At 42.1% G+C, this 72,089-nt stretch overlaps 1 long non-coding RNA gene across 1 annotated transcript; it reads left to right on the forward strand.

Moving 5' to 3' along the window:
- Positions 1 to 4,470: 4,470 nt before the first annotated feature.
- On the forward strand, positions 4,471 to 25,612 carry LOC130575747 (uncharacterized). The gene is made up of 4 exons (XR_008965593.1): positions 4,471 to 4,522; positions 4,612 to 4,681; positions 5,742 to 5,800; positions 24,233 to 25,612. It is a non-coding gene; the product is annotated as an uncharacterized LOC130575747 (long non-coding RNA).
- Positions 25,613 to 72,089: the final 46,477 nt, after the last annotated feature.

Consider the following 72,089-nt stretch of genomic DNA (forward strand, 5'->3'; position numbering starts at 1 on the left):
TGCTACTTCAAGCTCAGTATTAATAATTTCTGATGAGTAGAGAACTATTTGGGCTCTGGACCTGTATATTAAATTATAAGTTTAAGCCATCAAATAAAATCTTGCTCCCACTGATGTTGACATTGAAAAAGCCATGGATGTCATTGTGGCTGGGGTTTTGCCCAATACTTTTATACTTAAACACTCATCTAAGTGTTTGCAGAGTCCACCTTTTACTGCCCATGGCTGTGCCAGAGGCTCTCCTTGTGTTTCACCAGCAACTACTCCAGTGAAGGCCTTAGTCTTCAAAGTCTTGCTGCAAAAATGCTGACCTGCTTTTCATATTCCAAGAGCCAAACAAGTTAAAGGAGAGAAATCTGGGCTGTCCACACCGTTTGCGCATAGTGGTTACGCAGGGTCAGTGTTTCCCTGTGCAATCAGACAGGGATAGGTTTTTATTTGTACAGGTCTATCTCACAGCAACAGAGAAAGACCTTGCAAACACGGGAAAATCTGACACGATAAAGGTAGCAAGGGAAACTGTCCAGTGTTTTAGAACTAATATATATGCATGCATTTAAGGAATCATATATTATGTAGCTGAGAAAAAAATGTATTGAAACATACCAAAACTGTGAAATGAAAGATTGGGCTATGGATGGATGCTGTTTCCTRACTAAATAAACATCCTCTGTGATTGGCTTGGTTTATTTTATCTCTTTATTTTTCAGTCTCACAATTCAGTAGGGGGTTTTGGGTTTCCTTGGACCCTGCAGAGGATCAGTCATTTTCTCCCTGTGGCATTCTCAGCAGAGCAGCTTCATTCTTTGTCTATTCACAGCTGACTGGGTGCACTGAAGTGTTCTTATTCTTTTTGTTTTCTTAAAAAAACTTAGTTGTAGAGAGAAGAATCAAAAAAGAGGGTCAGCTAACTGGGCAGGTCCCTGTAGGGAACTCAAGGACCTAGCTTGTGTTGAAATTGCTTGGAGCTTCACAATGTTAATATTTTCCACCTGATAAGTTAGCCAGACACAAGARGTCATGATTAGTTTTTACTGAAATGATAAAAGCATTTTGTTGGGGCTTGTTTGGTTTTCTGTTTTGTTTGTTGTAATACAAATCCTGACCAGAGCCAGTGCCTGCACCCAGCTTTCTGCCAGCACTAACACCAAATGATAAAACGGCCTTTTTGTTTGCTTGTTTGTGTTTTGGTGCCTTTTTTTTTGTCCTGGGCATAGATTCCAAGTTCTCATTTCCATTTTCCTATATTCTCTACTTCCCTGGAGTATTGCCACTCTGCTGCAGGCACGAGGCCATAACCAGATAAGCTGTCCCCTTTGCACCTGTAAGCGTAGGACCGCAACTGCATCCAAGCAAGAGTCTCTGCTTGTCTTTGCCCTGTTTACAGTAGCACCTGCCTACCCTGCAAATTAATCCTTGGGAGCCTAAAGATGGGCACCCAGAAAATGACAAAGTGACAAATTTAGATTGGTACTTATTTCTGAGCTCATGGGCAGCAAATACTCATTGACATCASGGGGAGCACAATGGGGCTTGTCTTGCCCACAGTTACTATATTAAATGACCTGTAACTCAAAAGGTCTTGGATGACATTTGTTATTCTACACCAAACACATCAGTTTACAGTGATGTTTAGCTCAAGACAAATTCTGAAGAAGTGATAAACTGTTGGAAATCAGGAGAGAAGGAAAAAAGAGAAGAAGTTAAACCTAGGCTATTTTGTTAGTGCTTTTTCAGTCTAAATACCTGTGGATAATTTTGCTCCAATTCCACAGAAACAATCCCTCTTTGCAGAAGAAATTTCAGATCTCACAGTTTCCAAAACAAACCATACGCTTGGAAGATTTTACCACGGAAACTATGTTCATTGTTAAGTAAATAGAAATTCCCTTTTATTTCTCCTCATTGAAACAGGTCCTTAGCTGACCTTCTGAAGTGTCCTAGTAATCTATGGTGGTGCTAGTAAGAATATTGCCACTACTGCTGTCTCCAGCTATGTGCCTGCGCTGACATATGTGTGAAATGGCTTCTTCAAACACTGTTCCATTGCTTTTCCAGTGTGGGAATTAAAATGGAAAGTGCATTCACTCCTTAATATAGGAGGAAAAATGGAAATTATCTTTTAAAGTATTTAAAGTGGTTAACAATCAGCACAAAGTGAGTTTGGTCCATTTTTTAAAATCAGCCCCCCAACAGCAGGCAAATTGCAGGTCATCAGACTCAGATGCAGTCTCCCTTCTCATTTTGATGAGATTTTGTGGCTCTTTCATTCCTTTATAGTAGTGCATCAAGTTATGCTTTAAGAAAGTTAGAAATGAAGGCAAGAGCTGCTGATTGTTTAAAAATATTTTGCATAATGCAATGACTTTTAATTTTGGTTAATGTCAAAGATTGATAATGCAGTCTAGAAGCAAATAAAATGCTGACATATCCTCTGCAAGCTTTTCTTCCATAGTTAAATATCWCTGCTGCCACTGGTATATACATCCTTGTCCAGCTTTGCCTGGCTGTGTGCTGTCGTACAGMGCCATCATTTTATTTTATTCTTTGGACAGATAGAAGTTCTGAAATGTATAGGCCAGCAATCTGTCATACTTAATGGCCTGAYAGAGATTTCCAAATGTTATGTGGATGTATCAGAGCAAAGAGAAAATGTGATGATCAAAATCAACATGTATAGGGGTTCTTACCATGCAGTATTTTGGTGGTTTTATCTAGCCTGAAACTAGCTAACCCTTCAGATGTGTATATTGGTAATAAGTGAGATACACTTTCATAACTGCAAGTGGCAACCCTGCAAGGATTGTGCTGCACTTTGGCAAATGATGTTTGCTCCAAAACCAGTTGCTAAAAAAAACCATTAATTAATTAACTTGTGCTTCCATGAATAAACAGCACTTCAATTATTATTTTCCCTTGTCTTTTTGGTGTTGTTTAGAAGCCTGGTTTTTGTGGTATTCTTCCTTCTAACTCTGTTTGGTAAGAGACCCAGCTAAGTGGGTTGGGAGGCTGGCGATTGGCGTTCATGGACTGACCAACATTTAAGTGCTGCTGGTGAGGAAATGCTGCAGTCTSTTGAGGTCAAGCAGTGACCTAGAATAAGCTGAAGGTCTTAGGCTGCCAAGATAGGAGGCCAAAGAGCAAATCAGTGTTTAAAAACAAGTGTTGCCTGTGGTAGCTCATAAATATTACACTCGTCATCCTTCCCCCTCCCGCTAGACCTAGACACTAGGCAGGTTTAACTCCATTTTAAATCTGCTATGTCTATGACTGAAATCATAATATTTATGCAGGGTGGTTTTTCAAGAAGCTTAGTGAATGTGAAAACAAGTTCCTGGGTTTTCCCCTTTCATGGAAGCAAGCTGAAGGTCAGATTTACAACATTTCAAGCTACATTCTGTGCTCATTTACATAGCTGTAATCTTGAGTTATGCCAGCCAGGACAAACAATTGCTCCAGACTCGCAGGATATAACTGACAGCAGAATTTAGCTTGGGGTTGCCAAAGCTTGACAGAAAAGGAGCTGCAAGGGTGGAATTTGGTGCTTGTGAAGTAGCTTGTATATATTCAAGGAATGCATGAGCCCAAAGATTTATTAGTAGTGTTTTGGAGCATTATTGAAATTAGGCTTAATTATCTGTGTAATTTGCTGGAACCAGCATTTTAGCATTTTTGATCAAGTATATGCCATCAATTTTAAAAAGAAATGTACCAGGCTGCTCTCAGAAAGCAAAATAAAAAAAAATTTAAAAAAGAAAGCTCATCATTTCTAAATCGTGTGTTTCAAAAGTTTCAAAGGTTGCTGTTGGACGAGTCCTCCTCCCCCCTTTGCAAACAGACAGTCCATTTGCAGTCTAATCATAATGTTCTTGTGCTGGAAACAGCAGCCATGCCAAGRTGCAGTGCACCTTGCTTTTCTGCTGGTTTCTGTGGAAACTTAGGAGAAGATCCTTTGCTGCTCTCTTTGTCATGTGTTTAATAGAAATAATGGTGCTTCCCTCTTTCTGAAAGTGCGCTTTGAGGATACAGCCATTATTGTGCACGAACAGCTTGATGCTTACGTGAACATTAAGTTGAAGGCAAGAGGAATGACAACACAGCCAGGTTATTAGCTGTCATTTGCCAAACCTCTGCCCAAAKAAGCCTTTGGTTTTGGGCAGCTAGTGAGCAGTGTTTTTTTTTGTGGTCAGCAGTTCTCTAGTTCAGATTTTCACTTCCTTTTTTTCCTTTTCCTTGATACCATTTCAACCCCTGCTTCCATGTAAGTCTCCAGCAGCACTSACATGGTCAGCATGTCATTTTGGGAGGCAAGCAGTAAACATGAAGGGGAGGATGCTGTCATTGAAATGTTCTACACGCTGGCTCAAACGGTGGAGAAGCATCAGCTCAGACTTTCCCAGTAAATGATTAACTTTTGTTTGCACAGAGGAGAGAGCCACAGTAAGAATGCAATTAATTACATCGGCAGCCCAGCCAGGCCAGCAGTCAGTGGTGCTCTCGCTTGCAGCTCCTGGCTCTGCAGGTCTGATTTGAGAGTAACTAATTAAACGCAGGTGCAGGCTAGCAGACTTGTTGAATTAATGCACAGTGTCTTCTTTTCTGTGTTCCCAGGCATTTGTAGCTCACAAAAATAGAGCAGGCGCTTGGTGCTACAAATAATAATGGAGTGCTGATGACGGAGGTAATTAATCCTTTATTGTTGTGGTGTGATAGGCTGCTGCTAGGGCTGTCATTCAAGTACTTCTTATGCAAAAACATGTCTCAGAGGTGAGAGAACATGGAGTAGGAGAAAGACAGAAGAGCATTCTAATGGACTTCCTTGTGTTATGAGCACAGATACATCTTCAGGGTTTTGGCAAGGTTGTCAAGACCCGGTGGTCAAAACTCAAGACCAGAAAATCACTGCACTGTATTCTGGATTTTGCCTTTGACTCACCAGGGCACTTTTAGCTGGCAGCAGCTTAAAATAAAAATTCTGTTTYGTTCAAATGATGCACAATCATGAAAGAGAAATGCAAGGCAATAACTGTAGCTCACTTTGGCCTTCAGGTTCCTGACTCTAGTGCACCTTAGGTTAATCCCAGCGYTGTTCTTTGTGAGGTGAATGTGTTGCTTAAGGTCAAGAGAGGAGGTAATRCAGATGTCTGAGGAGCTGCAAAACAGCAAATGCTGTTTAGGGTTATTTATTTCCAATAACAAATACTGTTATTCCCCTTACTGATTCAAATCAAACTCCAGGATTCAAATATCTTTTTCAACTAAAATTAAGGGTAAGTTGCAAAAACATTGTCAGCCTTCTGTCTCTGCAGTCATTTACTTGCTTGCAATACCCCTTCTTTCCACACTCAGGAATTTTGGGGTTTTATGAGATGTCAAGGAGGAAACAACCTTCTGTGGTAGTAGCCCCAATGAGTGCCAAACATTGAGGTACTTCAGGCTCAACACAAGGAAAAACSCAAAATGTAATGTATGTGCTTACTTTAAAGACAGGGAGTGATTTCATGCTCCTCTTTTTACTTCATGATGAAAATGGTCCAACGCTATTAGGAATTTTTATAGTGGGAAAATAATGCCAAGTCTAATAAATGATGGGATAGGACAGACCATGTTTTATTCAGTGTGGGAACCAAACACTGCCATATTGTACAGATTTGCTGATCTGGAAGAATTGTTCTTGCCTTACGGAATGCAGCTCAAAAGCCGAGTGCATGAATATGACAGTTTTCTCTTTTTTAATGCAGAGAATTTTAAGATGGAAACATTGCTTGGAGAGTTTTCTAAGGGATTCTGATCAACTTACGTAAGTTTATGAAATCAGCAATAATTCATTATCCTGCCATATTTTCCAGTGGCTTTTGTTTTCCTTTCACCACAATTATTGTCCCATTAGAGACAAATAGCACTCAACTATTTGAACAAATTTGAATGCTAACTCCATGGTAGGAAAATAGCYGAGAGAAGTTCATAGAGCAAGGATAGTTTCTGATTCTTTTCTTCCTCTTTGCTAGTTATCTGTGGCCCTGTGGGAAATTTACATGGAGGAATGCTTTCCCTCACAGGGCATATAAAGGGTTTGAAAAAATGCTTTTCTACCACTGTGTGTATTTTACAACAGCACAAAACATWGCTGACCTTCTCCTGGCTGTGGGTCCAGATGGGAGAGAGCTGGGGAGGGCAAGACCCTTAATTTACTGCACAACTCATAGAAAATTTAGTTGTAGAGGTGTGTGTGTGGGTGTGTGTGTGTTTTTGTGTGTGTGCATAACCATGTGTTGTGCCTGCAACAAGCATGATTTTTTGTATTCTGAACTCCATGCCTCTGAAATTTCCAGGAAGYTGCCCTTTATTGCTGTCAGTCACTATAGGGGCTGTGGCAGCAGTGAGGTGGTTTTTGCTCACATCTTCTTGTCTTCATTAATTTCCAGTGTGTCATTTCAGCTGAAAATATGCAATTACTGTTAATGTGTTCAAAAGCATGATGTTGGCTGGGTGGTTATTTATGTCACAGTAAATATTTGATGAGGAGGTGTGTTATTTTTAGCCACAATCASAACATATTATTGAAATTTATAGGCCTGAAATAGGTCATCTAACAAATGATCATTCGTTACCTTTACAGTTTCCTGGGGGCTTTTTCCATCTTCCTTCACAATTTGAACTGAAAAGGTGGTGATTCAGAGAGTGTTGGCATAAATTGTTGCACATAAGCTGCGTAGTGGAGGCAAACACTGAGCCTCAAATCGCRGGACCCATGCTGATGGGGGATGCTGCAGCCACTGAAGCAATAAACCCARAAAGGCTGTGCCAACACGTGGATGTACAAATGGATCTCGAAGCTGTGATTTTCATATTCCAGCAATCACTGCTGTAGGAGTGCGTGACTGACAGCACAAAGGACTTAGATTTACTGCAGAGAGATGTAAATTGATAAGCCAGTAGACAGCCATCATTCTTCCTTTATTCTCTCTCTGTATCCCATGTCTTTCTCTGCTGGCATAATCAAAGCTGACACGGTGCATTCTATACCAGGTTATATTTTTCGTAATTATAAGACAGTACATGAGAGCTGAAGTTGTTATTCAGGAAATGGCACAAAGCTCACTGAAATACAGGTTTTCAGATTGATCCTCTGATAATATTGTTTTTCACATAGATTCTGGATACTCAGACTCCACATCTCTGTCTTTAAGCTGTCTGGGTGCTTTAAGAAGGGATAAGTACAGTAGAAAAAACAATGAGGGAGCTTTTCCTTTTTTGAAGAAGAAAATATACACAGTGTGAAACATTGGCTTTCTTTCTCCTTACTAGCAGCTGAATCTGAAGCATTTTGCCACATTATCTCTAAAAAAGTTTGTAGGGAGCTGACTTGGGTGGAAGAATTACAAGAATCCAGGAAACCAAAACAGAGGGATCACCCAGGGAGACCTAGTGAGCAATCAGCCTTCCCCTGAGCTGACTGRCTGGTGTGGCACCACCCGTGTCTTGAGGCTGAAGGGTCCTTTTCCACTGATTCATCTCATTAGGCTCAGTTGCCTCTCACTTGAATTTTAACGTTTTTAGATCTAAAAAGAACAGACGATGAGATACAATGGAGAGTTGTCACAGTACAGATGCATTTGGAAATCTCATTTTTCCCCAGATCTGAAAAAGTATCATAAAATCAAAAAGCTAATATTGAAATGCATACAGAGAATATTCAGGTCCCATTCAGACTCAGTGAATGTGAAGGGAAGAAGACAAATGAATGAAGCCTTCCATGGCCTGGAGCTCCAACACAGAGGTGCAGACTACCTGGGAAAATCCCAGTGCTGTAATTTTCCATATATTTTCATTTTAAAATTCTGTGGTATTTTTATTGAATTAACAAAAATAGAAAACAGTCAGAAAAATGATATTTGGATTTTTTAYTTAAGGCATATTAGATTGAAACTCTCTTTTTCATCTTTAATACGSGAAACTTCTTACATCCAGAAACTTCTCTGCTTAAAGATCACTAACAAGTAGATTCAAAAAGGCAGAATTTATTTTTATTTTTTCTTTAAGCAATTAAGTCAGGTGCCAGAATTGGGAGCSTTTTCATGTTCAATTGCTTCTGTAGGTGATGGAGAAAGAAAGATGCTTCTGASGGGAGATGTAGATCTTAGGTGCACCTGGTTCTTGATTCAGATGGTACCTGATTTCACCACCTCAGTTTTAAATGCTTTCAATGAAGGACATAGTGCTTTTTTATGCTGCTAGGAGCTTGCTGGGGACTTGTAAGGAAAAGCATTGATGGTCATGCACTCCTGTCATGCAGTCCATTGTCTTATGGCTATTCAGGAAATTACAAAAGAAGAAAAAAAACCCAAATATTTTTGGCTGTAACTAGTGAACAAGGCAGCATGTTGGACTACTAATAACCTAAGTTAGAGTGGTTGTATGAAACACTCTTAAAGATCAACCTCAGGTGACTCCCAACCATCTGACTGCTGTTTAAACCTTTTGGTTGCATGTATTCATCAATGCATTATTGCTCCTGTCAGTATAGGACTTTTCACCAGAAACCTTCTTTTGGGGATTGTTAGGAATACTTTAGAAATGAATTGGAATTTMTCTGTAACTCATGCAGTGGATACAGAGCTCATCTGTAAGAGTTGCCCAACTGAACACCACTAAGTAATTTTGCATAGCTCACCGAAAAATTCTTTGGTATAGCTCTGCCGATTAGCTACAAGCACAGATTAGTTTCAAACGCAGAAAGAAAAATGCAAACTCATTACTAATTTCCTAGGCCATTCAATTCAAAGGCCATTCATGCAAAAAATGTTTTTACTGGAATATTTTCTTAACAGGGTCATTATGTTTTTCTTCRAGGTAATTTTTAAAGGAGGGTTTATTTCTCACTTTTTCATGTCTGTGTCTCTGGCARGAATAGGCCTTTGGGAGCATCTTAGGAATGAACCTGTAAGAAACCAGAATGTGTGCTRCATGTTTGTTGCTGTGTATTCCTTCAGAATTTGCTTTTAAAATGCATATTGGTTACAAAATAAACCCGAACGCGCCATTATACTCTGSTGTGTAATTATGTATTTAGGACACATACTACACACAGCTTTAAAAGAAATCTGTATGGAAACAAATTGCATTACATTTGCAAATAGCTGAAGGTAGCTGAACAGCAACACCTCAAGCCTTTCAAACTACTGAAGTCATTTACACCATTTTCTCAAGTAATTATCTCCCCAGCGTCAGATTCTGGTTCTAGTGCCTTTGCTGCAAAGGAGCTGTAGAGGTGTCAGTATAACATAAAAGACCTGGGTTTGGCTGCTAACAGCCTTGATGTAGATTTAGTGCTTCTGCTGATGCACCATCCCTGAGCAGGACCGATGGCCTTCAGGAGGGAGGGCGAGCATCCTGTGCCCGGAGTGGAGCCATGTGCCAAGGGGAGAGGCACCCCCAGGGCAAGGGTGAAACCCAGCCTCCTGTCCCTCCAAAGATTAGCAAACAGCAGAGATTTAAGCCTTGGTTGGACAGTTCTGTGATTTACTGGAGTGATGGATTTATTTATATGGCCAGCCTAGAGGACGGGGAAGTCTCTGGCTTCTTATTTCAGGGTTTCAAACTGCCACTGGTGCAAGACAGTGCATCTCCCCAGCTCTGACAGTGTTGTACCACTTATTTTTCCTCTTTAACTGGTGCTTGGCAAAGTACCTGCCTCTCAGGGGGCCAATCCCTGGAAATAGCCGTGTGTAACAGAAATGGCAGCAGGCACCCGTGAGGAAGCTGCGTGCCTGCCTGGGTCGATGATATGGAACAACATCAAGCGTGCTTCCCTGCCTTGAGACAGCAGTTCCCRCATTAAATCTACAAAATGCTTTTCTGTGCACAGTGCAATTGGAAATGTTAAGAGTCACGCTTATTAGCACTGGCACATATAAAGCAGAGCTGCAGTAAATGAGTTAAGTGTCCTGAGGATTTGAGGACTGGGGTGTTGTTTYTTCTTTTCTGGAGCTGAGCACTCGAGAGACTTTCATTAAACCTGGGACTTGGCAGATCCTCATGCTGATTCTGCCACTTATTTGTTGTTCGGCCTCAGGCTAGTCACTTAACCTCTTGCCGCCCTAATTTCCCCATCTGGAAAATTATATTTACTTACCTCTCCTGGGGATTGCACGGGGCTTAATGAATGCCTGTAAGGGATTTGAAGATCCTCAGATCTGAGATGATACAGGACTGCAAAAGATTCGCTGCATGTGCAGGGAGGAGGGGATGTGTGCCCAGGCGGGAGAGCCTGCCTGCGCTCCTGGCCTGGAACCAGCTCCAAAAATCTAATCAGCAGGGGAGGATCGTACTCTCTGTTTTAGATTAAATCCTCTTCCTTGTGGCCTTTTCAGATTTGCTGGTAGAAAAAGGAGGCAAGTGACTGAATGGGGAGGAGGGCAGCTGAGGTTAACTGCTCTCTCCYGTTGGTCCCCTGGATCTTTTTGTCAGTGCAATAACAGCTGGATCTCCCAGGAAGGTAATGATCTTCCTGGATACTCCATCTTGCTGCAGGCTATTAGAGAAGCCAGGCAGCTCCRTTGCTGCCCATTTCTTTAGCAGGAAAAAATGAACCTCTGACCAAAAAAAAAAAAGTTCCTCCATATAATTAAGTAGCATTAGAATGAGGCCTGTGCCTTTGCTGATGAACTTCAGTGAAAGCAGATGGTCACAATGGTATTAAAAACTAAAGACTTCAGTCAAGCTTTTAATTGAAAACAATTGGACCCTGCTGGATGGTAATTACCTTGGCTGCTTGCAAATAATATCACAGCACTGCTACCTATAAAGGAAGGATGGAGAGTGAGTTAATAAGAACTGCTTGATCTGCATACAATAAACAAGGAGCATCCAAAACTATTTTCTCTGGTAGCTTCCCCCCTGCAAGAGCCTTTCAAGTGGTTAGCAGTGTGGAAAGGAATACAGAATGGCAGAAACTGAAACATGTGAAACTTTTGCTGGGTTTATAAAATAACTTGAAGAGCCCATCTTCCCCCATCTCCCTCCTCTTTTTTAACAGCTGAAATTCCAGATGCATCTGAGAAAAACAGCAAAATATAATAAAGTGGGAAAGCTCCAGATTATCCAGCATTCCTCCTCTTCTGAATGGCAACAGTAATGACAGGCTGTGTTTATCTCATTTTATTCGCTTTCTTCTTCCCTTGCCTGATGGGCTGGAAGGCTGGGGCCCTCTAAACACCCAGTGTGTTTTTTGCCAYGTTCTTAATTGGATTTTAATGATCATTAACTTAATATGCCTCAATCTCTAACAAAGCAAATGTAGTATGTGGCGTATTTTCCCTGACAATTTTCTCACTGCTCTGCCTTGTGCTGAGATCAGATAAGGCTTAGACCTACCCTTAGACCCTAAAAGGGTCCTGAGTCCTGGTGTTGACACAACGTGACATTAATCCTGCCTTACAGTGTCTTTCCTGCTGTGGAAAAGGACCTGTATTGCTGTGAATGTGTGGGTGGAAAAACCAGTCCCAAAGTCCTAGATGTGTATAGAATGAGCCAAATCTTGTCACCTTCCATGTAARCACTACTTTTCATGTGGCAGTTCTCTTGGGCATTGCTTTTTGTTCCCTTACGAGCAGGCAAAATGCCTTCTGCCCCAGTGGACCTCAGCGAGCAGCAGCTACTGCAATTTTGCAAAATTAATGAGTAGCTGTGAACTGCTAGTAAAAGTGATGCAATGATTTTCCATAACATATCATTTTAGAAGCAATGACTTGAACTGCTCTTTCTTTTCCTATCCAAATATTTGTCTTTTGARGGCACCAGCCAAGAGTTTGTCTTGTCTTGTCTGGCAGTATGATGAAATGAACTTTTCCAGTGTGTTTCATTCTGGATTTGATGATTTTATGCCTGGAGTTCAACTTTCATTCACTTAATGCGCCATGATTAACACAGAGAGCAAGGTCCTGAACTCGTGAAAGTCAGTAGACATTTTCACACTGTCTTTGCTAAGATTTTGCTTATTTTTATGTAATCAAAATATGCTTAAAGCTTTATTGCAGTAATGCCTCTGAAACTKCTTGCTGACAGTCACACTACGGAAGTGTATTTCACAGAATCATTAAAACAGATGGTTTGAGTTCCTGTGCTGCCATCTAAATTGAGGCATTCTCATTTATGCTTAGGACATACCATTGGCCTTTCCTCTGCTGCTGGGCTCCTGCAGAACAGGTCTGTGCTGTCCTGCTCTGTCTCCTGGCTCTCTGTTCAAGCTGGTGGCAGGGTCTGAGCAGAGCATTGCTCACCAGCCCCTCCTTTCTCAAAGAACTTGGGACAAATTTCAAACTAGGAAAGGCCCTTTCAAGAGTGTCTCCTGCTAGCTGTGGTTGATTTTATCAATTTTATAGCACCTACTTGCTTTTAACTCTACAGAGTACGATCTTGCTGTAATTACTGCTTGCAGCTTTGAGGGAGCTGGTGTGGAGCATACTATTTTAAAGGTATAAGCTCTATTGATCTGAAGTATTCTGAGCGATAAACAGCTGCTCAGGTTGATTAAAGCTGAAGGGAAACTGAAGCATTTAATCAATCTCCAAAGCTGCTCCAAGTATATTACAAAGCAATTGTGATTATTGCTATTATATGACAAGCTATATCATAATAAAGAAAGAGGGATCATTTTTCTTGGAAGCATTTAGAGGTGTTGTGGTGCTTCTTCTCAGCCTGCCTCATGCTGTCACCTCTGAAGCCTGGCTAAGTGACAGAGCATGCCAGCTCAAGCAGACTAATCTTGAAGGGAAAATACAAGAGCAGGGCCTTTCAGCTCCCCAGAGTCCTCTCTGTGGCCGACAGMAAGTGCTTGGGGAAGAAAAAGAAGAAAGAAGGCAAGTGTACAGTAATGCTGGCTGCACTGTAACTCACTCTGATCCTTGCATCCTGCTTAGCTTGGGGTATTCTGGGCTGGGGAATATGTTTGTGCCTGTCCAAAAGTCCTGAAGGCACCTTTCTTTTTTTTTAATCACTCCTTGAATCTTTCTTTGGACAGCCTTGGGCTTCACTCCATCCCACAGTGGTTTTGTAAAATCCATCTCAAAAAAAAATGTTCTTTTGTAAAAACCATCTCACGTGGTTTTGTAAAATGGTACACTTTTGTTCTTGCTTTTCAACTTTCACACTGATGTTTTCTTTTAGTCCCTTCTTGCTCTTGTGTTAAGAAGAGCAATGGATAATAGTTCACTGTTAACATTTTCTTTTTCCTAAACAGAGAGATGTCTGCCTTATCCTGCTCTCTGGTCTCCTTCTTTTCCAAGGCTTATTTAGTCTCCCTTTTTCGGAAGGTGACCCAGTCCTCTGACCACCCCTTTCATGACTGCATCTGCTGCCTTTCTTATTTTGCTGCATGCTCTTTGAAAGGGTGTAACCAGAATTTCATATATTACTTTGCGACGTGGGCTTTTCTAAGTTTATTATTTCTTCTTTTTTCAGGTGTTCAATGATCTGTAGTTATTACATGAAACATTCATACATCATGTAATATTGAAGGCATGCATATAAGAGAGATTTCAGAAAACTAAGGTGCTGCATGAAATAATCTTAGGTTTAAAATTCATCTTATGTGGCACTTAAAATGTAAAAATGGGTACTGTATGAAGACAGTAGGAACTTTTCCTGTATAAAATATAATAAATTGTATAAAATAAAATTAATAATTAATAATATTTTCCTGTATAAAATAAAATTAATAAGTAAGTTTATTAAACAAAGATTAATAAATAAATAGACAAATTAATAGATAATGTTATTAAACCTTGCCATTGCTGTAGTTGCAACCAAGAAATTWTAGTACTTTAGCCTGAAGAGAATAGTTTTTACAAAGGCTAGTGTTTGTGAAGGGTGTTTTGTGTCCTCTCAGTGCTTTCTTTATTATTTCTCCACTGAAAATAGTTGAGTTGTCTCTCAAAACCAGCAAGTCCATGCTGCTGGGAGCTTTTGCTTTTGCTGAATGGATCCCACACAGGCAAGCCAGACCCCTTTGCCTTAGCAGGGCACGATGTCCCTGCTTCTGTTTCTCCATTGTGATATCTCTTCTGAAACTTTGAAACTTTTGAAGCCTCTCATGACCTTCATGTGAAACCTTATGGATGGCCCTGGTGTGCTGGAGGCTGAGCCTGGTGCACTTATCTTTGTTCCATAGGATTCCTATTGCAACAACTCCTAAATCTCCTTTATAGCGGTTTCACATGAGAGTCACAAGTCTCCTGGGAAACTCCTCCTGAGTTTCAMTTTATAGTGGTGTGAGAGTCTTGTGAGTCTTGTGAAGGCAAGTTTTTAAGTTATTTTAGAGAGTTTAGACCAGTAAATAAAATTTTAATTGGGAAACCTCGAGGTCCTCCGTGGATGGAATGCTTGCCCTGTGAAAGGCAGTGCCTTGGGCCCGTTCACCTGGGGAAAGTGGGAGCTACAGGGAAGCCCAACACCAGCTCAGGTCCTTGACTTAGCTTGGGTAGGGCTGGTTTCAGTGTGCTGAATGGGTTGGACAGCTGAAACTACAGATCTGGCTGCCAGAGGTTTCCTGTTGCAAAGTGGGCCATAGCCGACTACTGGCCTTCCTTTCCTTAGGATGTAATTTAAGGAGCGTTTCCTTTGCACTCCTGTGTCAATTTGGTGGTGCCAGCAAAGGACTGGTACAGCCACATAGCAAACCATCAGGGGAATCAGCTCAGGTTAAAAGGAATCCTTTTGTTTGTTTGTTTGAACTATTTTTAAAATTGATTCCTCCCACAGCTCCATGGAAATTTGTGTCGGTACCATTGAGGCACAGTTTAACAGTAGGAGCAGCCATCACTGAGGGCTTCACCTGGTACTGGGTTTTAAGGAGGTATTTTTCACACTGTGGCTTTGAAGTCAGTTTTTAAGAGCCCTCTGGAAATATCTCCCAATTCCATGTCTCCATGGATTGCCATCTGAAGATGGACCATTTGTGAAACAGGACTTGAAGCCAAGTCTGTGGCAAAATCAGACTGCAAAAACGATGAATCACAACTCAACACTGCTGCACAACTCCGCACTTGTGCTCTTCTTCCATTTTTTGGGTTGCAATCTACCCATCTGTTGATTGGCCCCATCACACATTGCCATGGGGCACTGGGATCATCGTAGGGCCCCAGGATCTGTGTCCCCTGAGCCATTTGGGACGGGGCCGTGCAGCTTGCAAGGTCCTGCTGCAGTTTGCATCAGCTGCTCTGGGACTGGGGCTGTCCCACTGCCATCCGTGTGTCACTGCCTCAGCCTTGCTGCTGGTTTATAACCAGAGATTGTATCTGGGCACAGGGATATGAGTGCATCGCCTGCCTTCAAGAAAATCTGTTTGTGCCAAGGAGGGCAAGATTTTTAGGCATTGTGATTGTCAGCTAACCTCACCTGGAAACAAATTGTGATACTTTGTGTGGGACTGATCCTGCACCCCAGCACTCAACCTTGGCATTGCCTCCACGGGGATCTGAATGATTTCTGGCCAAGCCGAGACCCGCTTCTGTTTATGTTCCTTTCTAAAATTAATCTCTCTCTTCTCTGCTACACATATTTTCACATTTGTGCTAATGAAAGCGCTGGATTGTTCCAGGGGATCGCATGGAAARTATCTGTGAGCTTTGGCCATCTCTCTGAAACACCACAGTCAATTTGGTGTTTGCTTTGGCGTGTTGCTGTGATAGATTGTAGAGTGCTCATGTTTATACGTGTGCAGGGAAAGAGGGCTCCTGCTCATTGTGCCTTTGTGAAGCTGCCAGACTGTCTGGCCCCGTCCATTCTGCTGAAAGCAAAAAGAGATTCGCAAGCGCTYGCTGTGTGCTTGGACCGGGCTTTGCTGGGTGCCACGCTTGGGAGCCGTTCTGTCAGCTTGAAAAACATCTTTCTGCCTGAATACTGTTTACTCCCTATTGTTGCAAGTAACATGTAAGATTGCTTGTCAGTGAAGAAAATTTTTCCTTCTTCCCTTTGTTTCTTCTGTGCCRTGGGTGACTTTGCATACAGTGGGTTCTGGTGGCCCTCCTGCATCAGGCAACCAGCTGCCCTTTGGGAGCAAGAGAGACTTTTCATACAGAAGAATGAGAAGTAATGTATGAATATTGGTGCTAGGATGCAGACCTGGTTGAAAGTCTTGGACATTGCCCTTGACAAAGGACATATTGTCCTCCTGTAGTCCATTGCCTTCTGAAGCAAKATGAGACAGAGATTTTCAGGTGGAAGGCTTTTCTGTCCAAAGTGGGATGTCTCTGCTCTGTGTGGAAAGATATYGCCCAGCTGAAAGTTCATACAACACCCTTTGCAAAGATGAAGGGTGACCCCAGCAACCTCTCTGTTAATTTTCCTGTCCACAAGAAAGMTTGTTCTAAAATTTAATGATATCTGTGAGCTCCTGCTGAAAAGTSATGGGCTGCAGGGACTAGTAATTATAAAGTGCTTTCATATTGAACATGGAGCCAAAGAGCAGTTTGWAGAATTCAGGTGTCCTTCCCTTTTTCTAGTGACAACAAACATCTCTSTCAGATTAACTGTTCTGGAAGGAATAGCTGGAAAGCAAATATGAATTGATGGGAATTGTCAGGTACCTGGACCAACCTGTAGCCCATCTTTCCTTGAGTCCTGTCTGTAGCCACACTGGGTATTTGAAGGSAGATGCAAATACTGCTGGAATGGATGATGGTAACTAAACTGCAAACAAACCTGCCCACTGCTTCCTGAAGAGCTCTATCTCAGATTTTTTTTCAAGCAGGATCTCTGTTAATTTCTGCAGGGGAGGCACAGTAGCTGATGCCTAACAATTATTATTTTTTTGTTTCCTTTCAACTGTCAAGCTTCGCTGACCAGTTTTGCTTTACAAGATCTGTAAGTAGGGAAGATAGGTGTTTTCTTCTGTACAACAGACATGAAGGAATTAAAGGATTCAAGACTGTAAAGYCTTCATGAATAATTTAGGCTGTGTTTCTGACAAATATTCGCTCTACCACATACACAATAATACTGAGCACAGACATTTAGGTATTGGCAACGGAGCCAAACCCCCACAAGCCAAAAGTAACTACACTTTTATTTAGTGTCAGCCATCAATCTGTTTCCAGCTTTCAGGGAATACTCTTGTCAATTAGGAGCTTCTGCTTGAGAAACCTGGCCCGTTAGCTTGCAGTGAAAACAGACAGGACCAGGCACATTATCTTCACAAGCTGTCCTGAGAGACTTTGTGCAGCCCAGYCAGCTTTGTTCCTCCTGCTGCTGTGCTTCATTTTGCTCTTCTGAATAAACAGTGCTGTACATGGCCCAGACCAGAATACACAGACACTTGGCTTCTCACTAAAGTAGATGAACCACCCAAGGGAGAAATGGCAAGAGCCTTCTCAAGAAAAAGCAGTCAGTCTCTAGGTCTTGGCCTGATGRTTTTGAGAGATATTCTTGATATTATAAAGATTGATGAAGGTCTGGAAATTTCCAGTTGACAGGCACCCTATGTCAGATTCTCTTATGCCACTAATGYAGTGTGGGACCTTTAGGCAAGGATTTTCCCTGTTGTAGCCTTTCAGTTCTTTTTGGTTACAGCGTTTTGATATTTTTTATTTTGTCTAATATTTTGGAAATACTGAAAGCAAACTCTAAGCAGGCTTGCTTCATCAAGAAAGCACATAAAAGCTGTGCCAAGTACCAATGGATCAATCCTCCTGCTCAAGGGCTGTTTCATACTCTGTACCTCAAAGTATTGACCACCCTAGTGTCAGCAACCAGCAGGGTGAGGAACGACCAGCAGGCCCCTGGATTTCACTAGTGCCAGGATTAAACGTTTGTTTCCACTTCCCAAACCACCAAGTCTGAGGGTTGAAAACACCGCTGCGCCTGCCTGCATTCCCCCTGCCAGGGCATGGGCACATGCTTCTGTAAAACCTGTCAGAGGTAAGCTGCTGCTGAGAGCTACACAGCGCTGAGCGCAGCCCTGTGCATTCGTGGAGATAAATGAATCCAGGGGAAGAGGCTTTTGCTGTGCTGCTGCTATTTCAATGTGAAAGTGAGACCCTGAAATGCTCCGTTCTACTTCAGTAGCTCCAAGAGGAGCCTTTCTCCAGAGGTCTCCGGTACCCAGACTAATTGAAATAACTCCAAAGGGCTCTTCTAAATCTAATTCCTCCCCCATGTTTTCAGTGTCTTATTTTTTCTTGCCCTCCTGTCTACACCCTCTCTTGAACAAAAAGCTTTAAAATTCTCTTTTTGGAAAGGATTCAAACGTAATTCAGATGAAGTTAATGTGAAGTCAAGGTTGATTGCTCATCTCCCCGAAGCCACCAGCAGTGGCTGAGCGCTGGCGAGTGTGAGACGGGAGTTCAAACGTAGCTTGAAACTTGGAGCGAGCTGAACAAAGGGTGGGCTGGAGGCTGGGGATCACCGCTCCCCCTCTCCCCGTGTGACTCTCTCACGCTGAACCCTTTGATCASTGTCCAGCACGGGGTTGTGCGGCAGCCTGGGCTGGGGCCAGGGATGCATACATGGGCGGAGGCTGCTGTAATCTTCGCATGCCCTTGATCCACCCTGGACCCTTATTTCCACAAACACTGTCGCGTATCGCAGTGGGGTGCATCACTGCYGCTGCTCCTTCAGCTGAAACACGGGACTGTCCCTGCCAAGCACAGCTCTCTTTTCCAGAAATCTCTCTGAGAGAAACATTTTGAAAAGTGTGCCTGTATTTTGTATCCATTACTCTGTTTTTGCCAAGCACATTTGTGTTTGACACTGAAATATAACACTGTGAGYACAATAGTGCTATTCAGCACACAGAGTTCGTGTCTTTCAGAAGTGGCTTCTCTGGGAGAGCTTCACTGGAGAGCATGGGAAGGTGCTGCTCTTGGTGAAAAGGGCACTGCCAAAATCTTACCTCAGGAAGCACATTCTCCAGACCACCTGCTTTAGGGCAGCATTTTTGCTCTATATTCCTCTAACAGGGATTTCAGTGCTGCACTTAGTGGCTATTAACAACTCTCAAGTCCAAGATAAGTTCTTACAGATGTGCTACCATTATCATTCATACTTAAATGTTGACATAGTACTCTGCAAAATGAGCTGAAACTCTTGAAGAAAAAGACTAACTGTTTTCTGTGGTAAAGTGGATGAGAGTCAGTGGTGGAGAGGGAAGCTGTGGTCCCTTGTGCTTTTTAGTAATATTTGTTTGTGACCATTCACCATCAGCAAGTGGGAAGAGAGACTTAATTTCTCCTCTCTGCCTCTGTCATTGTGTCTTYGGATAAGCTGCCTTTGGTGCAGTGGCACAAACAGAGCTTTGGTGTTAGAAGACTGACAGCAACATGGGGCACGTCAGCTCTTACAAAAACCTCTGTTTTCTATTAAATCCTACAACAAAACKGATATGGGTTCCACTCTTCTGCATTATTTCCTCTCTATCTGTTTWGGGATCATCATCAGATCCTAGAGGAATTGTACCATTCCCTAYCAAAATCTCTTTGGCTAACTCCTACAGTGCAGTCATGTATTGCCCTCTTGTAAAGTGACACCAGCTTTTCCCAGTGGGTAGATCCACTACTCCCAGCAGGTTGCACAAAGGATGTTGCAACCCTRCAATTATTTTTTCTAGTGCAAATGCTGAAACTGGTTGAAGGAGATTTAGAAATCTACCCCATCTCTCTTCAGCTCCCCCCAAATTGCTTCAAAGGTCAATAAAATGCAGTTTCTCAGACAGCTGAAAAGCAGCGTCATGGAGTTTCCTCATTCCCCTGTGTTTCAGCACAGCAGGGCTAAAGCAATACACAGGCTAGTGCCTGGAGCATGAGACTGGGAAACTGCCACAAACCTGCCATGAACCTGCCCGTGGTGCAGCTCTGAGTCCATCTGGAGCCAACAACAGGGGCCAAAATGTGTTGGAGCAATGGCCCGGGGCTTGGGCAAGGGTAGTGGTCCATGCTGGATGGTGCTGGTGATGCAGAACAGCAGGTGTGACTTGGAGCTGTGGCTGCGACCAAGGACCCAAGAGATTTCCCTCCTCCCTCCCCACTGCTTACAGGGGGGCTGTACTCAGTGGGCTCAGCCCCTGCTCCAGGACAGCAGTGAYTGCTGCTCTGCTGGAGCATCCACTATCCTGCTACTCTGGTGTAGTTACAGAGGTAAAAATCCTCTGTTGTAGATAAAGATAGACTGATGCTCAGCAGGAGGAAAATCAATCTCTTTGTATCGGGTAGAAGATGAAGCTGAGGGAGCCTGGAKTACCTTTATGCCTATTTACTGTATCCACACTGGAACTGCAGTGCTGCGTTAGGACAGAGGACAAATGCCCAGGGCTGTTCCCTGTAGAGTGCCCTGGAGCTTGATGTCACCCCAGGGCAGCCCTCRGGTTGCTCTGCAGCATCCATCAGGCCCAAAGACATGGATGAGCATGTGGCCTTTATCCTGGGCCTGAACTGCTAGTCAGCCCTGAGGTGAGATGCTGTCGTGAGCAAGAATTGAGGGGAAAACTAATCTGGTTTAGGAAAGGTACCTGTCTTTAAGATTGCTTGGAATGTTCACATTTTTAATGCGGCATTTTAGAACGTTTCAGCCGCTCCCATTTGGAATTCAATTCCTCTCCCTTTTAATCAATAGCAGGCCTTAACAAAACAATATCTCACAGGAGACACAAGCACATGGTGCTGAACAAAGCAAAAGAGCCACTGGCTTACAGCAACAATTGCTGCTACACAATGGGTTTTCAAAGCTCAGTATATATTTTGTCCCTAGTGGGAAAACTATAACAAGACTGAATTAATGGCCAGGCTTGCCAAAGGGAGAAATTAAAGTGTGATGACTTGTCTGACACCTTGAAGTACCTTTATTTATTTTGGGGGAGACGACAGCATGGGGAAATRATTTCACCTATTAGGGAAARCTATTTTCTGCTGCTTTCTGAAGCKTRCAGCAGATCTGCATGCCTAAGGGCTTAATTCAGGTCAGGGATCAGGAGTACCTTCTGGTGGCTCCTGAGAGGAGCTGACAAGTGTGGGGATGCTGTCTGCAGGTCTGGGGTGGCGCAGGGGTGGATGTAGGAGTGGGGCTTTCAGGGACAGGATGGTCTGGGAGTCCCTTGTCGCTGCCAGGGGAGGTTTGGGGCTGGTTTGCAGGTGGCTGTTTGGTGAGGGAGAGAATAGGGAGATTCTATGTGAGAGCACAGCAAATTCCCTTCCCTGTACGTGGCTGGTCACCCCTGAGCTTGCAAACTTAGCTTCTCATCTGTGAATCTTGACAGCTCCTCTCCTTGCTCTGGCACTAATGGGTTTCAAGAGCTCCCAGTGAGCTGTAATCACCTTGGTTCAGGGCTCAGCTTGCACCTTTACAAGCACCTTCACCCCTTGCTGTTAACCTGTGGTCTCCTCCATTCGGCAGCTAAGCTTGTAAATTCATGTAACCAAATAGCTGTGCTGTTAACTGCCTGCCTGGAAGTGAACAACACATCCATCTTCCCGTGCCCAGCCAGCAGCCTAATGACACTGCTCGCCGTGCTTGTGGGCAGCCTTTCAGACATAACCAGCTCTGGCACTGCAAAAACAATTGTTTCTGTGCTCACAGGGGCCACACGGCTCATCTGGGCGGAGGAGGGAGGTTGTGCAGGCAGAGGGCTTCCCACGGACTGTCCCTGTGCAGCAGTGCCCTGTGCCRGCGTCATCACATTCCATGGTGTGACGGCTGGCCAGGGAGAGCTTCACCCTGCTGGTGAATGGTGCCTCCCACCCAGAGCAGCAGCCTACTTGCATTGGTTTTATTTTGGGCTGTGATTGATGTTCGATGAGTCTTTTTTTCAAAAGGCGCGCCTCGGTTTTGCTGTCACCTGAGTGTAATTTTCTAAAGGAAAGTGCCACCAGGAGGACAGCTGCTAATGAAACACTAAATGGTGYGGAGGTTTTCTGGCCTCTCTAGCTCTTGCTGAAGTCTGTGGCTTGAATCCTCTAGTTTTGAAACTGATCTTGTCATGAAGATTGGCTGAATGCAGACCCGGTTTCTTATGACTGAGGCATGCGACTGCTCTGTGTGTGTGTGGACGTGTCAGACCCCTTCCAAGTTGTCTCCATGACCCAATTTCAGCCCAGCGAGGCAGAGAGATGCAGCATTCACGGACAGTAAAATCYTATAAGCTCCGAGGAAATCATCAGTGCCAGCTCTTTCTCCTGCTTCTGCTGTGGAGGAGACTGGGCTCCAAGCTCGCCCTTTGCTGGAGACCCCACAAAGGAGCTCAGCCGGGGTCATTGCTGAGGGAAACAAGCCTTGGCTGCTTCCACTGCTGCTTGTATTACTACTTGTTATTGAAGGAGAAAAAGTGCAGCTTTGTGTCTGCAAATAACTTAGACCTGCCATTGGCAGAGATCTGATATGTTGCCTTCCTCGCCCCAAAGCAATCACAAGCAATCAAAGTCGGCAGCSCMCGAGCTGGCAGGGGTTGAATGGTCATTGCTTTTCTTTATTTGCTGCCTGCTTACCTGGCGCAACAGGCGCTACAAGAGAATTTCTTAATTAACCGGGCTCTGTCCTGGGCGGCACATGTGCACCGCCAATGGGCATTATAAAAGCGTGGTTATTGCACTTTGGCTCGGGAAAAGCCCCGGTGCAGATGAATTGTTGAGGAAACAGGAGGAAGGGAGAGAAGGAGACTGGTCTCCGCTCCAAAGGCTCATTGTTGTCTCSAAACGCCGCTGGACCTAACCTCGGGGGAGCTGGAGGGTTAATTTCGGCTGCCTTTGAAAACAAATTTGAGCAAGGCGCAGCAAGATCTCAGGGAAACAATGTTTATAATCTGTATCCTGCTTCAAACTGTACCRGCACCACTCTTCTGCCCCACGGCCAAAATTAGCATCAGTCACCCGGAAGCAGCTGGTGGCCCAAGCAGGAGCCCCTGCGCTCAGCATCCCTTGGTAGCTTTTGCACAGTTATGAAGAGAGTTTTTCCTGGCTATTGAGCATCACCTACTCTTTGCCTTTGCAGCAGCAGCAGCAGCAGGAAACTTCTGATACGTGGAGTCTGATCCCGTGTTTTTAATCAYGCACAGTTCCTGCTGATTTCAGCAGAATTGTTTCACGGTGCATAGCAGGAATGCGTCCCTCAAGAAGTGGGGCTGTCTTCTGTCCTCTCTGAAGAAGGGTGGGAGATGCATTGGTTTGCCAGCTCTGCCTGTGCACCATCAGAAAGCACACAGGCTGGGAWACGCAGTCCTCAGATTTAAACGATGTTGGGGATTTTGTCAAGCTAGGTAATATCGAACCGAGTGTGTTAGTCGATTAGCTCTGCCATCCATTAAATCCAGGGTGCTTTCTCGTTTTAATTCACTSTGCATAAATTAATGCACTCATTTCCTTCCTCCTTTTGAAAATGAATAGCTGCTTCTCCCTCCAGTCTGGACTATGGAATATTTGAGAAGTGGCAGTGCATTAATTTTTGCCCCAGTGGAGCTTTCCAGGRGAAACAGCTCTTCAGGTTGTTCTGTGGCTGCAATACATTTGAGAGAGCTGGTGTTGAAGTTTTTTGTAATTATTTAGAATATGAAGTAAAGCAAACTAACAGAAACATTTGAAAATAATGGGGGAGGGGAGGAATTGCTCTGCTGTCTCTCTGCTGTTGCAGGTTTTACTCTGACACACATTCCCCAAGGTAGAAACTTTTATCCTGTCTTTGTGACTGCTTTACTTCCTTTTTCTCCTGGGKGAGGGGGAAATGAATAATTTCTGCCCTCCTCCTGTTTCTTCATCTTCATCAGGAAAGAGGAGATGAACAATGCCAGGACCCTGATCATATGTTACTCTTTTCCCTTTTCTTTCTCATCACCRAAAGAAGGAAGAGGGAAATGACGGCATGCACTCAATATCCACTCATCTTATCATCCAACTCTTTAACTGCTTTTGTTATTCAGTGGCACGATGGTCTTTGGCTTGTTATTTACTGGCTGTTTAATTTAAATGTATCACCCATCAGGGAGCCAAAAGATCCAGTCTTAGAGCTCTTTCGCAGGATTTGTCTAACCACACTCTAMATTATTTAACGTGGCTCTGAGCTGTTTGGAGATTTCTTTTCCCCCTCATTTGAGCACTATGATTTGATTCAAAACATCTGTAAAAAATCACAAATGACCTTCCATCTGGGCAAGAGCTCAGCTCTGTCTTGAACCTGGGTAGGGTCAAGTGTGTGAGCTGTTTCAAAAGCCTAAAATTCCTGACGTGATGAAATTCTTTTCCTACTTGTTTGTTGACAGAAGACGGGAAGGGAAGGCAAGACAAAGCAAGATCAAGATGCTGCACCGCTGGGCCAGAAGCGAGTGGAACATCTTGTTACGGAAATAGCCATGAGAATGCTCCTCCCTGCATTAGAAAACCTGCTATTTAAAGCAGGATCGACTGCTAGTCCTCCTTGCTGCTGTTGTAATTTGGATATTGTGGCATGTGCARATAATATTTCCTCATGAAAGGAAACTTCCAGCAATGACAGTGCTCCTTTGGCATATCCTCTCCCAAAGGGGAGAAATCCACTCGTCCCTGGAAATGGCATCTCCCTCTGAAAACAAACTACAGGATCTGTGGAATTTTTTTTCCCCTCTAAGACTTTAGGCAAATGAATTTTGACCCACAAATGCCATCAGGGTGGTGCAAATGYGGCACAATTTCCTAGATGTGTTTGGGCACATGGGAGAGTTCTCTTAAAGCAAAAATACATGGAGAAAATGAACAAACCTATGTGACTTGAAAAAAAGCTCACTTTCCCCCAAGATATGCATAATAAAACTGGCAATACACGCCTTTGAAAGAGATATTGCTTTACCTTTAATGATGTCAGTGAGCAAAAATCCTTTTATTCTTGGCTAATCACAGTGGGGTGATACCTTTCAAATACTGGGATTATCAAACRTAGATTTTTCAGGGAGGCGAACCCATGCTTGGCTTAAGCGCCCTCAAACTTTTCTCAAGTTGAGATCCACATCTGTATCCCAGCTCTACGGCTCAAGCCTGCTGCTGTTTGTTATTGTTTGCATTACTTCAGGGCCCACTTAGGGATTGTACAAAATGTTCTTTTAAAAAAAAAATAAATATTGAAGTGTTCGTACAGCATTTGAGAGAAGCACATTCCTTTTGTGAGGTGCTGCCATCTGATCACTACAGAAGTACAGAAAAGAAATCTCGGGGGCACGTAGGGCGCTGAAGCTTGGGGAATAAATGTTTTTTCAGTGTTAGGGGCTAGGAGTCATCCTCATTTCCATGTAAGCCCCTGTGCAAAGTGAAGGGAGTGCATGAGACATTTGAGGAGCATTCTTATGTCCCATGTAAGTGAACTTAAAGAACTCACTGGCACAGGGCTTGRAAGAGAATTAGGCCACCCGATCCTGAATTTTAGAGGTGAGGATCTCTTATCATTCTAACAAGTCCTAGAAAAKAAAGAGTTTTTGAGAARCCCTGTTGCTGAGCCCTGACGGCTGTGAAGATACAGCTGAGTTGATGGAGATGTCAGAGATAGAGATCATCCTCTTGTCTCTCCTATATTTATCTCCTTTCCTCCAAACTCCTTGTTTTATTTTTATTGGGATTTTCTTCAGATGAACCCTATTAAACGCATCACTAGCRTTGAAATTTGCCGATGCCAATAAACCCATCTGTTTTATTAACTAACCATGGTCTCTGGAGTGTTTCTCGCTGGCTGAGACACGAGCAGCCCTTTCTGCTGTCTCCAGCACTGTGTGTCAGCCCAGGGAACAATGGGAGGGGACCCAGGAGGTCGCTGGCAGGAAGTGCTGCTTCCCCTGGATAATTAATCGGCTGGGAGACTGAGGAATGAAGATAGCACATGAGACACACACAGTACAAACCGCTAAAACAATAAACAAACAAACCCACGACCATCACTTCCTTTTCTTATATTGTTAAGGCTGCTTCCTCAACTCAGGTTGCCCCAAACCCACCCCTCAAAAGGCAGCCTTTTAGGCTCGCTAATTCTTAACCTCTTCACTGCCAGTTCTTGCTGAAGTTTTGGCACAAGGTGATGGCCAGCACAGGGTATGTGGCTCCTCCTTGGGGCTTGCTGGATAAACTGGAGATTCCTATTTCTGAAAGTGGTGAAGACACTTTTACCAAAGATTCAGTGAAGAGAGACTTAGCTTGGCCACAAGGCTTCATGGTTGTACACYCTGATACTGGGGCTGCTCCTCTGTAGCTGCTCCTCTGTAGGTGCCAGCTTCCAGATCAGTGGGTGACACAGTCTAKCTCTGAAGAGGGTAATTTCCAGAGAAACTTGCCTTAGAGCCAAGACCTGGAGAAAACCTGGATCAGGGCTTTGTGTCTCCAGCCCAACTTTCATCCCAAACCATCTTCTGGCGTGCTGTTGTTTTGTCTGTGTTAGAGGGAGGCCAGCCACACCACCAGTGCATGCTGTGAGCATCCAACCAAAAACTTCTACTGAGATCCTCTCCTCTGACTCCAGGTGGACTTACTGGCATGGTTTTCTCCCCATCGAAACCACTCTTTGGAGGAGTTGCTGTTTTGTTTTTTTCTGACCTGTTAACACCAGAAAGCGGAAATCGAGCAGTGGTAATACCAGTCCCCGCCCCCTCCAGCTGATTTTTCCAAATGTCCTGTTGAAGAGCAGTCAGAGATTGTTTTTGTACAGAGTATCACGTGTGCATTTATCCCATGGAGGCCAGTGGCACCCAAGAGCTGAGGCTGTGCAGCCCACATCCATCACACACTGATACCAATCAGTGGATCTCATTCTACCACGTCGTCAGCAAAACCCTGCCAGGGAGAAGGTGCACCCAAGGATTGTTGGGGACAGTTACGCTTATCCTGCTAGAGCTGGGAAATTTGATTTTCTGGAGAGATGCTGATGTTTCTCCTCATCAGCCTGCAAATCCAGAGCAAGGTGGCAGCAGCAGTACTTGGACTGGTCCCCTCCTGGCAGCCCTGGCGAGGGCTCTSCTGGGGCAGGTCCTGCCTGCTACTGCGTGCTCCCAGCTGGCAGCTTATTTGCTATTACTTTAAATACCCACTGTTTGTGTTAGGCATGGCAAGAARTAGAGTAAACTGAAAAGGTGACATTTAAAACACGAAGACTTTCAAGTAGATGTTTAATCTTTCTAATAAGGAAGTAATCTGCTAAATATCACATTTAACAGTTAYGCAGTAAGTCCATATCGTATAACCATAGAATTATAGACTCAGAGARTCATAGCATCACTGGTATATATTGGCATATACCATAGTCCCTGTTGTATACTGGCACATGTAAGGACTCAGTGTTTTTGAAGGTTTTCTTTTCTACTGCCAAAATCCCTCTGTGTCACAGTGTGTCCCCAACAGCATGGAGCCAAGTGGAGAAGAGATGGATTTGCACACTAAAACTTCAGTGGAAAGGAAGAAATATGGAACAAACCCTTCCTGAGCATAAGTCTTTCAATTTCAAAGAGCTTCCAGCAGCCAAAGTCACTTCTATGGCACCAAATCCCTGGATTCCACAAAATGATGCTGTGTTCAACCAACTGCAGAAGCAAGAGGTGGAAGAGTGGTGCTGTGGGAACAGCTTTGAAAGGAGCAGGGAAGGAACAGGTGTGCTGCTATGTCGGGGAGGTGCTGTCAAAAGTCCAGTTCCTGTTTTCATGTCATGAATCAATGCTTCCACCTAAGTGTCTGCTGACTGATTCATTCATTGTATGTCATGCTAACAGCAGGCTGCTGCTATATGCCTCTTTTCACGGTGTTATACCAAAAACCTGGGTTTTACAGTTAAATAGCTATAAAGTTTACAGTTTAAATAAAAAGCTGTTTAAATAAAACAGCTTCATTTCTTGTGGAAAAGATAGGATGTGTGCTGTTCAGGACTTTACATAAGGTATGGATGGTTTATCCAGAAGATTATGGAAACTCTTTTTTTAGGAAGCAGCAGTCCTTCTTTTTCCCTCTTTGTAAATTCTCAGTGATTCTGTACYGTGAAGTTGCTCTGAGAGCTGCAAGGAACAGCACAAGCAGACATGGAAAGTAGCTCCCTGTTCTCAGAGGACCAAAATACAATCCCTGCCTGACTGAGGCACTAAACATGATATAAAACCACCTTCTTTAGGAGCCCACAGATTCTCAAAACTGTCTGTCTGATGTGCTCGAGAGGCTCCTAAGAGTACAGAAGTTTTACTGGTAGTCCCTGGATTGGAAAGTCAGCTGTTTTCCTTCCTTTCTTTCTCTGTCTGCTGCATAGTCCTTGTCAATTTATTTAACATCCTGAGTCCATGTGAGACGGCAAATATCCCTTGGGGAATCACTGGGTTAAGGGCAGCATGCATGTTCTGCTGCTGGGTTTTCCATCCCTTGCACCTCTTAGAAGAGAGAAAAAAGCATCCAACTTCAAATGTTGAAACACACAATAACTCACACTAGGCCAGTGGGGAGCTTGGCTTGCATACCAGCTCTGGCTGTAAACCTGGTGGGATGGCTGAACAGGGAGAAGAATGAAAGTAGGAAAATATAGCTGGGAAATGTATGAGGTAACTTGCTTCCTTTGTAGTTTTGGGCAATGAGACTACTCTGAACACTTCACCTTTGTCTTGTGCCGAGTGAAAGACAAAAAGAGAGTGCTCAGATCTCATTTCCAAAGAGACCAGATCTCTAGGTGGGCAGGCTGCAGGGCACTGGTACTATTAGAAAATGTTTGGGAGTATTCACAGTCCCAGCCACTTGAAAGTTGAAAGCAAATGTCAGCTCATGTGTGGCATGCCAGRGTATTTTGACACAGGTAGAAAGAACGTCATAACATACTTCTTGATTTATCTACTCTGTTTAAGGTCACTCTGGCCTTTTGTCAGCAGAGGAAGAAACTCATTCATAAGTGGAGAAACTACGTTGTCCTGAACTGCAATAAGTCTGATAGAGTTGGGATAAACTTAGACCCCAAAAAATCCTGTTCTAAATGATGGGGCTGCTCTTGTTCAGAAGAGATTAACCTCCTTTTGTGAAACTTCTAGCATAAAGAAGACATTGTTCACAAAATGCTTCTAAACCAAATTTTACTAGCTGTAAGGCCTTGAACAAATGCATTTCGTGTTTGGTGGAGTCAGGCAAAAAATAAAGGACCTGGTTTTGCAGTCACTATACTTCTGTAAAGTGACCTGAAGGAACCTTCAGGATCAATATTCAGGTCCTGCATTTCATTGTAAGGGAGGCCATTAGTAATAATSAGTAGAATCTCAAGAAACAAACCAGCAGCAGAAAAGATATGCCACAGTTGCACTGGTAGTGGATGGAGGCAGTGGTACCCCACAACTCTTCCCTGTATCTGCATCAGCATGATGCCTGGGATGCACAAGAGATTTTGAAGCTCTTTGGCTTTTCCTTTCTTCCCCCAGGGCAGGGCTTGCAGGGCTGGGTGGGCAGCAGGTTGGGATTTGCAGGTGCTGAGTGATTGTTACATAATTGAATGGGATGGGGCTGGAGGAGGCTGGAGCTGTTTCCCCAGTCCTGTGCTCCAGTGGGATCATCATGCTCACACCAGGCTCGGGGCACAAAGAGGTTCCTGCTCCTGAGAAAAATGGCTCTGCCCAGCTGCTCTGGCTTTTTCCTGAGCAGTGACAGGTCTGCAGATCTGCTGCGGGCTTCTCAAGCAGCTCTGACACCAGCCCAAGGACTGCATGACTTCAGAGGAATCTTTAGGCACATGTGGCATTTGCCAGAGCTGGCGTGCCTGCAGACTGTGATGCAGGAGAGTTGTCAGAGCTGTGAGYGCTGGCAGATGATTGCAGCTGCTTTCTGCAGTGTGTGTGACCACAGCAGGGTCGTGGGCAGCAGAGAGATGAGACAGAAGCAGAAGATAAGTGCTGCAACTTTCTTGTATTCTCCCCCATGAAGACACAGCTTGATTCAACTAATGGCAGTAATTAGAGATAATACTTTGCTGAGAGTTCCATATATCCTTTATAATTAACCCCAGGGAGCTTATATATTTTTTTTTACCTACAGCAGCCTGTCATATGTGTGGTAAGAATTTTGTTGTCTTCTTTATAGTTTCTTTTTTGTGTTTCTGCCCTGCRTGCCCCACCTCCTCTCTGCTCCAATTCCATGACAAATTTTGTCTTTCTCCATCTGCAGATAAATGGAACACCACTGATGGAAATTGCCCACCTCTTGTATTGTGAGCTGATAAAGAGGAAGGGTGTTTGGGGCTCATGGCCARGAGTGGCACCTACAAAGTCACTATTAATAGCTGCTGTTCTAAAGGCGTGGGCCAAAAGTGCCATGGATGTGTTAAGTGACTTGGTGATACCAGCTGCTAGAATTAGAAACAATTCAGGATATTGGTGTGGTTGGTCCACAAAACACATCTGAGAAGAAAGTTTTTGTAGTTCCTGGTAGGGAGAGAAAGTTTTGTTTTCCTGGTAGGGAGATTAGCTACGACAGCTAAAGCGGAATTTAGGTTTAAATTTGGGCATTTATGCCAATTAATCATTTGCTCAAATGAGCAGTTCCTTACCTGAGAARCATTAATATGTCCAGAGCTGAAATCAGAACCCAGTCAGGATCCTGCTTTTCTTTTTCCATTTGTCTCTGACCCCAACTAGTTCACACCATCTACATCCAGTGAGAAGGATGTCTACTCAGTGGCTGTATCTGTCCTTCTTCTAGGATATTCCTGGATAAAGATAARCTTATGAATTTCCCAAACTTTAGGTCCAAATCCTCATATTCAGCTTCAATTTCTGCCTCTTTCTTATAATTTTTTTTTTTAATTAGCACCTCAATCTGGTTGTGCTTTTGGTCTTTGCTCTATCCATTGGCAATTAATTCCACAGTTTAACTTGGTGCTGTGTGAAAATGTACTTCCTTTGCTCCTTTTCCCCTTGCAGCCTGATGATTCCTACGACAACTCCCACCTTTTGCATTGCAAAGATTAGTGAGTAATATTCCCCGCTGAGTTTTTAGAAGCACTTTTGATAATCATTCTTGACATTCTGCATGATTTTCCTCAATCACATATCTCCTTTTTCAAGCTAAGGAGTCCTACGCTGTTTAATCTTTTCTTATATGCCAGTTATATCGCTGATGATAATTCCATAGTTAGTAAAAAAAATCTGGGTACTACAAAGAACTAATAAATTGCCTGAACAGACTGAGGGAAAAATTTTGTTTTTCCCATAGAAGCCTCATTCAAGATAGGAGGAGGTGCAATGTAAAATGAAACTGAAGATTCTTCTAAAAATGGCTGCCTTAGCATACTATGTCTTGTGCTTTTTGGAAAACCAGAGTTTTCTCTTCCAATTCAACAGCACAGAATTATAAGCAACTGCCCTAAAAAAATTATATCCAAGTTAGTTATTTTTGATCGTTGTCCTTTCCCTGTAGGATCTGAAATGAGAATTAATATTTTTCAAATGTTTCATATGCTACATGCTCGCGAGGACAAATTACAYGTGTTGCACCTCCAAATACCCATGGCCATGTATTTTTAATTTAACTAAGATACCAATGTCAGTAACCAGAGAGACAACACAGATGCTTTGGGTCTCAGACCCAGATGTTTTGGTCTCTGTGACAACACCTGTGCTGACTCTGTTGGCAGCACAAGCAGTCCCAACACAACTGCTCKGGCTGCAGAGTCCTCAGAGGAGCAAACAAGGCTGGTCCTGTTGTGGCAGGGTCCTGGGCAGCAGCCTGAGTGTCATGCAGAGGTTTATCTTCATTGCTAAGTTACCTCAGAAGCTCAAGGGAAAGCATGAAAGTTGTTAATATTTTACTTCCTTTGCTCTCTGAAGAGCAGAGAGAAGAAAGACATAGATTGTTGCTTAGAACAAAGTAAGTGTTTTTTTTCTCTATTCTCATTAGAATGTGCGACACAAGAAGGGACAGAGATGGGGACATCCCAGCCAGGCACCTGTGCCAAAGTTGGGGAGAAACAGCAATAGCTCGGATGTTTTGGCAACCGACAGAACAGGGAATTCATCTAAACTGTGACTTAGTGAGTGGGCTACGCTGTGTAACCAAATCTTTCACAGGGTCACTGGAACGATTTCATGGTTCCATTTCACACTTGTTAATAAGGTTAATAAGTTAGCCCTCCTTTCACTGGCTTTGAAATAATACCTTAAGAAAGGCAGGAGAGAGGTGGAGAAGTGCTTAAAATGCACTAGATATAATCCACTTCTTTTTGTTTGTAAACATTTTATTTCAGTCTTGAACACAGATGCCAGGCAGTGATGGTCATGCATATCTTCCAGAGAGGAGGAGTGCTTGATGGTTTGGCAAGATGTCAGTGCTTTGTTAAAATTCTTCAGCTATAATTGGTGACTTTCCTGTAATCAGATGAGTAGATAGAGGATATGGGTTTTGTTTTCAGTTGGGTTTTTTTTTTTTGTTTTTTTTTTTCACAGGCAGGTTGTTACTGCTGAGAAAATGGGRCATATAATGCAAATTACAAAATCTAGATGATAGCTATATTACCAAGAAGCAGAAAACAGTCAAATGGAAAAGAGAAGCTCTAGGACAAGTGTTGACAAGGTCACACTGCATGCCAAAGGAGCTGCATGACCAGGAAGATGTATCACACCTAACCCAATTAACAAGGCTATATAAATGTGAAAAAGTCGTGGTTCAGTTAAGATTTGACTGAAAGCATTTGAAGAAAGGTAGCCATCAAAGATTAGCAACAGAGAGCCGGGAGGAACACATATATATTTTCTCCTTGTCAGTAAAGTATTTTCCAGTCATAAGAGTGTCTTGTGCCTCATGCTGATCTCACAGATGGTGCAGTAAATCAAGGCTAACTCTGAAAGTGTCAGTGGAATTATCTGTGTGTAAATGGTATCTGAATTGGTCCCTAGCTGTGAAAGACAGGGATTGCCTTGGGGCAGAAGCGCAGATAGGAGAACTAAAGGGTTTGTTTTCCCTTCCTTCGCACACCACCCTTTTTTTTTTTTTTTTGCCTTGGAGTCTGACTCACTTTGTGATTTTGAGCATTTTGCATAATTCTTTTGCCTTGGTTTCCTYCCTGCAAAGTCAGCTGATAGTTCCAGAGGAGATCTTGAGTGGAAAAGTTTGATTATGGAAATTGCTATGAAAATGCTTGTTTATTACCATTAATGGAAGCAATATATTACATTAGAAAATTTTAGCTCAGTCAAGGGACTTTGAGGGCAAAGGGCTCCACAGATTCACCAGCAGCTGKTTTTTGACCTACCAGCCATTATTCTGTATGATGAAGAAAAATTTCAGCTTTGAGGAAAAAATAGCACCCAAGAGTAAAGCAAAGAATACAGTCCTGTGACTGCATGGGTCAGACTTCAAAACTCAGCACAAGCTCCTTGTGACTCACATGTGAATTCAGTGTCAGGCAGTAATGACCACAAGCCCTTCTTCTTTGAAGTCTGTTCAGCTTATATTAAATTTGAGGATGTTCTGCAATATTTCTGTAGATGCATAGGATTTTAGAGGTCTGCTACCTTAAGGAGAGACTGTGTTGCACTCTTTCCCTACACTTTGTTCCCCTTYCAAAAGACACACCTGGCTTTTGGTTAAACACTGTAAAGGGTCTGGGGGTCTGGGCTGGTTGTCTATGAAGTGTTAGAAATATTCATTAAAGCATGGGGGCATGTTACCACAATAATCTTATTTAAATTTGAGGCAAGGGATGCTCACATATCAAAAATCCTACCTGTGTACTACATGGGGGCTGGAAGGGAACAAGCTGGCAGCCTAGTAGCAGTGATAGATCAAAGCCAGTGAGTGATGTTATCCTAATGTCTCAAATAAATTATCAAGTGYTAAGTTATGGAAAAGAGACTTCTAAAATTAGAGAATTTAGTTTCTGGAAAGAAAAATTCGGAAGCCTGCTTGCTGTGAACACATCCTTCAGCTTTCTAATAGAGGAGGCTGGGATGGGCCAGCTACAGAAGTTTTCTAGCCTTTACCATAACTCGAAAATGGGATTAATTTTGCCTAAATGTGGCCAGGTGTCTGGCCTCCTTCCACCATCAGTGGAGAAAATGGAGGTGATTTATCCAAACTCTCTCTGTCCCTGAGCTGTAGAGGGAACCTAGTTAGACTGGATGGTAACTTATGGGCAGATAAAATTAGCAAGATTAATTCCTCTYTTACTACTTCATATGTTTAACAAATTGCATGCTTCCCCCCACAATTATGCAGGAGATTTGTTTTACACAGAGAGAGGAAAGCAAGGCTGGGGTGAACAGGCGTCCCCAAAAGACAGATAGCAACACAGCAGACATTCACAGATGCATCCGAGTCCAGCCCCCACCTTTCTTCTTCCCCTGCCCCCACCCTGCTGCCTTTTAGCTTATACTGCCTCCCAAGGACAACAAATAACTACTCTCTGCAGGAAACCATTTCCCTTTCATGGGCACAAAGAATGGTTCAAAAATATGGCTGAGTGGGCAAACACAGCAGCTCCATCAGCCAGGTTTTGAGTTTTAGGATTGCTTGTGGGACTTACAGGGCTTATTACTAAACTTGGCCAATTGCAGTTTCCTAAGTAGAGTGAAAAGTTTCAGAAAATTGGTTTTGTGAAGAATTATGCAGTGATTTACCTGCCTTGCCTGACAACACCATTGCCTCGTTGCTGTTGCTGTTTTTGCAGAGCATATGGAAGCTGAGTGCTCCCTGGCCAGTATCCAGACRTCCAAAAGTTAAATTGATGGAAATTGCCATGAGGGTTGTAGCTAATGGGAGACATAAAAAATGAAGCCTGTTTTACTTGTGCTTGTTTCTTTTCTTATGAGGGCTTTCTTCACAGAACAAACCTAAATGTGACCGTGTGCAGCGTATTTCTCCTGTGTTGTCCCCCTGGGGATGACTTGCACCAAGTTGTGATTGGTTTTGTTGTTCCAGCCCATTGGGCTCATCAGTTGAGTCAACTGACTTTTTAAATGACCCTATTCTTCCTGACTTTGGAAAAMGTGGCAACAATCTAATTGCACTTCTGGGCACGGGGTGTAGTGCCAAGGTGGTGGGATGAAGGAAGAGAAGGATTCTGTTTCTCAGAAGGAGGAGAGGTCCCTGGCCAAACCTGCTGAGGTGGCTTGGGTGATTTGTAAGCCAGCCCTCAGTACTTTAGGCTGGTGTCTGCACATCCAGGCTAGGATGTTTAGTGGTTCCTTATCCGCAGGGCCAGATGTTACAGAGGAGCTTAGTATGTGCCTGTAGGTAGATCAGAGGGTTGAGGGGCTGTCTTCTTTGAACCATTAGAGCTTGGGGTCCCTCTTCACAGACTGCTGGGTATGAACTCTGGACAAAATTGTAGATKAATAGCTCTGCAGATAGAGAATTTTATTTTTTTTCCTAAATCACAGTTCTGTTTCATTTTATGTTGCTTGCTAGATTAAGTTTTAGAGCTCTCTGAGGCTTTTTTTTTTGCATGCAAAGTGACACCTGAAATTTTTACTGTTGTACAGTTTTGGAAGCTTTTTTTTTTTTTTTTTCCTTTTTGCCGTAAGCAAAACTCAGGAAATCGAAGGTGATTCATCTTTAAGCAGCAAGTGATTTAAACCAAACAATACTTTTTGATTTATGATAATGAAAAAGATTGCAGAGTGATGACAGGTCAGATGAAAACTCACACTGCACTGATTTTTATGATAAGTATCATTACACTCATGCACTCAACTAATGCTCCACTATCAGATTTATTTGTGGGTTTTATTTATATTAAAAGTTTTTATTTTGAGAATTTATTTCCAGGGTGTGATTGACAGCCTTGGAAAAGGCAGTGTGTTATTCAGAGGATGGATATAAAATTTCCTCATGCGGCCTTGCCAGTGTGCCACAGCACATCAGGACCACAACAAAAAAAATAAAGGAACATGAGACCATCTTTCTGTGGTCAGATTAAAAGTATAGCCTTCTGCAGTGACCCATAAGAGTTGTCTGGGGACTACCATGAATGAAGGGGTAAGGCAGGATGATGTATACACAGAGAAAGGACACACAGCATCCTGTGGCAGGATGTTCTGTTTCTTAATTGCATTTTTGGTGACAACAAAAGATTCTTGGCGTTTTTTTCTTTTTTCTTGTCACCTGCAGGTTTCTTTGGGTATTTCCAGTTTAGAACTGAAAAGGAGGTTCCCATGTCCATGTCTCCATGCCACCCTCTGGGAGGGCTCGTTCAGCTTCTGAACCTTTCCTTTAGCAGCAGAATTCTTCATGCCTAGACTTGACTTAGAGGACAACCATTAAAAACATTAAATTTTAATGAACACTAATGATGGAGTCAGTCCCAATCATAAGATTTTCTTTTTTATCAAAATGATTTTTGATTTTTATGCTAAATAATATATTTAACTTCTCTTGTGGATTTATAACTGCTGGAAGTACTTCTCTGTCATGCTTTGAGTCTGTTGGTTTCTTTTTTTCCCTGTGCCATAAATTTAGAGAGCTTTTTGTGTATTTAAACTTAGCTTTCATGAATCTGCTTGACTCCGGGAGCCAGAGTTTTAAGAAATGGGTCAAGTACAGTAAAACTGAAGACAAAGCCATAAGAGCTTGCTGCACTAGGATATTTTCAGTGTTGTAGTTGTTTTCAGAAAACTCATTCAGGAAACATCTAAACCATGCTGTACTTAACATGGGCTGCTCCAGAGAGTCACAGCTGGATTTTGCATTTGGGAAAGAGAATCAGGGAAAAGTAGGTCTGCAAAGGGCCTGTTAATATAATTTGGCTCATCCCCTTTCTGTGATAGGATTTCTGTGCCACTTGTTTGTCCAAGCTGGACTTACATTTTCTTCTGGGGCAGAGAGATTGCAGCCTTGCATCTCTGCTAGTGCTTAACTATCCTTATCACATAAAGTTTTCTTGATGTCTAAACTAAGTCTCTCTTTCAGCAGCTTAAGCTTATTATTTCTTATCCCACCCTCCACAGAGATGAAAAGTGTTTATTTGCTGGTTCTTAGCAGCAGCCTCCAGAAAAGCATTATGGTGTCCTTCCTAGGTCACCTGTTCCCTACGCTACACAAACACCATTCTCCTCTTTCTTCTCTCAGGTCATTGTTTCTAGACCGCTGACTGTTCACCGGATCACATTTCAGTTTCCTAGTTTTGGCACTGGTCTTTATTGAGGCATGGAAGTGGTCCCATTTCTTTGGGGAGGACATCACGGCTGGGGTGGTGCTGCCAGGAGGAGACCATTCCTCACATCCTCCTGACACAGCCTTTCTGCTCAACCCACAACGTTTTATTTACCCACTGCAGCGTCACATCCTGAGCCTGAGCTGTGCCCGAGTGCCCTTTTTCCTCTTTGCCCATCCCTTTGTGCGTTGCTGCTGCCCTCTCAGCCAGTCCCTCCCACGTTCTCCAGCCTCAGGGCAGCATTTTGCACCTTCCCCACCCTCTTGCTGCAGATGCCTTTGCATGGATCAAGGCCCCACACCTGGATAGCAGCTGTCTCACACCTCCACTGGGAGACCTTTGGACCTCAATGTGACCCCTGGGGATGATGAAATGCAGAAGACAGGTGTTGCAGGAATCTGGCTGGCCACAATCACTTAATTGCTAAAAGCATTTTAAAAATACTGGAGGCCTTGACTTCTCCCTGTACCTTGTATTTCTTGCACCTGGTCACTGCTAGAGAATAAGATCTCTTCTCTCCCACAAGACATGATTCCACATAATGTCCAATAACTTGTTTTTCTTACAACGGCCTGTACCTGGGACTTGTGTCTCTTTGGCCATATCTTCAGTGCTSAGGTTACAGCTCACATTTCAGCTGAGTTTGTTCCATCTCTGCAGAGGGACCCAGCTGACAGTTAAGAGCACTGTGCTTGATGTATTTGGACTGGTGTTCTGCCACCTTTTAGGGATGATCCTTCAATGTGCTTTGACGTTTTTTGGGTCCAGCCTGTCTGGAGTGGAGCATAACCATGTTTCTTTCACATCCTGAACATGGGTCCAATATCCTATAAGAATTGGAGTTCATTGATGAGTACCAACATATTGTGTTCTTCATAATAATTCAATATTTTAGTAATTTTTTTTTTACTTCATGCACAGCAGCTTTAACGATGTGTTGAAACAGCATTTATATTATTTTAGTGATGGTGTTGGCAATATTATAAACCTATAATATTAATAACCTATAAACCTTTTCTCCTGCACTGGTCAAATCTGCCCAGCCCACTGTTGTCTGATATACATTGCAGTTTATAGAAGCAAGGCACTGAAAAGATTTACTCACGTCTCCTAAATGAGGTAAGCTGTTTTTGGCRGCCAGTGCTTTTCACCTCTGTCTGACCAGCTTTCATGAGTAACTGCTCCGTGCTTGTCTCACGCTGTGGAGCACACGCTGTACTCGGCACTCCTTGCTACTGCACAGTGCAGACCTCCCTGGGCAGTCCATGAGTCACTTTGGTGCTGCCTCTCCGTGCTCCTGCAGCTCCCAGATGTCAGCAGAGCCTCCCAGTACAAGGCTGTTTGGAATTTMTGACAAATCTGAAGGAATTAAGTAGGGACCTGTTATTACAGACCAGTGCCAGGACATCGTCAAACTGGCATGATCTTATTCCTACACAGGCACAGAGCCTGCAACGTAATGCCAAGGGTTCAAGGAAATCCTGGAAAATTTGTGTGCTAGTGCTGTGTTACCATTTTCTTCTTGTTACTCCCTACAGCCCTCTCTCCTCAGCCTTCTCCAACTCCTTCCTTACAAAGGGCAGGGCAGAGACRAGGAAAATCTGACCAAGAAATTGAAATAGCTCTTTGTAAGGGACCCAATAAACTTTATTCAGATAAGCAGACAGACCTCACTCATGGAAGGAGCATTAATGAGATCCAGCTATGTGCTGCTCTTTATGATTAATTGTTTATTTGTTTAGTTTGTTTRTTTTGATTATTGCCAGGAAGATCATAGATCTGGTGCATGGGTAGCAGGCCAAAACAGAGGGAGAATGGAGGAGGTATTTGGTAAGAGTGCCTGGAGCATACAGATTACAAGTTTCATGGTTTTCTGCAGCGATTGAGACAGAACTGGCTGAGACAGCAGCCGGATTACCTTGAACTAAAACCGTCTCATCAACAGTTGTATTCTGCAGGCTGTCAATCKCTCAGGCTTGTCAAATTACACCATGTCATTTTTATCAGCTTGATGTCTGGAGAGCTATCTCAGCCATTAGAAAAGATGGCTAAAATGACATCAAACGATTTGTGCGCAACATAACATTGCTGCTGGGTTGCCAACCACTAAAAAACTTTCCGACATCACCTCCAGTGTATCACTTCCMGCTGAGCAGCAGCTTTTAATAAAAAGTAAAAGCCATTAACAATGCTATATGGTAAAGTGCTGTAAAACTGGCCTTACTCATATTTTGTTTGGCTGCCAATAGCTTTAATCAGAGTAACCTTTTCTGAGTCATCACTGTGACTAATACCCTTGTGAGGCCACCGAGAACAGACCTTTTCTGAAACTGCTTGTCCTCTTCCCATAGAGCTACCTCTGATCCATAAAGGCAACTTTGGCAAATCCCTTTGGTCTTCCATTGTATCACAGTCTACATCRCAGAATTAAACCAAGTAAGTAAAAACATTGGTGTGTTTCCTTGGGGACATCATTAAGTGTTCTGCTGAAAGGAGAAGTGCTTGTCWTTTCTGATGCAAAATAAAATTAGTAAAGTGACTTGCCCAAACTCCCATTTTGAAGCAGTGTCAGAGCTAGGATTAGGATCAATCACCTGAATCCCAATAACAAGATTTATTCACTAAAAATAAAAAAAATCCCAGCTTCTCTAAACCCATCACATTGGATTTTTCAGAGCTAGTCTAATTGGGAATATTGACATATCATTCTAAATATTCCAATCTATTTATACCTCCCTCTGCCAGTACACCTCAATTACTGCATTTGTTCATGTACGGACCATGTGTTAATTGTCAAAAACCTTTTAATTCGGTAGAATTGCTGCTTGTTTGTAGGTATGGCAAAGAGAAGAGGTGTACTGTATTACTAGACATTACTAGACTTTTCTTCAGAGTCAAGAATAAGATTATTCAGAATCAGAGTCATGATGCTTTCTGTCCTTGGTGCAGAAGGCAGTAGAAGCCTTTCCCCACAAGTTGGTTATTTGAAGCTTAAGGATATTTTACGGAACATTATTTGGAAGGTGAATTTTATATGTTAAACCCATGGCAGTCCAGCAGATCTTGTTCTAGATAGTCAAGATAGTGTTTGTGTATTATGAGTGATTTGATAATTTCTGATAGCAACTTAGGTTTTTTATTTTCAACCTTTTTATTGACAATGGTGAAAAGCTATCAATGAGCACTTTGGCCTCATGAGTCCAGTTGCCTCGATACAACATTTGCTCACATTTTTACGCGCAGGGGTGGGTTACTACAGCCATAGAAAACCCATTCTTGTGTGTGTAACAGCATTGTTTCCTAAGCATCGATCTTAATGGGAGTGTTGTGTTAAGTATCTTTCCTCCACACCTGTGTGCAGATGCCAGCCAGTTCAACCTTGGGATTGCTAAGGCTAAAATCAGTTTACTTGTGTGCAGCTGTTAATCGAGAACGCTGATGATGGTTTGTGTTACATTGGCACATGGCCTCACAAAACCAACTGGGCAAGCAACACTGAGTCGGGGACTACAGGAAAGTGGGGATTAGGAGAAGTAGGAGAAGGGGCAGTCACAAGGAAAGGGAYTTCCTCACTCACAATGGTTAAAGATTCCCCATTCTGTCACCTTGTGGACACACACTAGAGCAGTCACTTCCTATTTTGTTTCAAGTGAAGCAGGCACTGGATACCTTGGGTGGCATTGGCCAARGGCAGGCAGCGTAGCCTGAGAAGCCTCTGTGGCACATCCGCTGTGTAAGCTAACACAGTTTAGGTCAGTGTTCTTTCATTTAAATACTAATTAATGGATTCCTTAATACTGACTGATATAAATGCCCATGCAAGTGYGTATATACATRTGTATATATAGATGCCACTTAAAGAAGCCRTATGTCTTTTGCTTTCAACAATACTTCACAATCCAACAGAAAACTGGAGACATGTTTGTCTCYAATGAAATAGTTTCTGATCTAGGATTACCTATTTTTAGCCTCTATTTAATGAGATTCCTCCAGCAAGATATGGGAAATAGCTTTTTTTCTTGATTTCTTTGTGTTCTAAGTAACATTTATGCTTCCATCCATATGGATTACGTGACTCAGATTTTATCATTTATAGATTACAAAGTTACAGTTAAAGACCTAGATAAGAYTAACAAGTTGAGCATGACAGAAGCACTATTTTCTTTTCTCAACTGAAATTCTAACTAAATTCTCAATATGCAAAGAAGACATAAATTCACAGTGCAATATTGATTACAAGGAGTTTAATTTGTCTAATGAGTTAGAGAAATTCTGCCATGTGTAGAATGGAAGACTGCCTGTCTTGGTGGGGTCGTGCCATTTTGCACCTTTTTTTCCATCGTGATATGAAAATTTCATTATTCTTGTTTAGAGATGCTAAATGATTTTTTTAGGACTTAATCTTTAAAGCAGAAGATATTTTTGACTGCAGTTTAACTTGGATCCTTACACTCTGTTGATCAGTTTTGTATTTTCTGCTCTTGGTGGGAAATGTTCACCCAGCTCTGATTTATTACTATTTGGTGTTAAAACGTGCCATTCTCTGGTAGAAGAATATATTTTCACAATAATCCTCTAAGACATGCTTTTCACTTTTATCTTAAACTTTCARTACCTGAGGTCCAGTAATCCTGACCAGGTGGTTACCCCTCAGTGCAGARTGAAAGGAGGGGAACGGATGTGCTGTCACTGGAGGGTGAGGTACACTTCTGATAACCTATTCAGCATTTGTGTGTTTGGTTGAACCAACGTATTTGGGAAATTTCAAATTTCTGTTCTCTTGCTTTTGTTAAATGTAACTTTATCTCAGCAGCTGCTCTGAGAGTCCACACCAAACCTTACTAAGTGGCTGACATCTTACTAACAGTCTTGCTTGCTTTATATCCATCAGTTTATTTCTTTATCAGTGAGTACAGATTAGGCAGGGAGAAGGAAAACTCAGAGGAAAAGCTGGTGTAAATTCCTGTAGTAGAGRAAGTTTTGTGGTGTACAAACCTTTGAATTCCCACATGCCTTGGGCTTTGACTCCCCAGAACCATGAAAAGCTCTAAATTAATTTATGGGAAGGGGTACTACGGAAGAGAAAAAAAATCTTCAGGAAAATGTATGTGTGCAGGTCCCTTTGTCCAGGTCTCCTGAATGCTGTGGACCATCCACATGGGATGGTAGTTTCAGGASCTGCTGAAGTTTGACTGCAAGTTTCATGTTCTTTCTCCTTCAGATGTGCATGTATTTATTCAGGTTGCTTTAAATTACTTTCCATTGATCCAGATACTTCATACTCAGRCTCTTTCATATTCAGGCTAAAATACAAAAAGGCCATATGCAAATGCAGTAATTACAAATATATTCTTCTTGTGAAAATAAAAGGAAAAATTTAAGCCTTAATCAAGTTAGAAAAAAAAAATTGAAAAGCATAATGTTTTTTTTATTTAATAGTTTTTCCTTGAATGGAATTTGCTTTAGGCACATGCACTCAAAGATAYAGTAATGCATTTGTTTGCTTTTTAAAACAATTATTGAATACTTTACAAATTCTTTATCTCYGTGTGCAATCAGCAGAGCTTTCACCTTGTTCATCTTTGCAAAGTCTTTATTGCTGGTAATAATATATGAGCCTAGAGGAATTGTGGTAAGAAATTTAAAAATTGCTGTGATCTAAAGCAAGTGACAGACATTTCATAAAATGCATGTGCATGGGCSAGGATAGGTCAGCATAAAGATTTTAGCAGTGGGATGACTATTATATATATGCTTAAAAGCAAGTGCTTAGGTACCTGGTGTGCTGTGTAATTTTTTAATGTAACTGTGTATGACCTATCTCCTGGAAACGGATGATCTTAGATKATGCAGGGCCTTAGACAAGCATTCTGGAATATTTGAAACCAAAATATGCAAAATTTATCAGTCTTCACTCCCTCCTAAMCCCCCGAGGCCAGGTTTCATACCTTTGACAGCCTCCAAACACACGCCTCATTTCTGCAAAACCCAGTCCTAGACCCCCTCCAGCCTCTTCCTCATTTGCCCAGTTTCACAAGCAGGATGCTAACAAACACCTGTGCCCTCACATCTTGTTTGAAGATGTCCTATTCATTTACTTTGCTCTCAATTTCCATTGGAAAATGGRAAAGCTCACCTCACAAATGAAGGAGACATTTGCTGAAATTCAGCCTAGGGGAATTTCTGAAAGCATCACTTCTTCCTTGCCTATGACTCAGGGGCAGCTGTCTTCTTTTCCTTATCTGGGAGGTGACTGGAAGGAATCTGTTGCTTTTACAGCTGTCAAGTGCATCTGACAATATTTGTCCTTGTATTCATGTGCATGCTGCAGAAAGCTGCAGAAAGGCAGATGCTTCATCCTTTTGTTTTCCTGATCTCAGATTCCCAGGAGGCTAAAGAGAATTAAATAAAATGTAGAAAAACTTCARCATCAGAGGTTTCAGTGTTGCTCAGGAGTCTAATATACCGTAATTGTTCAAGACTTCGATGCTTTCTTGTGGGCCTGTTTCTCCCTCACTATGATTAAGCTCATGGTGGARTCTAGAGAAATATGACATTTAATGCAATCCTATTCTTGCTGCTATGGAGACATGCCTTGTTGAGTGTGTCTACTTCACTTTGGTCTGGAGAGCATGAAAAGTTCAGCGTGCCTCTGCCAGATCGTCCTAGCTCCTGTCTTTGTTGTTAATAGCTTAACATGCATGTAAGTATAATACTTGGCAACTTAACACATTTTTCTTCATTAAAGCCCTTCACYGGACCTCAGTTAATGAAACCCTGTCATTGTGGGTTTAGGAGGGAAAGGCCTTTAACAATATGAGAAAAATAGTGAAATTGAGGGACAGAGATGCTATAAGCTTGCATCTTCTTAGGCATTCAGGTACCTAAGATCTGGGTTTTGTGTTAGKGTCTCTCCAGTGACAAAGCCATTGTGAAAATTTTTCTGATCTCCCCCACAGTTCCCTGTGAAATTTGCCTTTCCCCTCAGCCAAAGTGGTTCTATGTGGGGAATTCTGAAGGGCACATTATCAGCAATGTTTACCAAAGAGGACATCCTGACCCCATCTCCTTATCCAGCCCATAGTGAGGATGGATACYAATGGAAATTTCTCCTTATAAAGATGGAAACAAATCCCAACTAGGACTCAGGTTTTGGTCATGGTGACATGGTGACAGTCTCTTTTAAAAGAAGGATGTGCTCTTTGCTATGCTTGCACAGAGGGAGACAGCTTCTCACCCGGCCTAAGGCAAAGAAATGTCTTGTAARCAATGCTGTCGGCTATTTTCTAATTGCTCTGTGTTTTGTTTGGTTGTTTCTTTGTTTTTATTTTTCTATCTGCATTTTTTARTGGCCTCCTTAAGCCATGAATTCACAAACAGGTGCCAGGGAGGAGTAGGGATTAGTTCTCCGGATCAGAGGGAGGGCAAGAGCTTTGCCAACAAAGAATTCATATTGTGGAATAATTTTCATGGAGATTAATGGGAGTTTAGTCCAGAAAAACTCGAGGCATTGTGGTGCAGATCTGTCCATAGCAGGTCAGCATTGAACACTGAGATCGCTGTGTTCTCCAGYTGGTCACAATCCATGGGCTGGGAATGGGGTCATGCTCTTGACTTGCTGTTTCAGAGTGGAAATCCCAGTGCCCATAGGAAAGGAAGGGCAAACTTCCACGGGTCCAGCATGTCACCTGCCTGCTTCATGACATCCAGGGTGGTGTCAGCTTAATGCACTGTTTTGTATAATTTTTATTTCTGCCCTCTCTGCACAGCTTTCAATAAAGGACATGTTAATGAGCACTAAGTGACATTTATTATCCAGACASGATATCATGGCCAGTTAGCCTGATGGATTGGTAGGAACATGTCTCAACTCCATGCCATTATTCAGTCCTTAATTAGGAATTTTTCCTTAGCAAGTGCTGAACAYCATGCAAGGCTTTCAGATTTACCTTGTTTTATTTGTAAGGAGCAAGCGCTTGTTCTGCACACTCCAGAGGAGACAGTCTCCCACCAATATCCGTGAAGGGCTTTGCTCAAATKTCTCATTCAGAAGACTTTAGTGCACAAGGACTGTTTCTGCATGCAGGAGAAGACCCAGGCAGATGTAGCTGTGCCAGTCCTTTAACTCCTTTACTTTTAAAATGTGTTAGAGTTACTTTATTWCTCCAAGTATGGAAATCAGGAGATACCTGTAGTTTATACCTACAACTTACCTCTAGATATGTTCATCCTCTTCATCTTCAGTCTTTTTTGCTGGACCAGCAYACCTCTGGTTGTATGGTCAGAGATYTGCCAAACTTTTGTGASAGCTGAGCTCCCTGTTCTAATGGGGTCTGAMCAGGATGMTTGTCCTCCCAGAACGAAATGCTGTGGKCATTTCTGGCCCAAATAAAGCTCTGGTGGCACAGAGAATCACCCCACCAGGAAAAACCTCAAAGAGTATTTCTGTGAGTAGTTGATGCAAGAAGACTGTRACTGCAARCTGATAGCAGCCAYTTCTATCCAGTGAAAGAAAATTGTRCTTTGATCCTCTGGGAGAAGCATTTGTATGTATCTAGTCATGGAATATTTAAAGGAGCCTTGGGGGGAATTTCTGGAAGATAGTTTACTTTGCAGYCACTACCTGTGGTAGTTGCAAACTGTCATGTTTATTTTTCCTCTCATGGGAAGATAAAAACAATGCCTGTTTCCAGTGATGATGGGGGCTTGYCCTGTAAAACAGCTTTCTCTGTATATTACTGAAGTGTAATATTTGTGGGGAGGCAAAACTGAGCAAATCAGATTTGTTTACAACAAACAGAACTTGCTCCTCAGAGGCTGCCGTGGTGCAGCTTCCCCAGTTCAAAATGATGCTAATTTGCTCTTACCTAGTTACCAAGGGGAGTCTCTGTGATTTCAGATATGTCACCTGCTGGAAATGACTAGAAGGTTGAAAATATATTCAGTTCCTCAGGGAGTATTTTTTATCCTTTTAAATGAGTTTTTGTGTGCAGAAGTATTTGATAGACTATCCCCAGTGTAAAATAAATAGTTTCCCTGAGTTCAGGACTAATTATCCTCAGGGACACAACAGACTGAAGAGCTAGGTGAGCCAGAAATAAAATGGTATCTCTTGGCTGTAGTGGGAAGCAGGCAGGTACATTCCTCCCATACATGTTTAGAAGGCCACCGAGCTTGCTACTTTTGGAGAGAAAGTGTCCAGCTTTCTCTCACTGAGCCTCCAAAGGCAACAAGGGACTTSTGCACTGCAGCACCACCCTCTCTGTCGTGCTCAGGTAGATGGACATCACTGGCAGACTTTGCTGGTTGTCAGTATTTCAAACTAAACAGGCTCTTAATGTAGTCAAAAGAGAGAACTTACTGTGCATGTGGCATCACACATGCTTTTCTTGTTTACAAAACATACACATTTAAAACACACATCTCTTACTGAAGGGAGAGCATGCTTTTTTTCTTAGAAAATCCAGGAATAAAATGAGGTTTTGTCATGCTTGTCTCATGCTTGAGATCTTTTTCTGTTTTCTTTATCTCTTCAGTTTTTCTAAAATATTTTCCATTGACACTTAACTCAGCATTTGAAGCTCCAGGTTGTGACTGGAAGCAGAAGGGTAAATGAACATTGAAATTGCTCTTGTAGTTTGGACCAAACCAACCAGAAATCTCACRAGAATTTCAAAGAAAAATGATTTTTTTGCAGCTTAGGGTTAAGGTGTAGTCTTTTTTTCTCCCCTCCTGAGCCAAAACTCCCATTAAAGCCAAACGTTTAAGGTGAATTTCCTAAGAGCCACAAGATCCAGCCAAATTTAGCAGAATAAAAAGTTCATTTGCTTCTTAAACGCTGGATGAGTATCTGAACTCTGTGTCACATTCCTAAATTAGATCATTCCCGGTGCAAGCCTCACTCCAGCAGAATCCACGCCGTGGGCTGTGCCGGGGGAGGCTCCCGCAGGATGGAGTTCCACCGGGATGTGTGGGGCGCACCAAGACCTCGCAACGCAGAGGGGGCAGAAGGAAGAGCGGGACAAGAGGGCGAGAAGTGGCCCAAGGTGTGCAGTTCAGCCTGTTCGCCAGGGCTGCCATGTGCCAGTGGTGTGCCAGCGCTGTGTGCGCAGCCGGAGGTGACAAAAGCCGGGAGCGTGGTGGCAGCGCTGTCCCCAGAGGGCAGGGACAGTGCCGTGTCTGGGCTGGCCGAGGGCACAGCTCGCTCTGGCTGCTGTTTATAACCGGGGGTATCAAGTGGGATAGCGCTCACAGCCCCGTGTCGCTCACCCTCGCTGTTTGAAGGGCAAACGCCTCCAGGGGAGAGGGCAGTTTCTCTCTGAGCTCTTTTAGATACCACTCAGAAGCTGCTTTTTGTGATGAGAGCTCGCTTGTATCAGCCTGCTAAAAGCGGGGTTTGGGCCGGAACACGGCGCTGCTGCAGCGAGCACAGCCTTGTGATCCTCCACCCTGGGGTACAACAAACACATCAGCTACGAGTTCCTCTAAATGGCTGCTTGGAAGGGTTTGTTGATGAAGTTGCCAAACAGAGAGACATAAAAAGGAGACAAGCCTTAGCTTTAGTCAGTGGGTTTGTGCTTAGCGTGGTGTATTAACTACCTGAGAGCTCAGAGCACCTTTGAGAGCAAGGTGTGCCTGGGGAAGTGGAGAAATAGGGCTTGTCTAGCTGAAGGAGGTCTTTTGACATTATTCCTTCCTCTGTGCCCTCCAGATGCTTCTGCTATCAGCACTGGGGAGCTGCTTCACAGCATCCCAAGGATTCCTAAATTTTAAATGAGCACTGTGAAACCAAAGGCGGSATTCACAAATTATGATTCTCTAAACAGAGCCTGTTTGGAAAAAAAACCCACCCTTTTCCTAAGAAAATCTGTATTTTGTCTGCAACTTTTATGAGAGATAGCATTCAAAAGACAAAATCTGCATGTTTTGAGACTTACCCACTGAAAGTAACTTGGATCAGCTTTGTGGGAGCTTGTGGCCTTTCAAGCCTCTTTTTGAAGGTGTACATCTGCATTTATTTTGGAAGTTGATCTTCTAAAATTCAAATATTTACTAATGTCCTTGCAATAGCTGCAGATTACATTTTCTCCAAGACCTGCAGGCAGAAAAGGAGCACTTGTCAATCACTTATGAGAACAAGAACAGTGACAYGAACTGGGTTCATTTCTTGTAAAGATAAAGAAAGTTGAAGAAACTCAAAGAGGAAACATTTTGAAGGTTAAGTCTCTGAAATTCCTACGTTAGAACATTTGAAGAAGGAGAGGCTTTCTATTAGTCAACTGTATTGATTTCTGCCACTAAGGAAAGTGGGAGAGAAAATATTTACTGTGCTAAACTGCAGAAGCTTTCAACCAGTTCATATTGAATACTGTTCCTGCCCTCTTTTCTTTTTGGTATTCCCTCTGTGGAAGTGAAGACTGGAAGAGACGCTGTAGCAGAGCWGTGAGGGGGACCTGCTCTGTGCCTGTCTGCGTCCTCAAGGGAAACAGTCACCTCTTCTTACTGTTAGTTTTGGGTCACAAAATAATCTTCATGATTGTGACAAATCAAGTCCTGCTGCAATTAAAAAGTGGTCACTGCTGCTTTTCGGTCTGGTTCTTCTGCATGGCCTTCTCATGTGCTGCAAGCATAGTTGCTAACATGGTAAAAAAAATAGTTATATTTGATTTGTTTCAAGCTGCTTGATATTTAGGCTGAGTTTCAAAGGAAATTATGTTGTTCTGTGTTTGGGAAAACTGCAATAATTCTTAGTTTTTAAGGTGGTTTTTTGTAATTTTCTTCTCTTTTGTTTACAAACATTAAACCTTAAACATGAACTGTTTACTTCCTTAAGAAAAGGCAAAGAAAAACAAGCTCAGACTTTTAACTAAACTCTTAAACATGAAGTTTGATAGATGGATAGATGTATTTTACAGTGGGGCTCTGCTCTGAAAAGCGGCTGGGTAATGATGGTGTCTTCTTCCTCAGCATGACACCTATTTGTGTGCATTCAGTCAGATCTTTGACTTTATGGCAGAAATAAGTTCTTGCTTTTTACTCATTAGCCCTGCTGAGGCTACATAGCTAAGCAGCAAACATAGCTAGGAGCTAATGAGCTAGATTTTTCAGTGGTGAGCACTGAAGCCTCCGCAGCTGAGACTTCTGCAGACTATTGATTGCTCCTTACAACGAGGGGGTGGTAGACACAACACCATATTTCTCTAAAGAAATTAATTCCAAATAAGACCAAACTGGCTGCCTGTGTACTTGACTTTTAAGTTTTAATACAATTCTAGGTCTGAAAAATCAAAATGAAACAGTAATGACATGGAAGGCTGAACTTGAAAGACCAATCTTAGGTTTACCCTTTTAAGGCTATACTTTAAGACACATTTATTTTCATCATTATTAAATTTTTTGTAACCAATAGTTCTTTTAATGCAAATTAGATTTCACATTGACACTAAATAGGCGATGTATTATATATAAGGCTTTCTAGATTTGATTATTAAAGCTTTTGCTGTAAGAGTTCAATGCTGAATCATTAGTGTTTGAAACTGCAGTATGTGGTAAGTTGCCCTAATAGATTTTCTGCGATGTTCCTGAAATTACTCCATGAATTTGTCATCTCCTTTCAAACAGATGAAAATGACTGCTGTGACTGTAGAAATCTGAAATGGAGACTGAAGATGTGATTTTTTTTGTATTTTTTGAAAATTATGAGAAGTACAGATGGGAGAGCATGTAATGGGAACTGCACATGCTAAGTTCATTTTTAGTAATAAAGTAGTGAAGCAAATGTTAAGGGATGAGAGCTGATGAACAGTAACACCTTTATACATACATAAAATAATCTCTGACATACTGAATTGATAGATTTTTTTTAACATCACTGAATKTGTAGCCAATGGTAATGATGGCATGACTGAAACACAGATATTTCTCAATGCTATTAAAGAATTTGATAAARTACCTGCAAACAATTATTTCATAGCAACTTGGGTATAAGCATTGTCTCACACAGGGAAAGAGACTAAATAATGGTGGTGATTTGCAACAAAATATTGGATCCTGGGAGGTGCCCAAGTGATGTGGTGCTAAGCAGTGTGTTTATTAATTTTTGCAAGAGAAGTGTAAACTGCACATTAAYTATGTTCCACAGGGACTAAATGGGGAGGTGTAGCAGAGGATGGACTCATCACTTTATCATTTGCTGGACATTCTGAGCTGGTGTAATTTAGTATAGGCCAGCAGAAAGTGGGAATAAATTCTCCCTAATAGGAAATATATTTCCTGGGCTGGTATGTGGATCAGTGCTTTATTCCCTTCAGACACTATATATCTGTTCTTAGATGCTMAGGCTACTGGCTTTTTTGTTGTTCTGGGTTCTGGGAGCACTGAATAGTTCTTAAATTGCTTGTAGATGATAAGTGCAAATAAAACAATTTTATTAATGATGAAAAGAGGAGGCAGATAAATACTGAGGATCACACAATGATATACAGAAAGGATTGGAAAAGACTGACAGAAAAGGGACAGGCTGATGCTRAGCCAAACATTATTCTTTGGGTGCCGTAAATTCCCAGGGCATGTTCACCACCATCCTGCAGAGAATGAGGAGGCTATGGCCACCCATGGAAAAGTCTTGCTCAAAGGATACAAWCTGATATTTTGTAAGAAATTTCTCTAGTTATTTTTGTTCTGTTTCCATCCTGGTAAGGAGCCTCTGACACTGAGGAGACCCAGCTTTCTCATGGAGCAGAGGGGGAAGCCGGAGAAGACAGAAAATCCCCTGTGTAGGACAGGCCACAGCTTTTTTGGTATGGWGAGTGGATGCGTGTTTCTCAACTGGACCTTTCTGGAAAGGAGGTGTTTTCCTGTCAAAGTGAGTTTTAAGGAATTTTAACACCTACACAAGACCTCAGCAGACTTTGGGTGTGCCTGGAGCATGGCAGAGTTGAGGGGTGACTGCAGTGAGAGCTGAGCTGGCTTCCATCAGAGTGTCTCAGGTGTCAAAAGTACTGAAGTTGCAAGGAGCAATCTTCAGCTTTTGCTCAAACTAGCCACATGAAAATGAGGCACTGCTTGTGCTCTGACTGCATGGACGGCAGGTGCAGGTCAGCTTCCTTCCCCTAAATCATGTTTTTTTGTAAAGGAAAGAGTTTAGAAGRGCAGGCAAGGCCGATGCATCTGAGGTTGCCAAGAATGGTGCCTGTAATTGTAGCAGTATTTATCACATTGCAGKGGACATGAAAACCCTGTAACATCTTCCATAGACCCTTAAGATGCTTGGAGCCAAGACAAAATTTTGATTTAAACCATTGGCTTAAGTTACTTAAAGCAAGAAAAGTGCCTTGAAATAGCTTAGATGTGGTAACACATTTTACCCTCTTGCCGCTGGTGTCAGCATGAAAACTTTTAGAGAGAAGGAAATGGGGTGGCAGAAAGGAGTATACAATTAACTTCTAGAGGAAGTTTTTGCCTACTGACTCCTAATAGTCTCCATGTTATCCATGGTTTGAGCTAGTGAGATGTCTTATTTATTCCTTTAGAGTTTTCCATATTGATTTGGCTTAAATGTGCTCCTTTTACAAAAATGTCCATGAGAGTGATTAAGTCTTGCATAAAAAGTGCAGTAAATTCTTGCTGGCTCTAAGAGACTCTTTAGCAGTCACTCAACATCAGCACTGCCTTGCCAGGACCCTGTAAATCAGGTACTACCTGGCAGTTTTGAGTTAGTTCCCCTATTTTGTCTTTCTTGGAGCAAGTGCTGGAGATAATTGTATTTGGCTACGTGCAAAGTCATCTGTGATGTCTTCTGTTAATTCGAGGCTGCAAAGTTTGGAAATCAGAGGGTATTGGGATGGGATTGAAAGTCTTACTCCTGCTGCCTTCAGCCTCAGGCTCAAACTCATGGACAGACAGCTGCTGGAACAAGCAGTGGAAAAAGAGGGTGGATCCACATTGTGGCAGGTGAAGGGCGATGTTACCCTCACAAAGCTTGACAGACAGGCACCTGGCAGTGCAGGGAATGTGCCTGGGCTTTCTCTACATCTGTGGCATCTTCTGGGCTGCTGGGCATCCTCTGTGGCATCTTCTGGGCTGCTGGCTCAGATCTGAGGAGGTGGATGTGATCCGCTTGCTCTTGACTGCCATGTGGGACACTACTGACCCACAGAGGAGTGGGGAAGGAGATGTTCATGATTGCTTTTCAGCAGGGAGGTTGCAATTCTTTTCCTGGGCTTTCCAAGTCTGGAATGACCTTGTGTCCTCTTTTCTCACAGACAAAACCACCAGACTTTGCCTTTCAGTCATGAGCATTTAACAGTGGGCCTTGTCTTTTTGTTGATGGAGAACCATCAACTAAGGTGCCTGTTCCTCTGGATTCTCTTAAACATKCCTAAGTGACACTTGACAAGAAGTTAATGCCCTGCCAGCACCATTCTGCTTCGCTGCTGCTGCAGCATAGATTGTATGGCTGAAAATATTTCACAATTTCAAAATATTTCAAGTTCTTGGACTCATAGATCCTGCACATGTCAGATATGATTTGATTATTAAAGGTTGCCCCATTAAAGGTCTGATTTAGTATGTGCTTGTTGCGCAACCTCTCTGTGACACCGAATGACTTCTTCAGTGAAGAAAAGTGGATTTTAGGGGGCAAATTGTTTGAAGTATTTATTGGGAAGCTAGTTTGAAAATGATATGTGGAAGATTTTAAATTCCTGACTAAAGTATATAGCAAATTTCATTTAGGTTTTTTATATATATTTTAAAAAATCTGTTTTATATACATACATACATACATATATATATATTCCTCCCGAAGACAAGACTTGGGAATTTCAAGCTTTTGAAGCAGCTCTTTCCATCAAGGGCACAAGTCCACAGGTTGTGATTTTTGGCCAGTGCACTGCTGATGTAGTCAGGAAGGTGGTAAAGGTTTYAAACTAGCAGGGGTATGCCTGAGGCAAGCTTCAGGCACACTGTCATCATAGCTGCCTCAGTGTTCTGCCAGCAGAAAAGTGGTACCATATAGASTGATTAGAGGAACATGGGCAAGGGAAAGATGATTCCAGATAAAATAAACAAATAAAACCTTCATGGAAAAGCAAGMTTTTGGAGGTGKTTTTTTGAGGTGTTTTKCTTTTTTTCCTGGAAATGTTTTTTACTGCTCTATTTTGAGAGTTTTGCTATCAACTGCTGTGCCATTTTAGCCTGAAATCATGTGACTTGGCAAGTTTTAAATAGGACTACTTCTGGTTTATTCCCATGTGATTGATATGCCTTGCATGTGATATCAAACACATTTCTYGTGGAAACCATGGCTTTATATCAGGTTTTTAATTGCACATAACAAGACAAGTGAGAATGAGTTTTATACTTTGTACTGATGAAATGTTGCAGCACAATGCATCTGTGAAATTTATATCCAGATTATGATTTCTAAAATTTCACGATCTTTTAGACTTCATACTCTTTGATTTGGATTTATCCTAACACTAAASATCAACATACAATGCTTTGTATATGCAAACATACTCTTTACCTTTYATTTTCTTGCAACCACAGTAAAGTTATCAGCGAGATGGAGCCAAGTTCCTCACACCATTGCATGCTGGGTGGACAAGGGAAAATATCCATTTGTTGAAATGAGATGTTCAAGTTGGCACATAGTCAAACCATGGAGCAGGTTGTCCAAAGAGGCTGTGCAGTCTCCATCCTCAAAGGTTTTCAAGATACACATTGAGAACACTCTGGTCTGATCTTGTATCTGACCCTGCTTTGAGCAGACCAGAGACTTTCTGGGGTATTTTCCAAGCTGAATTCTTATGATATTCAATTGCTAGTTTGTCCAATCTAGTTCTGAAAGTTATTTTGGGCAGTRGTAGATGAAGATGGAGGCCCTTTCCCAAACTGGAAATAATTTATAAATAGAGAAAGGCAATTAAGATGTTGCCATTTCTTGATGAAGATTCGTGTTTAAGAAGACATGATTATGAATCATACGGATGGGAGTTGAACTGCCTCTGGCACATGGAATTTCTACGTTTTCAAGAAACTTCTCATCTGCTTTTGRATCTTTGCTGATGGTGAAAAAAACATTCACATCCCACTCTCAAAGTTTTYCCCCCTCTCTCATTTCACCTCTGCCACTTGAGCTATGATTTCCACTTCTCTTAGCAATACCTTCAGATCTCCTCCTCCTCCTTCCTCTGACTCTGTAGGCAACACATAATCAACCATTTGCTGAGAACAGCTTCTGCAGCATCCCCCAGCYGATACCTTCAGGGATCCATTCAGGRAGTCCATAACTTCTCCAGGTTTTCTTGCTTGGTTTAAAATCTCTGTGCTGAACTCTCACCCACTTCCAACCTTCAAACAATTTTCTTTTTTTRCTCCAAAGGGCAAGTTAATTCTAGCTCTTACCCCACTGACTTTAGTAGATTTACTGCTGGAGTATGAATATCTTATTGTCTTTCACTTCTGCATACCACTAGTACTAAGATAACTGCAGTTTTATGAACTTTGTATTTTGAGGCTGCCATTAAAAAAAAAAGCACTTTAATGCCCTCTGATATTTGAGCTTTACTGTGGTATTTGTAGTATCTCCTATAGTGAGAACAAGAAGTATTGCAGTATAGACAGAATCTGAGGTACCATAAATGTTACATTTATTTTAAATGACCCATTGCAACCTCACAAGAAAGACGCAYTTAATACTATAGCCTGTAAATATAAAAATTGATCCAAGACTCTGTCCCAGAAAAGTGAGAAAGAAGTAACATTTCCTTCTCTCAGAGAAGCTCTTTCTTGTGTAAATGAGTTACCTTTTTAGGTTTTCCCATTATTAGAGACCTTAGGTGGCTTGTTCCTACTGTCTCAACCTGCTCTTAGGGAAGACATCTTTGCAGGGACCTGACCTTGACACATGGAGGGGAATACACACCTCTAAACTGTAATGGCTCCAAGTCTGAAGGAAAAGTGAATTGTCTTAGATTGWCTGAGTCTTTCAACCCAAAAGTCTGGGCAACTGTAATTTCTGCTTGTATGAGGAAGAGAGAAGGGAGCTGAGAGTCCTCTAGCTCTCCCTTTGCTGCTAGTGCTCTTGAATGTCACAAATACCACTCTGCTCTGCAATGCAGCTYCAAATGCAACTGTGAATGTCCTCATTTGGATCTTTGACTTTTGCTTCAGCCTCGTGTCACATTGATAATGCGTGGACATATTGGCCATTGATACTGCGCTGCCATGTGCCCTCCTCCTCAGCTGCAGCCCGAGCCTGGGTCAGCTCCTGGGAGCCATGGGAGCATRTGATGGTAGCTGGGCAAGTTTAGTAGTGCATGGCAAACCCTGTTATGCATGTCTGTGCTTCTCCTGTGGCACTGGATTTTGCCACCTCTGTTTTCACTCGGTGCTGAAATGCTGTGAGACAGGGTGTGCACAGAGACGTGAAAAAGCCATTGCAGTGCGTCACCGCTTCATGGTTAGAGTCATGTCGTTAGCAGTCCCCTGGTGCTCAGAGCTTCTGTGAAAAGCAAATTAAAATAAGGACAATTTGGTTGTAGAGGAACATTTTATAATGGAGTACGGATTTCTATTTAGTTGTAYTTGCAGTGTCAGTTGCAGGACTAAATAAAAGTACTTTTCCTGATTTGAGCTAGCAAGGTGGCTTCTTTTATGGTGGTCTTAATCCAAGGTAGTGAAAGGTGACTAGAAACCTTTGGTGCTCAAATAAAAAAAAATGAGAGAGGTCTAATTATCAGGACAAAGATACAGATTTATTTTGGAAACCAAAAAGTTAGGGGCATTTYAGTAAATGCTGCCATCCTTTCAAGATAACTTTCACTGTAGGTTTTTGAGGACARATGTCTTGTTTGTATATGCAAGTTAGCTGGTGAAATTAACTACACCATTTCTCCAGAATTCTTTTGTAAGAATTGGAGACACTGTTTATTCCAAAACTGGTGCRGGGGAATGACAAGGAGAATGCTTGGGAGGCCAGAAAGTGTAGCCAGCTACTGCAAATGGCTGTTATGTGAGTGGGCAGTGCAAATTTGTCTGAGAAGGTGCATGGGTATCCTGGATATTGTTGCTTTTTGTAATTATGCAGTTATTTGTAAAACTATTTAAATATAGTTAYGTGGCCCTAAATTAGGAAACACAGTAAATGTAGATGGTATTTCAAAGTTACAGTTATAGTCCTCCGTCATTATAGAAATTGTGTGTTTCTGTGGGCATGCATTCACATGTAGCTCTTTCTTCAACCCATCGGGTTGACTATGTGTTGCTTCCTCAAGAGTATAGTGTGTCTTTAAATCTCTGTTATACCACTTTTATTGTATTTGCTTTTTTAAAAAGGAAACATTCTTCTTTTCAACTTAAAAACCTCCAACTTTTAAAAGTCCCTTTCTGTAAAGTTCAAAGGTTCTTTGACATGCTTTAAAAGTTCAAACCTGCTGTAACAACAAAAGCAAACACAGATTTTTTTCCCCCCCTGAATTGGAATATGGAGAAAAATCTTTCCATTGCAGATACAAATCTCAGGTGTATCATGCTCCCAGCCTTATTTTTTTCTTTTCAATTTGACACCTGAGGAAATAAAGGTACTTGTAACATGAGGGAGGGAAAAGGTAGTTCAAATTTATATTAACCAAAYATGAGAAGAGAAGCAGGGAACTATTTCTGAAGTCTGAAATGCTTTTTGGGAAGGGCTGTGACAACTTCTTTGTCACCAGGAAATGGAACACATTTTAGCTTGATGCTGCTTCTGACCAAATGTTCCTGTGGCAAGGCAATACCTTGAATAGCCTTGCTACAATTTGCCCTTCTGTCACAGGCTCATAGGTTCATGTATTTAAAGCTCAGAAAGGCCTGTGATGACTTCCTAAATAAAGCAAGTAGTGGAATTCAATTCACTGATGTCTGCATAAAGTCCCTGGCTCCTATTTGAACACGTGCTTTAGTAGACACCTCGTTTTGTTTTAAATGCATCCTAAAATGAGAAATCTACTGGATGCCACAGGAAGCTGTTCAAATAGTTATCTCTTTCTCTAAAGGAAGCATTTCATGTTGTATTTGAATATTTCTGATTCCAGCTCCCTGGTGTTTCRTATCTCATTATCCAGAGATGTTAACATGCATTCCACATCAGTCTCAGAYGAGATCACCAGAGCAACTGCTGCCCCATCTGCTCACCCACCCCTTCCCAGAGGCTGCTGCCCACTAGAGCAGGGATGGTTAAATGTCTCCTGAAATGACACAGTTTACAATGACAAACTGGTCCTGGGCACCAATTTACAAGAAATGAAGACCTAACTGKTTCTTGCTGCAGCCAGAGTTTGATCTTTGGCCGCATGCATATCAATATTTTAATGTAGTAGTCTGAGGTACCTCTTATCTCCATGGCTGTAGTTATGATCAAATATCTTCCTAACCTTTTCTTTGAACAGGCTGACCTCTGAATCTTTCCCTGTAAAATCTGCCATTGAGACCCTCAATTTTGTAACTCTTTTCTCAGATATATTTCAACATCTGTAATGAGACTCTGATAACCATTYCTGGACAATTGTCCTGCAGTATGTGTTAATCTGTATAGAACTCTCCTCACTATAGAAAGGTGAGCCTGTCACACAGAGGCTTCTTTGCAAATAAAGTTCTCAATTCTGCAAGTGTGACATGGTGTCAGACTACTACAGAAAAATGTGGGTTATGAAGCTTTGATACTCAAACACCCCAGTTAAATACCACTGAGAAAAAAAAAAAAAGAGAAAATTAAGGACATTTGAATTAAATTTTTTTCTTTGTTTTTCACTGCTTTAGTGGAAAAAGTTAATAGAACAGAAAATTTTTGCACTGAAAAGATTTTTTTTTTCAACAGAAGTACTTTCTTCCAACAAGGAGTTAAAATTTCAAAGTAGGATATTAGGACTGTTCACTTCCATGCACAGAAATTCACTAGTGTAGCTGTAATACATTGTATGACCAAATTAATATGTATGAGGATGGCCAATATATACATGCAAAATCTCATTGTTTTTATGGTAGCTCATTATGCAGCAACTCAGTGAGCTCAGCAGTGCAGGCTGAATTCAAGATCCTTTGCAGTGAATTGGAAATCAGGAGAAGTATGAGCTACCTTGCATTGCTGGAATTAGGTGAAGTTCATTAATGTTCATTTTGGGAATGATTTAATGATGAGTAGTTGATACATTGCCAGCTCATAGTCAGCTCAATATCAACTCATTAGCAGTAAGCTGAACTCTGTGTGAGTTTTTTCTGGGATTTGTACCTCGAACACATGTATGGGAGAGTAATAATTTTATTAGAAGAAAAAAGTTTTCAATATAAGAAACAATATTTTTAAAATAAGGGGGGAGTTTATAGAAGTAATGTTGGAGCTGCCTTGAAATTGCTTTCCAGGAAAGCTCTCACCYTTAAGAAATGCAACATGAATAACAAGGTATGTCAATGTCTTTCTCATGCTAACACAAAACCACCATTCTCTGTAACTGCTAGAAGCTGCTTATGTAGAAGAGTTGCTGTCTTATACTTTAGATCTGGGAAATCAACACTGAATTTAATTTAGACTCAGGAGAGAAAAACAAATCCGTAGCACCATATCAAAWGCACAAACTACATCTGGTCCCAATCAGTTTATGTACAACATTCAACACACTTGGAAGCACACCACCCACAGAAACATCTCCCAGCATGCTGAGAGCTTCCAATGCTACCTTCTCTGCTTTATTTTCCTCATTTAGAGTGTGTTCTTTAAAAACAGACAAATAAACAAACTATGTTTKCATGATTCACATTTTCCATAAGCTTGGGTCTGAAGCTCTACCCCCACCTATTCTTGAGCTATTCCTGCATTCTTTCATTTATTGTCTCAGGAATCAAGCAATGTGATCCATAAACTCCATTCATTTGGCACAGACTTTGCAGCTCCCAAAACCCCATAGACTAACATCTTTTTTTTTTTTTCTAGATATGTTATTTGGGGATCCCAAATACCTGAGATTATCTTTTAATTGTTTGTATAACCAAATCACTGATATATTGACTTGTGTCTGCTCTCATTTATCTGCTTAAACAAGCAAAAAATACAGAAAGATAACAACATTGTTGATTGATTTGACTGTGTGACRTTTGATGCATTCCACATGGGCCACAAAGCCAGCATTAAGTTTGCAATCACAAGAAGTCATCTCCAAAAACTCAAGGAGGAGGAAAGCTGTTGGTGCTGGGRAGAAATTCAGTTCCTGTAGTAAAGAATCATTTGTTTTGGTTTATTCACCCCAGTGACATATATGAAGGCAATGCCAGTAAATCAGCTGTCAGCTGACAGCAAAAGACTTCGCTCCAAAAAAATAATTGCAAACTAGGATCTGCCAGTTTCACGCCCTGTAGTTTAAAAATACTAATAAAAACAGGAAAATGTGTGACAGGAAACTGATTTATACAAAACCCCGAAAACCTTTGTTATTTGTAATGTAAAGTTTTCTGCCTCTTAGAAATTATCCCCAAGAAGAATTCATAGCCTGAAGTTTTCATTATCCTATGGGTATTTTAAGATGACCTTGCTCTTTGGGCATAGATCCTGCATTTCCCRGCTAAGTCAAAGCAGTTGATTCTTATGTGTTTTTTTCCTCTTAGGTGCCTAGCCAGCTCTTGTAGCTTGAGAAGAGAGCAGAAGCTGATCGTGTTTTTGATGAAGAAGTGTTGCACTTTCCCTTTGCAGGCAAGGCAGTAGCTGTAAAAGGAAGCGGAAGAGAGAAGTGGAGGCAGAAAATCTCAAAGACAATGCAAGAAGGAAATTCTTCCTGAATTTTTGGATGATTGTATCAATTTTGTGCACCTAGGAAAAAACAATTTTGTTTTTCTCCTGATGTATTGCATTTGTTCAAGAAAAGCCATTAAAAGCATGGGAATAATAATTTGTGAGGTAGCTTGTGATCYATACTGCTCTTTCTTGCCTTCTTCAACCCAGTTACACTTTAAAAACTTCCTACATTATTGTCAAATTCCTCTTGCAGCTAAGAAGATAAATGCAGCAAATGATTTCCTGTTAACAGGTAAATTGCATTAATGGAAGAGCCAAGAAATGTTTTCTGTATAGGGTAACAGTTTGTTTTCATTCAGTTTACACTGAAAAATGCAGATAATCTCTGTGAAACAGTTTACAGAATGGAAAACTGAGAAAAATAGGAACTTGATGTTTCACTTTTTACCAAYAATGGTTGTCATAATACACAAGGCACTTCAATGAAGAAAACAGCAATAAACATTTAGGACTGCATGTTCAAGAGAATTGTAACCAGCTTAGGTATACAAAATATTTGCTCTGAAGGCAGTGAAAGTTAAGTTAATGAGCAAAAGGTGTGGTATTACATCCAGACCATGCAAACCATGCAGCAAAGAGAGGCTATGCATCTCCRTACTACCAAGCCACCACTGTTCTGCAGATTGTAATTTTTTCTTCCTTTGAATAGTCTCCTGTAGGTACCTGAGTCTCTTTTAGGTGATGGCAACTGCCTCATGCTCAGGAATCTCTTTCAGAATAAGGAGCTTTATGCTTATGTCTCTTTTCCATGCCTGAATGTGCAGTTTTCCTAGAAATAACACAGGGTTTTGATGACAGGTGTCAACGTTTTCTTGAGGGTGTTTGATGTTAGTGTTAAGCACTGCGGATCCAGGGCTGCTGGCTCAGCTATAAATGGTCCCTGGCCATGTGAGTTAGGGCCCCACAAAGCCAGAGACAGTGCTATCTCCTTGTCAGCCCTGCTGCTCCCTCCTTCTCTATCAGCTGCTGGGCCATGCAGCCAGGCTTGGCCACACCTTTGACCTCAGTTTCATCACACAGTGCTGTTTTCTTGTCTGCTGCTGGAGGCTCTCATAATGAAGCTTGACACTACTTTTCTTAGTTTCATGAGTTACTTTTTTTATTCAGGGCAAAGAAAACATAATCTGCTCCAATTTCTCTGCTAGTTTCCCTTCTTCCTTTATATCTTTTAATTTTTTTCATTATTCCCTACAAGCATTAAGTTGGGTGGGAAATCAGCATTTCCAGCTTGCTAATGCTGGGCTGTGGTGAATGCTTTGCACTACATWGCAGCCTTTCTGCTGGATTTGGTTCTGACATAAACCAGTAGGACAAGCTGTCACTTGTCACTCTCACGATGTTTTCATTGTGGATGGGTTCTTTGGCGTCCCTTTGCCCAAAGGACAGTCAGACACTCTTCTCTTGCCTGCTCTGTTTGTTATCTTCCCGTGCTYATAGCTCTGATTGTGCCAGATGCAGAGAGGCAATTCCTCCCCTCTAGAAATTTGCAGGAGGCCTTCACCGAGGACACGGAGAAAATACTGCAGGTATTTTTGTGGTCTGAGGAAGACATTAAACAGCTGAGGTAGGAGGGGGATGACTGTACCTATGAGYAGAACTGGTGCCCTGTGGAAACCTCAGCTAATTACCTCTGGATGCAGAAACTGTCAAGGTCTGCTGGCCAAAATGTTRGAGGCTGTTACCTGAGCAGCTCCATGGGCTCCGGGCAGCGAGCCAGCGCAGATCCCAGCCTTTGCCAGTCCATTAGCTGCAAGCTACTAATATGACACATCCCTCACGACTTGTGTCCTCTAAAGACAGTGCTGGATTCAGTCCCAGATCCAAGCTCCTACTTCATGTGCTATTTACAGATTTTCTTTTTTTTTTTATTAGAAACAAACTAGCAGACACAAAAGCCTGCCTATTCCTTGCTGCTCAGAAAGCACAGAGAGCTGACATCAGAGTGATGACTTCGGTGTACAGCAGCACTGGTGAGAAGTGTCAGCACACTGGAAACCTCACGGTGCTGCTGATGCCATGGCCCAAAGATCCATGAGACCATTCCCAAAGCACCTTGAGAGAAGTCTGCAGAAGAAAGAGGTTGCAGCCCCAGGCCTGCACTTGCAGGGAAATACCTCTCAGGGCCTGAACAAGCATTGGAGATGTAAGCGGAGAGGAAAAGGAGCTTGCCTGGACCTTGCTTGCCTGGAATGTGAGGGTGACTGTGCTTGCTAATGCCTACCTGGAGGCAGCAGCCCCTGCACAGCATCCCTGGGCTGTGCTGGCAGCGGGAGGAGCAGTTTAAGGACAGGTGGGTTTGGTTCTTGCTGGTACAACTAACACTAGCACATTCACTAACTCAAAGGACACTTCCCCACCCGTGAAGCACAGCTCAAAGCTATTTTAAGCAGGCACCAGCCTTGTCCAGCAAAGCCCAGATAGCACTGACATCTCCAAGTGTGGGAGGAAAAGCGTCTRAGTGAACACAACAGCGAAGGGTCACTATCCCAGTCAGCCAAAAGCACAGCATCCRTCCCACACTGGCCATTAATCTCACAGAGTAATGAGAGTCTGGGGAAAATCCTTCCTTTCTCTGGTGGAAAGAGACAGCTGGGCAGAGCTCTGCCAGAAACACAGCACTGGTCAGGCTGGGGGTGACAGATGCTTTCTGGACAAGTGGAGGTCTCYGGGAGGAAAGCTGACCTGTGCCAGTGCTGGGGGCTATGCTGAGGACCCTGGCATCGGCTGGCAGCGCTGCTGGGGCTGAGTTGCTTTATTTTGAAAAAAAGAGGAAGCATTGSCCAGCCTGCATGACTGGTGAAACAGCCAGAAACAGCCCTGCAGCCATCTGAACCACTGCTGTGCCAAAACATGAGTCACCTYTGGCTTTTGTAGTTTTGCTCTCTATGGACTTGTTTTTTATTGAAGTATAAATTCCTGCCATGGCCTATAGCATTTAAGGAACTTTTCCTCCTGGAAAACAACTTCATAGGAAACCTCGCAGCAGTGACAAGAGGAAGATGGAGCCATGACAGCAGGCTGGCTTCAGACACAGAGCTCTCACAGATACAGCAGCAGTTTTGGCCAAAAGTGCTTTTTTCATTAGTCTTCAGAGGCCAGCAAAACTCATTCTGCAGATTTYTTCACAGCAATACAAAGATGCTGTACACAGGCACTGTCAGCCCAYGCTTCACTGTGGAGGGGCAGCTCCACCTGAGTGAGCTGTGCCCCTGCCACTGGGGCAGAGAGGCTGATTGCCTTCTCTATGGGCTGCAGTGGCCACAGGTGCTGGTAGATCTCTCACCTGAGGCAATTCAATGGTTACTGGTGGAAACAGCTGCACCCATTTCCTTAGGCTATTTGTTACTGTTCCTCAGCAGCTGGCTGGCAGCCTGCAGCTAAACTGATGAAAGAACCTCAGAAGGCCTTTCGTTGATGCTGTGTTGGGGTCCTGAGGCTTTTGGGTTTTTTTTCCCTGTGGTGAGTAAAGCTAATCTAGCTGGGGTATGAAGAAAGTTTCTCATCTAGTCTGTTTTGCAGCTCTGTTGTGTCAATTTGACCTTTATCAGGGGTACCATAATAGATAATAATCATGCAAATAATATTTTAGCCATATACACCTGTTTTTGCAGTAAGTGACCACAAGTTAAGAAAGGATGGAGTTTTATCCATATGTTATTTTAGCTTTCCCGAATACAACCTTTACCCTAATTTTACTTTTGATTTTCTGGTGCCTAGAGTCCTTTAATATTTGGATATGCTGGCTTATACTCAGAAGGAGATGTGGTGCATCATTTTTTCTGTACCACCACCATTTTCAGCCAAGGGAAAGGGTGTCATACACTGGTACCTGGTTCAGTTGATTGTGGCAAACTAGATTGTAAGCATGGACAGCTTGTAAAAGTTATGTGCTGTGTTCACCCATTGCTCTTGTGTCATTGGTACCCTCTGAGGAGGAAACAGACTGGAAACTGCTGCTATAGGGGTCCTTTCTGCCTCCCATCTCTGTTATGCACCCAGGGCTGGCAGCTGGGTTACCAGTGTAGGACAGAGAGCGCTGTAAGAAATACACACTTCTAAACCTATTTCAGCCAGCAGAAGCCATCAGCTCCCAGTTGCCCATCAACCAGAAAACCATCCCTGCAGTTTGTTTCATGGACGCTCCCTACTTGACTCCAGCTAAAGCAGGTGCCTGAGTCATCTGCTAATGCTGTTTGAGAACATGGATAACCTCTGATGCAGGAACTTGTGAAGTTTCTGGGTGAGCACCAGAGCTGAAGGGCAGCAGGGTTTTCTGTCCTGAGGCCTTGTCCCTCACCTGTACAGCACGTAGTCCTGCAGGAAAGCAGCTGGGCCTGAAGACCTGAGTAACTATTTTTGSCCTTTTTGAAATGACGTTTCAGAAAATGTAACCCATGAAAACTTAACTAGTCAGATTATGACTACTGTTTATCAGGTGCTTTGGTATTCACATAGCCAGGAGAAGAAAGCTTACAACTTTTTGTGCATTTTTCTAAGTGTAATGTTCCAGTAGCATTTTCCTGGCTGTGTATACAATTACAATTAACTTTTTGTAATATTGCACAGTTTTTGTTAAAGCCACTCTTGTGTTTTGTGGTTGCTTTCCCAATTCTTAGAATCACTGCTTTGTTTGGATCAGGCTATGATCTCTCTGAAGGAGCACAATGTCTTAGAAAAGTTATGGGTCTATCAAAAAGCAGCAGTTTAATTTTATAGGCACACCTGTGAATTTAATTCTCTCTCTAAAACTTCTCTTAAGTCCTTAAAGGGTCAATCCAAACTCADGGAAGGAAGTTTTGATTTCATGGTCTCAGTAAACTGCATGATATATAGACACAGTGAACCGGACAAGTGAGTGGTCGCTGAAACTTGGCCAAGTCATTTGTAATTCAAAAAGGCACTGCATTTAAAATAAAAAGTTCCTCTTATGATAWAAGTCCATTTATTATTTCTTTATTATACTTCTTACTGCTGTCATCCATTAGTAACTGCCAGCAGCTGCTCGTAAGGTCATCGGTACTTAAAGGTTTTCCCACTTGGGGAAATGTCTGTGAACTATAAATTCTAGGATTTGCCTTTTATTCCCCCCTGCCTTTCTTAAAGTGAAGTAATTTTTTTTTTTTTATACACCACATCACAACAACTCATACGAAGAGTAATCCCTACGTTCAGGAGAGAAATGCGCAAGGGGAGCAGGACTTCTGAGCTGGAGCAAACCTGCCTGCTAGTGAAGCTTGCTTTCAAAGAAGATGCATTTAGTGCTATGGTTATTGAGTGTTGCACAATGCTGTTTATTCCTAAAAACCCCAAACCCTTTCCTATTTCATCCAGTAGGTGAGATGATAACCCTTTGTCTTGAAAAATTAGAAGTAGCGTAGAACAGCATGTTTTAAAGATTACTTTTAAAGTGACCTTGTTATGGTAGAAAGTTTTTAAGTTTTCTTAACAGTGGCCTTAGATGAGTCACACTTCAAGTTTATCCAAAAGTTTTCTTGAGGAGAGACAAAAAGAAGATAACAGATGAAGAAARTGTCAGTCCAGGCAGCGCTTAAAAATATGGGGAGGATGATAATTACCAGACAGACAGAGTTGCTTGAGCACTTCCTAAATTCTGGCTAAATTATATTTGCTTTACTGTTAAGTTAATGCCTGTATGTCTCCTTATTGTGTGCTCCTTTTAACCTAAATCAAAGCTATGATCAAGTCTCTTTATGAAGTACTGATATCTTGACAAAACAAAGTACCTGAAATCTCTGGACTGTCTATTCTTTGGGATATTCACTGCAATTTTGTAATTTTCAGCAATTTAAGGAAGGTAAAATTGCTACTCTGAAGTCCATGTGAGCTCTGACATTTATTTCAGTAGGGCCAGTATTTGAGAGAGCCCATTACCTGAGGAGCTCCCTCTTTATGAATGATGGGTGGTTCACRTGCTTACCTGGACCTGGTACATGCTTATCTAACCCTGTCAGAGGTTTTTGTGTCATTGAATATGAAAAGTAACTGCCCTGAATTTTTGTAGACTTGCTTTTTGATACTCAAAAAGGCTGAGAAGCCAAAGGAAGAGGGTGGCTRTCACTAAACACACACTTTGGTGAAATTTGAGTTCCAATCCACCTAAGCATGCTGGCTCAAGTGTGGTGGGGTGCCCGAGACCCTCTGCAGGGCAAACCAGATGCTGTGGGCAAGTCCTGTGCTTACAGAGCTGTGTTAAATAGGAGCTCATTAAAGCTATTACCAGCCAGAACAATTTAATTTGTCTTCAGTGACAAGAAAGCAGTTTTTCACTGTTACACAATGAAAGGGCAGTTGATGCACCAAGGCATTTTTGGTTTTACTGACAGGTGAATTAGCTGAGGTTGAATCATCAACCTCTATAATAGTGCTGACCTTGCYTAGCTGTTAGTAAAACCTGCAGGCACCTGTGGCCCCTTGTAATTTACAGCAAGATAGCAATCCCCCCAAAAAAACAAGCAGACATGCTCTCCCCACCCCAATAGCTTTGTGTTAGAGAAGGCAGTACCCTCAGCCCTGAGAGACCTCTTAGTCACCTGACCTCAATAATATATTCTCTTTATATTGTCTATAATGGAATCTTGTCTCTGGGACAGAAGGRGTGAGGAAAGAAAGACTATGGGACATTGGACAAAAAGAGGGAAGGTGCAAAGGGATGGTAGAAAGGAGAGATGCAGGAAACCTGATTAATATAAAAATCACCCTGGAAAGCCCTGAAGTGCTGATTACTACTTTGTCTTATTTATACATCTTCATATTGTTTTCTGATTGTTCCTTAACTCTAGAAAATGATGATTGCTCTGTACTTTGCAATTGCTAATGGCTTTAATAGATTAAATCTGTGATAATGTTTCTGCAGCCTCATAAAGCTGGGTAGTTTATAATGCAGGCCTTTAGGATTTCTGTTCTTACTGTATTGGCGAGAGGGAATATGACATATGAATAAGGGAAACAATTCTAAGAGCATGCAAACAAAACCCAGGCAAGACTTGTGAGTCCTCTGACTCAGAATAAAATGAATTTATAATGAAACAGTCTTCACAAAGAGCAGCCCTATTGCTTCACTGAATGTTGTTTTCTAGAGATATTTGACAGTGTTGYTCATATCTTGGAATCTAGAGAACAAAGAGAAATGATTTTCATTTCTTTTCCATTAAAACATTCCCTTGATATTTGGGTTCAGTTTTGGTGATAATAGGTTGCTGCACTTGTGTATACAGCTTCCCATTTTAAAATCTAGAGTACCATACCTGTCCTGAACTTACATATTCCYATGGTGTTGGGCAGTAGCGATCCCTCGAGTCACAGGAGTGGAAACTGGGACATTGGATACGATTTCCTCAGAGTGCTCCAAAACACCTGAGGCAGAGTTCAGAGAACCAACCAAGAGTTTTCATCCTGGTTTTTTTTTTTTTTTTTCCCCTGCCGTACTGGGAAGCTGTATAGCCCCTTGAATTATCGGAATCCCCTCTGCTTTTCTTCCCAGATGAAAAGCATAGGTTTGAAGAAACATCTCAGTGATGAGATGAATAGAAAATACTGATAAACCTGTCCATGCATTGGGACTGTGTGTGAGTAGAGACAGAACATGGTGGAGGGATCGGGATTTTCAGAGATATATGAGTGGATCTTCTTATAGCAGTTGAGGAAAGCACTTGAGCTGGTCATTTAGTCTGAACCAGCAAAATGGCTCTTATTGTCCRTGGAAATTGCTGTCCCTTGCTGTCATGCCTCCTGTGCCTCTGAAGGGGAGGACTTACCCTTGCCTGAGCTGTTCCTGTGCAAGTCGTGTGGAACAGAACAAAAAAGCCAGCTTGCAAGAAAGGTGTGGCTGAGCAGGCCACAGGGCCTTGACAATATTATCCTACATAGGGGGCAACTTCTGGCAGAAAGTGTGGTTGGCTGGAAATAATAGTGTTCTGTCATGCTYTTTGTGTATGTGTGGAGCTTGAAGAGTTGAAAAAGAATGGATATTTTCCCCCMAAAAAATCATATGTGTTTTGTCTGAATGATTTGTTTTATGTTATGTCTGTCTCCTGGGCTCTTTAAAACAGGTTTTTGACTTTTTCTTTGCAGAATTCTGAGGAAGAGCTACTAATCAGCTTGTAGGGATCCTTGCTCCTCGCTATGTGTTTGCATACTGTAAGCTCCTTTCACTTCTAATTAAAATAATTGAGATTGTCTTATGAAGCTGTTTTTCAAAACCTCTGCCACTGAGCTGTGGACAGAAAAAAGATCTGAAAACTTCAATAAAATATGTTACACAGTGCATTTGAAGCTTTCTGAATTACTTCTTCCTCACCTGGTAAATCTTCCCATCAAATCCCCTTTATATGCCCATTGCTAGGCACCGAATAAGTAGCTATTATGCTGCTTGCTTTCTCTGCTGCATACCTATAAATGGCTACTGCCTGCCTTTCTGAAGAGACAAGAGATCACTTTGTATAAGGTCCAACACAGGCAGGAAAGAGGAGATAAAACCATGTGGTCTATCACACAGCTTCCCTTTGTGTCATCTAACATACTTATCTTAGCAGGAGGAATAATTTTGGTCTTTTGTGCGTGGATAAATGTGATAGGATTGAATATGAGTCTGTATCCACAATATCTTCAATGCATTGTTGCTAGAATACTGGAGCATATTTAATAACATGTAGGACTGGATGGACAAAGACCCATTTGATCTTCTTCCATTAGCTTTACTCTCAATGGAACCCAAAGCAGGAAGTTTCCTCTCCTCAATCTTTTACTGTTTTTGCATGATGGTCCGCTGCTACAGCTCGAGTAGATGCCAGCACTTGATCTTACCTCTGGGTAGAAGGATCAGTGAGAAGAGCTAGCAAGAAGTTGTTTAAGCTGTGCTGGACCTCGTTACGAGCTTTTCCCATATCCTGGAAATCATAACCTTTTATGGAACAGAGCAGTTGGAGCAAGSGACAATTGCATGAGGGAAGCTATAACAGGGGTTGCCTGTTGGGAGGTGTGGGTGCCTGTGTTTCACCTACTGCCTATGGTCTCCAATTCCCTCATTTGAAATAATGTTGGTGAAAAAATGGGAGTTTTAGCCGTTCATTGGAAACACAGAATGATTGCTCTTTGTTGGTCTATTAGGTGGTTTCTTCCATCTCTGTTTTCATGGTGGCAACTGAGGAGCAGTGGTATGGATGCTTCCTAGCTGAACCAGGGGATTGTTGTGCTGGGGCTGGCTGGTGATGTCAATGCAGGTGTAAAATAGTGGTGTTCATTCAATGAAAAATGTTTCTTTAAATACATAGTTCCTGTGGTTCTGCTGACCTCTGGAATAAGAATACTCTGGAAGTATTCTTATGGTTTTCTACTTGTAAGATTCTAAGCACCGCAAGTTTTGAATTCTAAAAAATTCCATGCAGCAGATTCCACKGTCTCTTTGCTACATCTTGTACAGTTTGATTCTCCTGTTAATGAGAAAGAAGTCACTTAGCATTGTTAAATCCTTCGTCTTATGACTCTTTGAATCAATGAATAATAAKAACCCATTGTGTTCTTTATGGTTATTTTGGGTAATAATAGTCCTAATAGATATTTGTATAATATTGTTTTACAGATTCCTCACCTTCACCCACAGTTTTTAATGCTTGGATGACTTGGGAAGAAGTGACTCACTGTTGTCAGGCTAACACATTTTATAAAAACTTAACAACTTATGAACTCCYAAAGCTTTAAATACCTTGTGGCAGGACATACATATGCATTCTATAACTATATTTAAAAGTTTTCTGCTTATTCTCTCTTGCTTTTAATCTTGATGAAATCTCTCAGCCCAGCTGTTTGTGGGCCTAGTATAAAACTGGAAAGTGCACATGACTAGATGTATTTTTTTTAAATCATGGGTATTCATGCAGTGATTTTAGTCTGGTGGCATTTTCTCAGATGATGAGTATAGCAGAGCCAAAGCCTGAGACAGGAGAATGCATGGCTGTGGATGGACCTGGAACAGGGTAATGTAAATACCACAAGAGTACCTCAGGAGTAGGGTTAACTACAAGAAGGTGGGTAGGTGTAGGATCGAAGCCTCTTTCCTCTTTCATTCAGTTCACACTTTAGTGTTCAGAAATATTTATGAGTTTGGGGTYATATGTAGTGTGTTTTGATGTTTGTTTTTCTTAAAGGAAATCCTACGTAATATAGTAAACGTTGGTTGTGGATGGGAAACAATAATAAGCACCAAATCTACTACATGGGTCTGACTAAAGCCTTCAGATTTTTTAGCCTTCAGGTTCACCAGGAACTCTTATCTGATATTACATATTAACTGGTCTGGGCTCTTGGAAAGCTGTGGGATCCATTTAATAATAAAACTCTAAAATAGCTGTTTCTCTTGCTTTAAGAATTTGCTTTGGAAATTTCACAGTGTAGTCATGTCTTTTGTTCTCATTTTTGTCCTGCTAGGCAAGACTAAAGTTTAAAGGTAAATGGCTTTTGGGACCCTTTTGTAATTTTTTTTTTTTTGATCTCTCCATTGCAGTAAGCAAGCCAGAGAAGTCTTGGTATGGTTTCTCTTCCTGTTTCCCTCTTTTGGCAGCAGTACCTGGTGGGAAGCTGCACRTCAGGTTTGCTTTCCCTTTCCAATCATGCTTCCTCTCTCCAAAGGCCAAAATGTTGTGATTCAATTTGTTGCACCTCTGCTTTTTTCCTCTTTAAACCATTCCCTTGGGGAAAACTACCAAACAGCTGCCTTCATTATGCTGGACCTTGGAAGGGTAGGATACCAGCACTGAGGAAAACCACAAGTCACTCATAAACAAGGAGATATTGCCTTTATGTTACAGCCCTTTGCTGTTATATTTGTATTGCTCAGCTTTACTATGAAAATCTTCAGAGTACTAATAATATGATTCAGGGTTCTGCKCTGGTAAAAGTACTCCAGAGCATGCTCCTCAAGGATGACTTATGAAATAGTGAAAAGTTAATGGAGCAAAAGTCTGCATTTGTTCAGAGCTGAAATGAAACCTGCACCTTMCCATCCTTTTGAATATTTGAGAAAGGAAATTAAAAAAGACCACCTATTCTGGATTGAAGTAGACCTTTTGAAATACTTGTAGAAAGAAAAATCTGGGAAAAAACAGTCTGAAAATTTGGAAATTTTTTGGGATTTTTGCATATCATCCAAATCCAAGGACGGTGTTTGATTCAGCTGAGGTCTCTGGGCTGCCAGCTTTATGATGGATGGACAGGACAGAAGTCCAAAACTCCTGAGACTACTTGCCTTGTCTGGGATCTTGGGGAGCCTGGAAAACATCTTGCTTCTGAAGCATTTGTCTGCTTCTTCTAATTGCCTCATTGTTTTCTACTCTGTTTTCTTTTTATCAATGTAATAAATACAGCCAACTCAAAGATCTCTTTTGCAGTCCTGTCTGAAACGTAATTACTGAAAGCTGGTTCCCTGCTATTTGCAAAACTTTAACCCCATACAGATCTATAAGACCTCAACATCTCTCTTGTCTCAGGTTAAAAATGAATCCTATTTGATGACTGACCTTCCTAGGAACAGAAGCTTCTCCAGAAAGACACCCAATCTATAGGTTTCTAGCTGCTGCTAGGTAAAAATCATTATCAGAGCACACAAGGGAAACCTAGTTGCACTGGCTGCTTAGCTCAATGAACATATTTCTCAAAAAAAAAATCCCTAAAATAGCATGAACCACCATGGACATAGTATGTGATTGCAGCTCTGGCCCTTTGAAGCGAGAGGGCTGTAGTTCATTATTGATAGGATTTACTGAGTAGAAGTCAAGTAGTAATATATTGAAAAACCCCAACACAGCACCTTAGGGTTTAGACCTATTTAGTTGTTCACCTACACTTGGGGGAGTAGTAGAGGGTACAGGGTCAGAAAACCTTTCCCTTGGTAGACAAGTGGCTTGCTTTCTTATTGGGTGTACAGATGGACTCAGTGTGTGCTCAGTCTGCGTAATGGATTAATTCCATTCATCAGTTTAATTCCCTGTYAATAAAGCACTTGATGATTGGCTAGCAACACCTCATACTGTGGTCAGATTTTCAGAGTTGGAACAGGAGTGGCATGTGACGGGAGAATATTCTTGGATACATCTGGCTGAAATCTAATCCTTTAGACACCTAATTTAAATGACATGAATTTCTTGACATCACTGAACTGGGCTGTGACTTTACAGTG

Source organism: Malurus melanocephalus, unplaced genomic scaffold (assembly GCF_030028575.1).
Source record: "Malurus melanocephalus ecotype Western Australia unplaced genomic scaffold, MMel_1.1 scaffold_5, whole genome shotgun sequence".
Taxonomy (NCBI): Eukaryota; Metazoa; Chordata; class Aves; order Passeriformes; family Maluridae; genus Malurus; species Malurus melanocephalus.